Source organism: Hemiscyllium ocellatum, chromosome 6, assembly GCF_020745735.1.
Source record: "Hemiscyllium ocellatum isolate sHemOce1 chromosome 6, sHemOce1.pat.X.cur, whole genome shotgun sequence".
NCBI lineage: Eukaryota > Metazoa > Chordata > Chondrichthyes > Orectolobiformes > Hemiscylliidae > Hemiscyllium > Hemiscyllium ocellatum.
Window position 1 is genome coordinate 92,443,452 of NC_083406.1, and position 72,089 is coordinate 92,515,540.

Below are 72,089 nucleotides of genomic sequence, written 5' to 3' on the forward strand. Positions count from 1 at the left end.
GAAGCCCTTATCCCCATTCGCTGTTAGCTGCCCATGAGCCAATTTTCTATTCCTCCAAAATACCACCGCCAATACCATGGGCTTTTATGAAGTAAACTTTTGTGGGATATGTTATTGAACACTTTCTAGAAGGATCAAGATCTGCATACCAATATCTACAAATCCACATTTCTGCTTATGTCTGATAATCTTCGAACACCTTACCAAGAATCTTTTAACCTCTGCCTTAAAAACGTTCAAAGAATCTGCTGTCCCTGCTTTTTCAGGAAGATAGTTCCAAAGAGTCATTATCTTCTGTGAGAAAGGTTTTACCTCATTTCTATTTTAAATGGGTGATGCCTTTTATTTTGTTTTCATCTAAAGAGGTCTGATGGCCTGCTCAATGGTTGTTCTGTTGAGCAGATGACTTCAGATATTTTGCCTCTGTCTCAGACTCACATCGAGGGTGATCAGCCATTTCTTCAAGGGATAACCAATTTCCTCTTGAATCCTTAATTTCTGGAACAGCTAGCTGTGGGTTTAAATTCTACCATAGAGAGTTGAGTAAAGGATCCAGGCTGACAATATCTCCAATGTTACCGAATGTTAATTGAGTTTTCCATTCCACATAGTGGGTGGTGTCAGGGGCTCCTGTCTCTGTGCACATACCAAGGGAACACAATAAAAGGGATTATTTTTCACATGCAGTTTTGAACAAAGCCCATCTGTTTCTAAACTTGATGCAAGAGATGTCATGGCACTATTCTTGGTGTCAATCAATATTAATATTTTAACTAATACCAGCAAACAAACTATATCATTGATGTTTGTGGGAATTAATATTCACAATTTGAATTATCAGTCCCCTGCACAGCAACTGTGATTATGCTACAAAAGTATTTAATTCCTATCCAGGGGTTGGGCAATGTGGTATCTAAGTATAAAATATTTTGTTGTAATATTGCTACTTCTCCCGATCTCATAGTGTTTTATACCTTTGTTAATACATTCATGAAATAAAGATCCTTCCCCTTGTTCCTAACAAGCTTCAACCTACACATTTTTCTCAAGGCTTTGCTTAATCACAGACGCTGATAATGCTAAAGAGTTCAGTTTGCTCTTTCTGCATGCCACACATACTTTGAAACACAACTGAATTACCTAGTAAACATTGGATACCATCAGATAGTATTGTGGAGCTGGAGGATGACTCCTGTTCCTTCTGGCTCCACAGGAGTGAGTAATTTTATCTTTTGTTCATAGTCACGATTAGGTTGAAGGATGGCATTCTGTTCAATCTAAAGCTTCTGTCAGGAGGCCAAAGCCAATCATTGAGTCAGTTTTCAAGAAGTATTTACTCTTAGGATGTAAGTGTTGCCCCTCACTAATTGAGCTTCAGATGGTGGTTTCTTGAACCACTGGAGGCCATTTGGAGTAGGTACACCTATAGTACTGTTAAGGAAGGATCTTTATGACACTAATGGAGAAACAGTAAAGGAACGATGGTATAGTTCCAAGTCAGGATGTTGTGTAGTTTCAAGGGGATGGTGTTCTCCGTTGTCTGTGTTCTTCCAGGTGGTAGAGGTCATAGCTTTGAAAGGTGTTACATAAGAGCCGTGGTGAATTGCTGTAGTGAATCTTGTAGTTGATACATTCTGCAGCCACTATACATAGATGGTGAACAGAGTGCATCCATGTCAAACGAGCTGCTCTGTCCTGGTTTGTATCAAGTACCTTGAGTATTGATGCAGCTGCTCTATTCTAGGCAAGCAGAGACTATTCCATTATACTTGTAGATGGTGGATAGGCTTTGGGGACATCCAAAATTATGAAATAGCAGTGGATATAGATCATTTTGGTCCTCAAGTCTGCCCCACCATTCATAAGATCATGGCTGATTTATCTGTGCTTGGATTCCACATTTTGTCTACTTCCTATAACCCTTGACGCTATCTGCCTCTGTCTTAAAAATATTCAATGACCTGCCTCCACAGATTTCTGAAGCAGACAGCTCTAAAGTCATATAAACTTCAAAATGAAAAGATATTCATCAAATTTTCACCTTGAAAGGGAAACCCTTAATTTTAAAAGTGTTCCCTAATTCTGGACTCACCCACAACAGGAAGTATCCTTCCCTGAAATATCTTGTCAAAACTATACAGGATGTTATACACAACAACCAAGTCACCCTTCATTTTTCTAAACTCTAGTGGAAGTGGACTCACTGTCTCCAATCTGTCCCCATAAGGCAAGCCTGTTATTCCACGTACCTATCCAGTAAATTTCCTCTGAATCATCTCCAAGATATTCATATTTTTCCTTAAATATAAAGGCCAAAACACATATTATTCAAGTTATGATCTCACCAATTCTCCATAGAACTTGAAGCATAACATCCTTATTTTTATGTTAATGATAATACCCCATTAGCCTTCTGAATTACAGAATCACAGAAGTAATACAATGCAAAAGGAGGCTATTTGGTCCATCTTATCTGCACCAACACTCCAAGTGATTTAGTGCTATTTTCCTTTCTTTTCCCCAAAATGTTGCACATTGTTTCTATTTAAATAATCATCCAACACCAATGTCTTGAATGACTCAATGAAATCTGCCTCTTCGAAGTGCAATCCACACACAAACCACTCCTTATGTGAAAAAAGTATTTTTTTACTTCCAAATTGTTCTTTTTTGGAAATCACCTAAAGATCTGTGTCCTCTTGCTATTGATCCTTTCACGAGGGGAACAGTTTCTCCCTATCTACTCTATCTAAACCCCTCATGACTTTAAAAACTTCTATCAGATTTTGTTTTCGCCTTCTTCTCTCCAAGAACAGTCCCAATCTCCCCAGACTATCCTCAGAACTAAAACTTCTCATCCCGGTGCAATTCTTGGAAATTTGAGCTGGCTCTCTTCAATGTGTTCACATCCTTCCTGTAGTGGAGAGCCGAGAACTATATGTAATGTTCCAGCTGAGATCTCAAGAGAGTATGAATCAAGTTCAATTGCTGTTGCACTCTAGGCTCTTACAAATAAAGAGCTGAAAATGTGTTGCTGGAAAAGCGCAGCAAGTCAGGCAGCATCCAAGGAACAGGAGATTCGACGTTTCGGGCATAAGCCCTTCTCCCTCTTACAAATAAAGCCCAGGTTACTGTATGCATTATAGGCATAGAGTCATACAGCACAGAAACAGACCCTTCAGCCCAACTTGTCCTTGCTAACCAGGTTTCCTAAACTGAACTAGTCTCATTTGCCTGCATTTCGCTTATATTCCACCAAACCTTTCCAAACTGTGTACCTGTCCAAATGCCTTTTAAGTCTTATAACTGTATTACCTCTGGCATCTCATTCCATATGTGCACCAGCCTCTGTATGAAAAGGTTGCCCCACAGGTCCCTTTAAATCTTTTCCCCCGTTCACCTTAAATTCATGCCCCCTAGTTTTCATAGAATCAAAGACTCAGAGCTAGCATGGTGGCTCAGTGGTTAGCACCGGTGCCTCACAGCATCAGGGACCCGGGTTTGATTCTACCTTTGGGCGACTGTAATCAGTTTGCACATGTTCTCATGGATTTGCTCTGGGTTTTGTGGTTTCCTCCCACAGTCTAAAGATGTTCAGATTATGTGGATTTACTATGCTAAATTGCCCATAGTGTCCAGGGGTGTGTAGGCTGGGTGGATTAGCAACGGGAAATGTCGGGGAGTGGGTATAATTGGGATGCTCTTTGGAGGGATTGGTGTGGACTCAAGGGTCTAAATGGCCTGGTTCCACATTGTAGGAATTCTATGATTCTAGTTTTAGACTCCCCAACCATGGGGAGAAGACCCTGGTTATTCACCTTACCCATGTCCCTCTTATATATAAACCTCTATAAGGCTCTCAAACTCAAACTCCTATGCTTTCGGGAAAAAAAAAACACTAACCTATCTCTTCTTGTAATTCAAACCCTCAAGTCTTGGTAACATCCTTGTAAATTATTTTACACCCTTTCCAACTTTTCTATAGCAGGGCAACCAGAATTGCACACAGTACTCCAAGTGTGGCCTGACCAATGCCTTATACAGATAACATGACGTCCCAACTCCTGTTCTCAATGCTCTGACTAATAAAGGTAAGAATGCCTTGTGCCTTCTTCATCACCCTGTCTACCTGTGATGCCACTTTCAAGGTACCTGCATCCCCAGGTCTGTCTGTTCAACAACACACCCGAGGGCCCTAACATTTAACTGTGTAAGTCCTGACCTGGTTTGTCTTAACAAAATGCAAAAACTCACATTTATTAAATTAAACTCCACCTTCCATTCCTCAGCCCACTGGCCCAGTTGATCAAGATCCCATTGTACTCTTAGGTAACCTTCATCACTTCCACTAAACAACAAATTTTGGTGTCTTCTGCAAACTTACGAACCATACCTCTTTTATTCTCATCCAAGTCATTCTATAAATGACAATAAACAGTGGACCCAGCACTGATCCTTGCACTTCACCACTGCTTACAAGCCTCGAGTCTGAAAAAGCAACCCTACACCACCACCTTCTGTCTCCTACCATCAAGCCAATTTTGTATCCAATTGGCTAGGTCTCCCTGGATCCTTTGTGATCTAACCTTACTAACCAGTCTACCATGTAAAACCTTGGTGAAGGCCTTGCTAAAGCCCATATAGACAATATCTACCACTCTGCCTTCATCTATTTTCTTGGTCACCTCTGAAAAAAACCTCAATCAATTTTGTGAAACACAATCTCCCAAGCATAAAGACACACTGACAATCCCTAATCAGTCCTTGTTTTTCTAAATGCATGTAGATTCTCTCTCTCTCAGAATCCTCTCCAACAACTTACCCACCCATCAGGATCACTGGTTTGTAGGTCCTTGGCTTTTCCTTGCAGCATTTCTTAAAATAATGGCACAACATTAGCTACCTTCTAGTCTTCCAGTACTTCACCAGTAGTTGTCAATGATACAAATATCTCTGCTCGGGGACCTATAATTTCTTCCCTAGCTTTCAACAATCTCCTGAGTTACACTTGATCGGGCTCTCGAGCTTGATCTACCTTTATATGTTTTAAGACCTCCAGCACCTCCTCTTCTGTAATGTGGACTCTTTTCAAGACATCACTATTTATTTCCTCAAGTTTCCTGGCTTCCATGTCTTTCTCTATAGTAAATACTGATGTAAAATATTCGTTTAGCAAATCACCCATCCTCTGTGTTTCCTACATAAATGACCTTGTTGATCTTTAGGGCCCTCTTTTCTCACAAGTTACTCTTTTGCCCTTAATATACTTGTAGAATCTCTTTTGATCATAGAATCATAGAGCCATAGAGCACAGAACCAGACCCTTCAGTCCAACCCATCAGCGCTGACTAAGCATCCCAATCTGACCTAGTCCTATTTGCCAACAATTGGCCCAAGATCCTCCAAACTCTTCCTGTTCATGTATCTATCCAGAAAGCTTTTAAATGATGTAATTTTCCATGGCTCCACTTCCTCAGGAAGCTCGTTCCATACGTGCATCAGGATCAGTGGTGCTGGAAGAGCACAGCAGTTCAGGCAGTTCAGTTCAGTTTACTCCTGATGAAGGGCTTTTGCCCGAAACATCGATTTCGCTGCACTTTGGGTGCTGTCTAAACTGCTGTGCTCTTCCAGCACCACTGATCCAGAATCTGGTTTCCAGCATCTGCAGTCATTGTTTTTACCCCATACGTGCATCACCCTCTGCATGTTATACTTACCTCGTAGGAATTTTATAAATCTCTCTCTTGTCACCTTAAACCTATGCCCTCCGGTTTTGGACTTTCCCATCCTCCAAAAAAGACCTTGGCTATTCACCCTATCCATGCCCCTCGTGAACTAATAAACCTCTATAAGGTCACTCCTCAGTCTCTGATGCTCCAGGGAAAAAGGCTCCAACATATTCAGACTTTCTCTATTCGTCAACCCTCCAATCCCAACAACATCCTTGTAAATCTTTTCAACATCCTCTCAAGTTTAACAATATCTTTCTACAGTAGGGCAACCAGAATTGCATGCAGTATTCCAAAAGTGGCCACACCAATTCCTGTACAGCTGCAACATGATATCCCAACCCAATGTTATGACCAATGAAGGCAAGCATGTCAAATGCCTTCTTCCCCACCCTATCTACCAATGACTCCACTTTCAAGGAACAATGCTGCTGTACCCCTAGGTCTCTTTGTTCAGCAACTCTCCCCAGGGCCCTACCAATAAGTGTATATGTCCTGTCCTTACCAAAATGCAACATTACATATTTATCCAAATTAAAATCCATCTGCCACTCCTCAGCCCATTGGCCCATTTGATCAAGGTCCCATTGTATTCTGAGATAATCTTCTTTGCTATCCACTACATTACCTAATTTGATGTCATCTGCAAATTTACGAACTATTCCTCCTCTAATCACAGCTAATTCATTTATATAAATGACGGAAAGCAGTGGACCCAGCAGCGATCCTTGTGGCAGAGTACCCCTCCCTGCTACTTACAAATACCAATCTCCCAGCCTGTATTTGGGCAATTACAGTCCCTCATTATAACTAATCCATAATGTTGGCATCGCACTAATTTATCCGTAGATTTCTTCCTTTCCATTCTTCCTCCTAGTTGGTTACGCATAGACTATATTGAGCAATGTAATTATAATCTTTTTATTCCTTAGCTCAAACCAAATTGCTTCTAACTTTGAGTACTCTGAGATATCCTCTTTCCCAGGCCTACAATGCTGTCCTTATCCAATGCTTCCCTCACTCCTCCTTCCCATCCTTTTCTATTTTTCTTGAACACTTTGTGTCCAGGAGCCAAGAATATTTAACACAAAGTCTTACGATTCCTTGAGCCAGGTTTTATACTTCCACATGGCAGTCTGCATATGTAACTCACAGCTTCAAATTCTGCCATGGTAGATGGTTGAATTTAAGTTCAATAAAAAAAAATCTGGAATTAAGAGTCTAATTATAACAATGTCTATTGCCAGGAAAACCCATCTGTTCACTAATGTCCTTTAGGGAAGGAAACTGCCATCCTTACTTAGTCTGGCCTACATGTGATTCCAAATCCACAGCAGTGTGGTTCACTGTCAACTGTCCTATAGGCAATAAATGCTTGCCTAGCCAGTAATGCCCAGTAATCCTATAAATGAAAAAATAGTTACCTTCAAAATGGCACCTTATCAAACATCATCTTGTACACCTACAGAGAGTCAGGCAATAGGTTACTGCAATCTTTTTAGGTCTGACCTATTCTAGCCATCGTGTTTGTATGACTAGTCTGGTTCAGTTTCTGGTAATGGTAATTCCTAGGATGTTAAAATTGGGGAATTCAGCAATAGTAAATTACATTGAATGGTTAGATTCTCTCTTTTTGGAGATGGTTATTGCCAACAGTGCCTGTGTAGCATGAATGTTATTTGTTACTTATTGAACCATGTTGTGATGTATTGCTATAAACAGATACAGACTGTTTCAGATATCTGAATCATTGTTAGTTCAGAAGCACAAATCTTCACTTGCACATATGGAATGTTATCAGGCCCTATAAACTACGCATGTCCAGTGCTGGGGGTGGGGGATAGTGAAGAATTTTCAGTTTAGGAACAAGTAGGATAGATATGTCCAAGGCATCAAATATTTCTTCCAGGTAAAGCAGCAATTCACTTGCTTTCTTTCAGTTTAGTATTCTGGAGCTGCTGCTCGCAGTGCAATCACTTCTACAATGTGGTCCCCAAGCTTAGAATAGCATCTTTTGTAAAAGGATTAAGCATTTTATAATCTTCTGGACTCAACAATGAGTTCAACAATTTGTTTTTTTCTCACCATACGCAGGTTTCAACCTTGTTTATCAGTTTTTTGCTTTCAGACTTGGGGCTCATTATTCTCCAATTCTTATTCATTCAGGAGAGCTGCCTAACTCTTTTTGCCTTTTCTTTCATGATATATTTGTCATTTTTATCTCTCAACCTTTGTGATATCCCAGATGAAAAAAAAGGTAGAAAACTCACCTCCTCAGGCAGCTTTTGAGGAGGGAATCAGAGTTAATGTTTCACATTCATGACCTTTAATCTGAACTGAAGAGGAATAGTGGAGGGGTAGGAGGAACAAAGGAGAAGACTTTTGATAAAGAGCAGACCAGGAGAGATTAAATATCAAAAGCATGATGCAACATCCAAACAGAGTGAAAATGATCCTATCCCTAACTTCTCTTTCGTTCTCCTTCCTCGCTTTCGTTGGAATAAAACTTATTCTATCTCAATTCCCCTACAATTCTAAAGTAGAATCATTTTCAACTTGAAGCACTAACTCTGTTTCCTTTTCCACAGATGCTGCCAAACCTGGTAGGTATTTCTAGCACTTTTGGTTTCTTTTCAGATGTTCAGCATCTGCAGATTTCTGCTTTCATTTATTGCACTTTGGCTGAATTTGCATTTAATCACACAATTGTTGCAACTTTAGTCTCAAAAAATTGAAAAAAGATATAAATTTCACATTTTTGCAGCCATTTTATGGACAACGGTTACCAATTTATTAGGTAAAAGCTTGATCCACATAAAAATTTGGGCTACAGCTGAATTGTTTGGAGCCTTTTGATTGAGATATCCCTGGCAACTGCTCAAAATAAGTACAAACCTTATTTCATTTTTTAAAGAGGCTCCAATGTCCACTTCAGGTCAGGATTGTTCAATTTGTTTTCCAATTTCAGTTCTTGAGCATCATAACTCGCCATCCTTGAAGGATTACTGGAAACAACTTAAAAAGTGTCTCAAACATTCTGAGGCCATAACTACAATGAATACTGAAGGAGCACGAGGGTATCTCACTACTTCACAAAATGACTTTTTAACATCCTACCACCACTCCATATCGCTTCCCTGTCTCCTAGACTTACCTCTGGGGCTCAAAATAGGAAAAATTGGGAAACCCCTGACAATTGGTGACCACAGATTACCTGAATTATGATAGTGAGATCTGAGAATGACTTTAAATCCGTTCTTGGTCCTGTCTATTCCGATGTCAGATGGCTGGAAGTTTCGAATGTTAAAAAAAATGAGGCCACACACTGTCATGATTTACAATAGTAACAAATTTTCTATCAATAGAACCAGTATGCTAATTTCCAAATCTTTCTGATTCTGTTTTAGAGGCAGACCTTAGTTTACTAAGATCTGAAAGTGGCAGAGGAAATGGGTGCACCTGACCAGAAATATATTGCCTAATATCATGAGTATTTAACCCAAGGCTGACACTGTTGTTATAAACTTGGCACTATTCTTTAATAATAAATAACCCAGGAAACTATAGACCCATGAATGAGGGTAGTGCTGTAGGTGTATATTTCGACTTTCAGAAAGCATTTGATACAGTGCCACATTGCAGGTTGGTTAGCAAATTAGAAATGTTTGGCACTGATGGGTCCTGGGCAGCATGGATTAGATGTTGTCTATAAGATTGGAAGCAGACGGTAGACATAGATGGGCACTTTTGAGATTGAAGATTGAAAATGGTGTTCCCCAGGAATTGATGTAGGGACCCTTGCTTTTCCTGCTTTATATAAACAATTTAGAGATGAGTGTTGAGGGCAAAATTTCTAAATTTGCAGATGATACTAAGCAAGGGAGAATAATAAATTGTAAGGACAATGTTGAGTGACCTCAGGGGGACATTGACAAACTGGCAGATGAATTTCAATGAGGAGAATTGTGAGGTAATCCATTTTGGTAGAAGAAACATGGGGAACAATACAGGCTGAATGATACAACTTTGAGGAGGGGACAGGAGCAGAGGGACTTTGGGTTCACGTGCCTGATTCTCTGTAGGTTGCCAGGTAAGTTGAAACAGTTGTTAAGAAAGCATGTATGATCCAAGAAATAGAGACATAGAGCACAAAATAAGGAAGTGATGATACACCTCTCCAAGTCATCAGTCAGATCACATTTGGAATATTGTGTTAAGTTCTGGGCACTTTTATTTAAGGAAGAATCTTAAAGCCCTGGTCAGAGGTAAAAGGAGACTTACTAGAATTATACCAAGAATGAAGGATTTTAGATGAAAGGAAAGATCAGAGGGAACTGAGAGGGTTAAAAGGTGACCTTATAGAGGTGTTCAAAATTATCAACAACATTGATAGTGTAAAGACAGTTATTATGTTTCTACTTTTTGGTATGTCAGTAACCAGGGGGTCACAACTTCAAGACTGTCAGCATGAGAGCTAAGAGTGAGATGAGGAGTTGACAGGATTTGTAATCTGCTGCCTGGGAGAGTGGTGAGGCAGATTTCCCAGGAGGTTTCAAAGGAGACAAAGATATATATTTGAAAGTCATGAAATTAGAGGGCTATGGAGATAGGGCTGGAGACTGAGACTTGATAAGTAGCTCTTTTGGGAGTCAGAAAAGATATGATGGGTCAAATGGCCTCCTTTTGTACAGTAAATTTCCATGTTTTATTTGTACATGTATTTGAGAGGCTTAACATCTGATGTAGGTTCCTATTACAACTTTGGTTTACACTGTGACAGCCAGCACAGGTTGTGCTCACACAAACCAGCCTGACAAAGTATCTGCTGCAAAAACACTAAACTACTTCCATCTGAACAAAAGCACTCCTACAACGACAACATCTCAACCCTGTCATCTGGTCACTGAGCTCTCTGCAATCTCCATTCCTCCTCACCAGCCTTTTCATATCTGCTAGACAACGACACTTCCTCCATGATTACCCTCAAAACTGGAGCCCCTCAAAGATTTGTTCTCAGTCCGCTACAGTACTCCTTGTACACACACTTCTGTCTCGCCAAATTTGAATGAATGCCATCTATAAGTTTGCTGATAACACCACCATGGTAGGAAGAATATCAGACAATGATGATTCAGAGTACAGAAAGGAAATACAGGGCTTGGTGTCGTGATGCAAGGATAACAGTGTCAGCAAAACAAAAGAACTGATTAACTACTACAGGAAGAAAGAAGGAGAATGCGCCCCATCTACACCACGAGAGCTGAGGTGGAGAGGGTCGAGACCGTCAAGTTTCGAGGAGTGACAATAATCGACAACTGTCCTGCACTCCCTACATAGCTGCAACAGTGAAGAAGGCACAACTACCCTTTTTCATCAGGAGGCTTAGGAAATTCAGAATGTCCGTAAGAACCCTCACCTACCTTTACTGATGCACTATGCTTAATGGGTGCTTAAAGGCTTGGTCCAGCAACTGCTCTGCCAGGACTGTAGGAAACTACAGAAAGTTGTGTGCACAGCCCAGACCATCATGGAAGCCAACCTCCCATCCAAGGACTCTATTTACACTTGTTATTGCCATGGAAAGGCTGCCAGCATCTTCAAAGATCCCTCCCACCCCAGTAAAGCTCTCTTACAACCTCTTCTGTCAGGGAGAAGATACAGAAGCTTGAATACAACAGGTTCAAGAACAACTTCTTCCCTGTCATTATCAGACTGAAGAACGGACTGTCTAACTTCAACGAATGCTGATCTTGCTAAAGTGGACATTGCTTTGGACACTTCCTGTGCAGCTGTAACCTGCATGCCTTGCTCTATCTAAGCCCCAATGAACTGTATGTCCTTATTTCCCATGATCTTCCCATGTTAATTGCAAAACAAAGCTTTTCACTGAATTAGGTACATGTGACTGCAATAAATTAAATCAAATCAAATGGTCATTGCAATGTTAGCTGAGAACACCTTTGTATAATGCATAAAGATGTATTTTGGATTTTTTTGCTTTGTAAAATTGTAGACTCAAACGAGAAGGAACTGTTTTAAAACCAGTTTGTAAAGGAATGCTGCATGTTTTGGAAAGCAAGAAAACTGACACTTACGGCAAGCATTGTTTTCCAGCTTTTTGAGTAAGCAGTAACTGAAGTAGTTGCAGACAAACTGGAGTTGAGGGATTCTGTTTTCAGATGGAACTTTGGTTGATGCTAAAACATTGAGTGATCTACAGATTAGTGACCAGTTATTGATGACAATGTCTTCTAGCCTGACAACAACCATGTAATTGGTTGTTAGGTAATGAACAGCTTGGGACTGTGGACAAGATACAGTGAAGTGATCAGGTTTCTACTATCTGTGGAGCTGGCTCTCCAAGTTCCTGTTGTCAAAACCCAATCTAAAACAGAGTAAAACTATTTTACATTTCCCTTCAGCAGTTGCTGTGAACTGTGACTTTTAATTAATAAATCAGAGGCCTTTCATAAGTGAACAAACTGAACAGGTTTTGTGAACAAAATCTACTGAACTGCTTTTCTAGTTTTCCCTCCATCCATTTTTTTTCCTCCTGTCTATATCTGTTTGCCAGTGGGTGTGCGTGTATGTGTATAAGCAAAAGTTTACAAAAGGAGTTTATAAGGGGGCTAGAGTTTAATTTGTTGTTTATATGTTGACTGTTTATAACTGATCACCTGTAGCTTGATTCTAATTACTTGCATTACATTGTAATTCCTGTTAAGTACAAAAGTCTGGTCCATGTTTTCTATCAACCTGTGTTTGAGAATAAGATAAATTGTGGTATTTTACATACAGGTAGTTCTTCTATAACGTGCTGGTTGTGTTCTTGTGTAAGCCCACGCAATAGAAAGATCGCATTTCTGAGACAGCACGAAAAGTGTTGGCAATTTAATCGTGTTATATCAACACACGTTTTAAAGTTTGCACTTTAGAAACAGTGTCCCCAATTTCTCAATCACATTATAGAGAATTCATGTTAATGAAATGCATATTGTAGCAGAATGACCTGTACTTATTTTAAAATCTTTACCTTTTGCGATGACTCCAGGAATAACAGGGCTTGATTTTTAATGCATTACCCAATGAGTTGTAATGTATCATTTCACCATCTCCTCCAGATCGCTCACCCACGACACACAACATCTAGTGTTCCTCAGGATTCTCCATTTTGTCATAGGACTCCATTTAGATACAACATTTCATTTTTGAATGCATTGTTGTAGATGACTTAGTAGACCAGCATTATCTCCATCCATGATCCCAAAGGCCACCTTCTAGTCTAATGTCATTAGCAACCAGATTTGCTCAATGGTGAGCAAACAGATGGTGCCGAGGCTGTAGATAATGATTTCTTCTGTGATACTTCAGTGTTCTCTGGTATCTAAGGATGAGCATTCATGCTATATGATGGCTAACTGCTTCTGTGTTTTACAGATGTAAAAATTTGGTAAGTTATCTATTTTGCTTGTTAACAGGTGGCAGAAGGTATGGCAAACATAAAACAAAGTGTCTTGAGGGAATCCACAGAAGAATTCTGCAGATATAAAGAAATGACCTAAGGAATACCAAACAGATTTCAATAATGATAAATTAAAACCATATTTGTTAGAACAAGAAACAATATAGAAATTAGACATACAGGTGGCAAGTGAAATTCACTTTGGAGAAATGCAAACCACTAAACAAATTCCAGGAAGAAACTGTTGAAAAGAAAATAATGTGCATGAAAAATAGCTGAAGTCCTGGTTGATAAATAAAACTGAAGGAATTGCATTGAGTTGGGCAGCAGCAAATGTTGGGATGAATTAAGAGGCATACAGTTAACAGAAACAAGTATTGGGTCCTTTGGATATGTCAATCCGAAAAACAAAAGATCAGATCTAAGCACAGATGTTAGTACACCAATGCAAAAGATACAGCCAAACCATTTTCAAATATCTTGAGCCAAATATCTTATGTGGATGATCCATCATGCCATCTTTCTAAATATTCCAGCATCACGATACCAGTATTCAGCCAAATCAATTCATAAAATATCAAGAAAGGCACTGGCTATGGCAAGCACCAAAGCTATTGGCCCTAACAGCACTCTGGTGATGATACTGAAGACATATGTTCCAAAACTTGCCATATTCCTGGCTAAGCTGTACCAGTATGGCATCTATCTAGCGAAGTGAAAAATTGCTCAGGTATGTTCTATTGACATATTGTAAATCCAAGCCTGCTAATCAAAGAGCAAAAATTGGGATATTTGCTGATGATTGTACAACGTTTATTACCATTTGTGACACTTGGAGTTTATGTCCATTTACAGAATTCCTTGAAAAGATTATCACCAGCGAAGCTCAGTGACAGCAGTCTGCAGGAACTGAACCTAAGCTCTTTCAGTTACACCTACAAAGTTACCATCTATAAAGACATGTACACAAGATTCAAGAAGTGGCTCACCACATCTCCTTCTAGGACAATTAGGAATAGGCAGTAAACGCCAGTCTAGCTACTGATCCCGCATCTTGTGAAAGAAATAAAGTTTCTTCCGTGTTCAACATTTCTCTTTTAAATTGCAGTTTAAATTATTTTTAAACTGGTCCTTAGTTCCAGGCAAAAGTGAGGACTGCAGATGCTGGAAACGAGAGTTTAGATTAGAGTGGTGCTGGAAAAGCACAGCAGGTCAGGCAGCATCCGAGGAGCAGGAAAATCGACATTTTGGGCAAAAGCCTTGAAGGATTTCAAGGGGAAACCTTCTCTGAGTATCCATTTTGTTGAGCCTCCACAGGATCCCAGATGCTTAAAAAAAAATCACCTCGCAATCTTTTAAACCCCAACGTTACAATTTCAATATATTCAACTTTTCATCTTAAAATAACCCTTTATCACAGAAATCAATGTAGTAGATTTTCCCTTGATTGCTTCTATTGCGATCACATCTCACCCTTCTAATGGCATCTTTATATGCAATCACAAGAGGTGGAACCTGACCTCTTCTTACTGTCCAAAGTTATCCTATCCTAGACCTTCCCATTTATTTTACTATCCTCCTGTCCCCTATCAATAGCATAAAGTCCACCACACTTCTACATTCAGTCAGTTCTGAAGAAGAGTCATTTGCGATACAAAACATTAACTCTGCTTCTCTCTCCAGAGATCCTGTCAGACCTGCTGAATATTTCCAACGCATTTTGTTTTGCTCTCAGTTCCATAAAGTAGTATTACTTTGTCAATGAATTCAATTCCATCAAGACAATCATCTTTGATCACAGTAGTCATCCCTTTCATATGTTTCACTGTACAGGTCATTCTGCAAGTGTTTCGTTAACACAAATTTGTTATCATGTGATTGCCGAATTGGGGGCACTGTTTCTAAAGCGTGAACTTTGAAAACATGTATTGGTTGTAATGCAAGTGCTGCTTCTAAATAGCAATTTTTCCATAACACGGGGTTGCAAAAGAATGCAACCATCACGTTATAGAAGAACTACCTGTAAATATAACAGTGCAGGAAACCATTTGGACCTATGCAACTGTGTCAACACTTTGGAAGAGCTATACAACTAGTCACACTCCCCAGCAGTTTTGCCATAGTTCAGCAAAATCCCTTGTTCAAGCAGTTATCCAATTCTCTTTTGAAAGTTACTATTGAATCTCCTACCACCAGCATTTCTGACAAAGCATTCCAGATAAAATAACAATTGCTATGTCAACTTAGTTTTCCCTCAGGTTGCTTTTGGTGCTTTTGTCAATTACCTTATCTGTGTCCTCTGGTTCGTTATCCTTCTGCCATTAAAACAATAACTCCTTTTTCACCCTTTTGTGCACAGCAAAGATGTTGTTTAGAATTTGCTATTTCTTCTGCAGAAAGTTGACGGAATTCAGTTTGCATTTTCCCACTGCTTAAATTGTATGTTTCCAGCTTTAGCCACAACCTTGAAGATGTAATTATCTTAAACAATACAATTCTTAAAAGAGAAAGAGCATACTGTGACTCATTTAAAATACTCTACAAACTGAAAGCCTTTCTGAAAGCTATGAAAGATTTGACTAATCATTAACGTTTCAATATTTACTTTGATCAAGGATGAAAATCAGCAGCTGCTTAAGGCATTTATTACTGCAGTTATATAGTTGGCTCTAATAGTGCACTCGCAGAGGTGTGCACAGACCTGAGGGGCTGAATTTCATTTTGGGGTCAGGAGTCCAATTTCGAGTGAACTTCTGATTCCCAACAATGCGTCCTGTCAATATAAGACAAGACCTTTGTAGGCAAACCCAGTTAGTAACCAGGTTTTCACATGGTGAAAGCACCCTCTGAAGGTAAAGTTAAAACATTTGATTTGACATGTTGACTAGAAACTAACTGCCACAGCTCTGGCTTAAAACCATCGCAAGTGTGAGTTTGAGGAACGGGGCAGTTTCACCAGCAAGTTAGAGAGCTGGGCCCTCTGGCCTGTTGCCTCCATCCCTTGATTGTATTGTGGCTTCAGAACTCACTTCTTTTTGGTGGGTAGCCTTCTCCACCAACCCCCACCACCCCTCACTCCCCCGCAGCAGTTCTCTCCACTCACCCCAGATCTTCCCATATTCCCCTCACATCTCTCCCTTCTCCTGCCAGTTTTCCCCCTCCACTTCTCCCTTCTTCTTCAGTCTTCCCCCAGCTCTCTCTACCCAGCCTAAGCTCTCCCTGTACCTCCAAGTCTTCCTACCCTATGGCCTCCCTATGTCCCAGCTTTTCCTACCTCCTCAGCTTACACCACCCTCTCCACAGCTCTTCCCAGGTGTCCCCCCCAACTCTTACCACTGACACTGAACTCTCATCACCTTCCCCTCAGCTCTGCCCACCTCTCAGCTCTATCCAGAATGAAAATAGCCCAAGGCAGAAACATGCCACTCACCATCACCAATTTTCAGGCCTCCTCATCTACAATATGAATTCAAAATTTAGCCTGGCTTCAGCCTCCGAGATTGTTCTGAGAAGATAAATAAACATCTTATCAAAATATTGACTGAATTGGAGAATATTTTTGTTCCATGTTTATTTTTCCTATGGTTTCAAAGATTATATTTTTTATGATTGAATATGTACAGACAGGGCCTCCTGTCCTTCAGCATTTATATACGGACACAATTTATCTCTATACAAATTTATTAGCATGCTATAGAGATCAATGTTTTATACTCAACAAGATATTTTGAAGTTGGAATGTAAACTTCGTTCCCCTTTTTCCAGGTTCTTTTCTAAACATACAAACAGTGATTCCAAAGATTCCAAGTGAATATTAAAGCAAGATTAGAGTGGTGCTGGAAAAGCACAGCAGGTCAGGCAGCATCTGAGGAGCAGAAAAAATGATGTTTCAGGCAAAAGCCCTTCATCAGAATTCCTGATTGATTTTCCTGCTCCCCCCGGATGCTGCCTGACCGGGCTGTGCTTTTCCAGCATCACTCTAATCTTGATTCTGATCTCCAGCATCTGCAGTCCGCACTTTTGCCTGAATATTAAAACAGACTATCCAAACAAAGAACTGGTTAAAAAGACTTTTACATTTAGAATCATAAGTTACCTACAAATATATAATTGTCTGATGGCTGCTATTAGTATAAACACCACTAACAAGTGTTTAAGCACAAAGAGATGGCCAGTAAGACCATAAGACGTAAGAGTAGAATTAGGCCATTCAATCCATCGAATTTGCTCTGCCATTCACTCATGGCTGATATATTTCTCAACCCCATTCCCCATTGTTAATGGTAAGTGATAGAACGCAGCAACTAGCCTTAGAGAAAGCATTGTAGGATGTCTGCAGTTAGAAATATTCTTCAGTCTTTTACTTTATCTAAAAACAATTACATTTTGTTTCAAGTCATATTCCTTAGGTGCAAATAAAATGGAATCCAGCTCACAGTGCCAGCTTTCCTCATTCCTAACTGCCAGGCTGCAGACTTACCCAACCCCATAGCCTAAATTTCTGGGTACAGGGACTAACTTCCAACATGATCTTCCTGCTGCCCACTCCTGATAATGGTAGCTGGCTTCCAATGCTTGACATCCATCTGCCCCAGTCCTGGCACACATGCTCTCCTGTTCTCTCTCCTGGTACTTGTCTTTGTTGTCACTGGAAAGAAGTGGGTCTGCTTTTTCAATCCCTGCCTCCAACTCCCCAAAACCCCAGCCTTCCCTTGCCTTCATCCTCTCTAACTCTCTCATTGTTGGTGCATGTGCTAATAATGACATCAATGTGCATAGAATGCAGTGAGTCTGTGACACATGTGGGGATGCTTCCTGTCACAGGATTCACAGTGGCTGCATATCCATTATGAATTAAGTTGCTCAATTCACCTTCTTTCCAGCAATCATATGAGTTGGCATTGCTTCTGTTTGGTGCCTGAAAGAGAATGACAAAGAAAATGGCATCTTGTGTAGATGAGGATAGGGAAGTTGATGTACTTTATGTAAATTTCAGAATTTTCATAAGGGAAACTGAAAAAAAAATAAAAGCTCATGCTACCCAGGTTAAGTTGAAGTTGAATCCAAAATTGTCTTAATGGCAGAAAGCAGAGCTTGGTGGTTGAAGAGTGTTTGCATGACTTGAGCGCAGTAGAAGTGGCATACCATCAGGATCAGTTTTATGTCCTTTATTATTTCATGATATTCATAAATTATGTAGATGGGAATATGCGGGAATGACAAATACGTTGGAGCTGAGAGGTTTGAGGGGACCTGACAGAGATATACAAGACTGATGGGCATGGACATGATATAAAGCAGCTGTTGCCCTTTGTTGATATCAAAAACAAAGGTGTAGGCTTTCAACATGAAAGGCAGGAGTTTTAGAGGGGATTTGAGAGATGTGTTTTTTACCCAGAAGATGTTAATGTTCTGGAATGCACTGACTGGGAAGGTACCTCCCAACCTTTAAAAAATACTTGGATGAACACTTGAAGTGTCCAAAGGTTCAAGGCTATGGACCTAACGTGGGAAAGTGAGACTAATATAGGTAGAATAGTTTTGGCAGTACAGACTTAATGAGCCAAAGGGCGTCTTCTGTACTAAGATTTTATAAGGAGGGGGAGAATGGACTGATTTGGCTCTCCCAAACCTGATTAGTGATTTAATGTGTCTTTTAATCTTTACACACCTTCATTTGCAACAATCTCTTTTTCACAAATGTCAGTTGATGCTCATCAGTTAAGGTATTAAGGGATATAGGTAAAAGACAAGTCTATGAAGTTAGGCCACAGATCAGCCATGACCTCATTGAATTGTCGAACGGGCTTGAGTGACTGAATGGCCGACTCCTATTCCTATGTTCCCAAGAACAAAAATGTTACCATTTTGGTTCATTTTATTCATTGTTAGTTTTAAATTTGTAACTAAGAAGGATAAAAATAGACTGAAGCTGTGACATTTTCATGAGTTTAAAATTTAAATAGTAAGGACTCCAAATAATTTCTCAAGTAATTATTTTCGATATTAATGGGATGTCAGTTAGGCCCAACATTTATTGCTTGTCCCTAATTGCACATAGGGCAGTTAAGAGTTAACCACATATAGGCCAGACTAGGTAGAGAGGACAGATTTCCTTCCCTAAAGGACATTAGTGAACCAGATGGGGTTTTTCTGACAATGGATTCGTGGCCATCATAGACTTGTCACATCTTTATTGAATTAGAATTCCACCACCTGACATGGTAGGAGTTGAACTGGGGTCCACAGAACATTATCCAAGTCTCTGAATTAACAGTGCAGTGATAATACCGCTGAATATCACCTGTAATAAGTTGAGTTACATTAAGGGTGTAGAGACTCTGACACCTGAATAAAAGGTGTGCTTGAGCCAAACCTCCCAGCTGTAGGACTGTTCAGCAATTTTACACAGGTGACTTCCTAATTGGCCAAGTACACGTATCAGACTGCCATCTGGGCAGATGGACTCCTTATTATACCTGTCAAGATTAGAGTGGTGCTGCAAAAGCACAGCAGGTCAGGCAGCATCTGAGAAGCAGGAAAATCGACATTTCAGGCAAATGCCCTTCATCAGGAATGAGCCTTATAATGGCTGTCCAGTCATAAGGTTGGAAGCTCTGAAGACTCAGCAACGCTATCAGAAGAGGTGGTGAAGGCAGGAACATGTAAGTAAAAAATGAATAAGCATCAATGCGCTGAGTATCACTGGCAAACCTCTCCCAGTGAGATGATTGAGACCACAGGTGCTGCCGAGCCTGACCATAGCTCTTCATTATGTGCCTGCATTTAGCTAGTTAGCAAAATCCTGATAATAATGTAAAATGCCGCTAATAGTGCAATTGGTTGCTCATGCCACTCCATACCTGGTGTAGTTGGCAAAATTCCCCAAATTGAAAAAGTGTGTTAGATAGCTGAAGTAACTCGGTTACCCTTTTTATGGGATTCCATGGACTCTCATCCTGCCTCCGAAGGAAATTTGGCATATCCATAAAAACCCTTAGCAGTTTTTATAGATGCACCTTAGAAAGCATTCTATCCCGATGCATCATGGCTTACTATGACAATCAGTCTTCCCAGGACCATAAGAAACGACAGAGAGTTGTGAACACAGCTCAGTCCATCATGCAAACCAACCTTCCATTCATTGACTGTAATGCTATCTTGGGAAGACAACCAACATAATCAAAGACCCCTCTCACACCAGTTATAATCTTTTTCAACCTCTTCCATCGGGCAGAAGATACAAAAGCTTAAACCCATGTACTAATCAGATTCAAGAACAGCTTCTTCTCCACTGTTATCAGATTTTTGAATGGACCACTCAAATTTGAAATCTAATTTGTTGAAATTGCTCTCTGTGCATCTTCTCTGCAGCTGTAACATTGTATTCTTTGCTCTGTTCTATTACCCTAATACAATAATGCACATTGTATGGTATGATCTGTCTGTGCTGCATACAACACAAATCTTTGCATGTGCCTAGGTCTACGTGACAGTAGTAAATGAATTGAAATTTAAAAAAACTAGGTTAAACCCAAACTAATTATTGGCTCTTTTACTTTTCTCATGGCTTTAGAAATCACAAATCAAACATTAGAAAATTTTGATAGCATTCATTTCATCATTTGAAACTTGTTTATGTTGAGATCAGGAACAGAATTTCTCCAGCCCTCTGGAGATGGCATCATCAGTAAATGCAGAAGGATAAATTGATGCTGGATTGGGATACCTATTTGATTTCACCTTCTTTTTGCTTTTCTTAAGGTAGCATTGTAGGAAAATGGAGAACTCCCTTGGATCTTACATATAACATTAAAACTTGAGGTTGTTAAATTATAGTCCAGAAACTTGGAATTCCCAGCCATGGAACCATCATTCTGACCTGTCAGTAATGCACCAGGGTCATAGAGGCGATTGCACAGTGTGAAAAGCTTTCCGAATGAACTGACAAGCCACAAAGCCTTTGATTTGTTGCAGACAAGAGCTCCAGCTGCACATTTAAGAGACTGCTGTTCAAAGGACTTCATCTCTCAGATGTACTTTCACTGCTTGACAGGTAGTTGCCAACTTCTTAGAAAGCAAATTGGAGTTCTCTAGCTCAGTTCACACATCTCAGTAATGAATGCGATGAGTCAGTGAAAGAGCACCTCATTTGTACGGATCATTTTGACATAAATGAACAAGTCTCTGAAATCCATCTGTGGAGTAGCAATTTCGAGACAAGGGGAACTCTGTCCTGTGCCAGTTCAGGATTTAGTGTGCAGTGCCTGTATTTTCTGTTAGAATTGTTGGTTAAAGATACCTAGAGTCTAAGTATTTTGGGTAGATATTCACATGATTGCTTGCATTAGGAAGAGTGAGCCCATTGCCTATTTAATGAAAACTATCCAAGAGTGAACCAATTCTGAGCGCCATTCCTTCAGCAAGCTGCTTCCATATTTGGAATAGCTCATGGATTTGACACAAGATCTGATACATTAATTGGAGGCAAGTAAGATAGGAAACACATAATCCCACAGATGTTCAGGCATCATGAGATTGATTTCCGTGGTACAGTTGTATACTGATGTTCCTCCAGGCCCATAGCATTGTTTTATAAGTCTGTCTTCTCCCTTCTATGCATTTATTTTAAAGACCACATGCCAGGCTGCACAATTCCAACTACAAAAAAGTGATGTGAACACAGTGCATGCCTTTCCCACTAGTGTTTCAACAATACCTTCATTGCTATTAACATCACAGTACCATGATTTTCTTGCATGAATCAAACTTGTATCTTTATCTGACAGGTGACTAGGCCACTAATTTACAAGTTGCAGTAACATTAATGGATAACAAAATGTCAGTGGCAATTTAATTGTTAGGTGCTGTGCTGTTATTTAATTGAGTTGCCATCCCAATTTCATCTGACAGAGGAGTGACATCAGGTTTTGCTCCAGTGACACAGCTGACCGGAAAATCTCATATATTTGCAAATTCCAAAGGCTCAAATTAGACATATTTCTACACAAATTGCCTACTGACATACCACATCCAGCCACAAATGTTATAATTTAAAACTAAGTAAAGAGAAGATGGCTAAAGCTCATTACCAAGTGTATAGATAGCAATTATTATTGAAGAGATGTCCTGCCTTCTGTTTTTACTGGACAGACAGGTCCCAAAAGGAAATCTGGCTCGATAAGTCATACTTTTAATTTAATGTAGCAGTCTTTTATTGAAATAAAAGCACACACAAAGTTGTAAATTTGGTTTTAACTAAAAAAATAGTTGGCCCTCTTAACAGAACAGAGGAGGGGAATCATAGAGGGTGAGGTGTTAAAGAATGGTGAAACCCCAAAATGTATGCTACTCCAGCATTTCCTTCACTCCCTCCATCTGCCCTAAACCAAAACGAGAGATAGAAAAGAACTGTTAGAAAATGTATTTGTGGCTTAGAAATAGCAGAGCCTCAGCGGTGTCCATCATCTTGACTAGTACAATGATAGGGACTCTGTAAAAGATTATGATGTGTATGGTATGTAAGATGTGGGAGGTTTTGAATCCACATGCTATTCAGGACAGTGACATCTGCATGAAATGCCAGGAGGCAGCAGTCTTTGAATAATATTCAGATGATTTGGAGCAGCACCTTGTGTCATTGTATACCATACAAGGAGGAGACAAGTTTCTGGAACAACCATATCAAAGATGGTCACTCCACAACAAGATATGCAGTCAAAGAGTATTGAGTAGATGGAAAGAGTGTGCGCAACCATTCATTAAAAAGAAAAGAGAAAGCAGGTCCAGGAAATACAGGACTCCTTAGTACTGTCTAGTAGGTATGGAATTTTTGATGTAAGCTATATGACTGTCAGGAATGGATGACTTGAGGGAAAACCACAGTACCATGGTGCCTGAAGTTAGGGTAAACATAGAGTCTGGCAGCCAGATCAGAAAGGTGGTAGCAATGGGTAACTCAACAAAGGGATAGACAGTCTAGTTTGCAGTTGAGATTGTGAGTCCTATATGGACTGTTGCCTTCTGGGTGCAAGGATCGGGACATAATGGACCAACTGGATAAACTTCTGGAAAGGGAGGGTGAACAACCAATGTTTGTGATTCATGGGGGAACCAACATAGGGAGGGACAACTTGGAGGACTTGCAGGATCGGTTTCAGCAGTTAGGGTGGAGGTTGAAACACAGGATCTCTAGGGTAGCCATCTCAGAAATATTACCTGTGCCGAAAGCTTCACTATTTAGGCAAAGGCAGATCAGGGAAGTAAATACGTGGCTTGAGTATTGTTGTAAAGAGAAGTTTGGATTTTTTTGGACATAGGGATTAATTTTGAGAAAGGAGAAAGCCTTTCAAAAGGGATTGGCTTCACCTGAGCTGAGAGAGTAGATTATGTAGTGGAAATGGATATAAAGGCAGGAGGATGGGTTGACTAATGTGCTTAGTTTTGGAATTACCAATGAGGGCAAAAGAGACAAGATTGAGAATAGGGTGTAAGGAAGTGAGGAAAGGCTTGAATATTGACAGTGAACAAAAAAATAGTTGCCTCCCACTATGCAAGAAAGAGATAAGGGCAGGATTAAATTGTATGTATGTATTTAAATACATGGAGTACAGTGAACAAAACTGGGGAACTAGAAGCAGAAATTGCTCTGGGGGATATGACATAACATTGACAGAAATGTGACTCAAACCTGAAAAAGATAGGATATTAATATCCCAGGTTATAAAGCTTTTAGTAGAAACAGAGTGGGTTAAAATGGACAAAGTGTAACACTCTTGGCCAAAGATAGTAGCATAGCCCATGAACCGAAATGCAGTTCTTGAATTAGAATCTATATAGTTGGAGGTGAGAAACAGGAAGGGAGTAGTGACCATGTTGTGAGTTTATTATACATCTCCAAATGGAAAGGAAATAAAAGAGAGCATTGTGGGTGGATTATGGAAATCTGCAGGACAATTAGGGCTGTGATAGTTGGTAATTTCAACGACCCTAGGATAGACTGAGAAAAAGGGATAGAGAGTGGGAGCAAATTACTGCAGATGCTGGAATCTGTACTGAAAACAAAAAGTGCTGGAGACCATAGCAAGTAAGGCAGAATCCATGGAGAGAAAGCAAGCTAATGTTTTGAGTTGAGATGACTCTTCATCAGAGCTCAGAGTGGGGTGTGGGAGGGGAGAAATTCTTACAATGTGTGCAGGAGAAGTTTCTGGAGCAGTACATTTCCAGTCCTACCAGGGAAGAAGCCATGCAGAATCTAGCCCTCAGAAATGAGGCAGGCCAAGTGGAGAATATCAAAGTCGGGGAGCATTTGGTAAATATCAATCATAACAAAATAAGGTTCCATATTAAGATGGAAAAGAATAAAAGGTAATCACAGACTTAGATCTCTGACTGGAAAAGGGTAGATTTTAGGGGTCTAAAAGTTGAACTGGAGCAGTTTGCTTAGAAATGCATTTTATCAGATAAAACAGTGGATGAAAAATGAGATATTTTCAAAAGAGTTGAACAGGGTGCAAGTTAGTTACATACTCATGCGTACACAAAGCTAGAGTAACTTGGATGGCTAAGAATACTGTTCAGAAAATAAAGAAGAAAAAGGAGGCACATGATGCATACCAGAATAATAATAGCAATAGACAGGTATCTCAAATGCAGGAGAAAGGTTAAGGCTGGAATTAGAAAGAGTAAGAGGAAGCATGGGGAAACAATGGCAGGCTGTGCTAAAATAAATAGTAAAATTTTCTTCAAAAATATTAATAGTAAAAGATTCGTGAAGGATAGGATGGGCCTCATAAGTAACTAACAGGGTAAACTGTTCACTGAACCAAAGGGTATGGCAGAGGTACTAAATGAATACTTTACTTCTGTCTTTCCCAAGTTAAAAGATGGAGACACTGGCCCAGTTGAAAATGTGGATGCTCAGCAACTGAACAATATCGTGATACGTAAAGAATGGTGCTAACAAAACAGGCAGCATTCCAGGTAGAAGGAAGTAGAAGCAGGCTGTGCGGAGTTGGGGAGCTATGAACTTGGAAGCAGTGCATTCGGAAATCATCAAAAGAAATGAGTTAGTGACCATTGTGGGCACAATAACCTGGCAATAAATAATAGGGTCATGGTCCGGGAGGAAAAGCCTAGCAGCTGGCACTGAGTCCCTGCAATGTGGAGAAATTCCCCTTCACCTATCAAGTCTATAGTTTGCCTTAATAGTATCTTCTCAGTTCTTGCCTTGTGATTGTCCTTGAAAATTCAGAAGTTTCACACACTAGCCTCTTTACTGAGCTACCTTTTTATTTAACTGTTCTGAGCAATCTCCCTTTTTAGGAGAGACTATATGTGCATTTGACCTCAGCCCAGGACTCCTTCCATGTGCCCAAAAGCTGTCCAAACTTTTGGATTTTCTATATTAATTTCAGCTACCAACTGGATTCATTCCTCTTATCAACCTACCAGATTGTACCTACTACCTGTATTCACCTATCTCCACCTCACCAACTCGCCCCTCTCCCCACCTATAAGCCTTCCCCCCACTCTTTATCTGCAACTCCCCCTACATTCCAGAGAAAGGGTTATACCCAAAACATTGCACTTCTCCACCTCCTGATTCTGCCTGGCTTGTTGTGCTCTTCCAACCTCCTGGAATTCTAAATCCAAAAGCAAGCTAATGTCTTTCAATGTATTCTCTGCCCTGAGGTAAATCCTCATAACTTAACAAAATCTTCATTCTCACTCCAGAGGTTTTGTAGTTACCCATGCTTTCTGACACACACTGGTTTAAGATCACCATTCCACAAACAATATCCTAGTTAACTTGTAAAACTTTCACAAAAATAAACAAACACTCAAATGCCACTAGTTAAACATCCAAACCCCCCAAAAATCAATGAATATAATTCATATCTTACATCATATCATCTCTGTGATGGTATTGCAGTAGTATAAACTTATCCTGTAAATGTCCAATGATAGGCATTACCAACAGAATGCAGCACAAAGGCTTGCTGGCTGCTTTAAGTGTCTAGGACAAGTTTTACATCCAGTTCATTGCAACTACCTCCACTCAATTACAAACCTGGTCAAAGCACATTTTGGTTATTGTAAAATATTTATAAAACAAGTACTCTCTACAGCCAATGTTCACTCCTGTAAACAGGATAACATCTAGGTGTTTACAAAGATTAAGTAATTTTTTTCTACGTGATTTACACACCTACAATGTTTCAGCCCAAATTATACATAATTACCTTCTGAGATTCCTATACTGTAATTTACAAATTTTAGATTGAAGACATGAAATTCTAAACTTAAGACAATTCCAAATGGTGCACACAAAAATATTCAAGTTTAAACTTCATGCCAAAATATTTCAGCAAAATCTAAAATTCAGCAATAGCTAGCTGTGACATGTAACCAAATCGACCCTGATGTTCTGCTGGGTCACCTCTTTCAAGATTGTAAATACTTTGTCCTTGTTGACAAACATTGTGTTTGATATTAAGTACTATTTGGCAATCAGATCAATTTTTTTTAATGTAGCTGTTGTGCAGAAAAATAATGCAAGGGTTATATGAGAAATAATTTGGAGATGCCAATGTTAGACTTGGGTGTACAGAGTTAAAAATCACACAACACCAGGTTATAGTCCAACAGGTTTATTAAGAAGCTCTAGCTTTCGGAGTGCTGCTCCTTCATCAGGTTGGAGTATAAGATCAGAAGACACAGAATTTATAGCAAGGGTTTACAGTGTGATATAACTGAAATTATATATTGAAAAAGACCTGGATTGTTTATTAAATCTCTCATCTTTTAGAATGAACATATCGGTTTCAGCTCTTTCAGACGTAAATCGCACAACTTTTTAAAAGTTGCATTCTCAAGTGAACTTTTAACAATTGGTGTTATGTCGACCCAGATAATGCATTGGTGTGAAGGTGCCTTGTGTGAGTCTGACTGTGCCACAATGTTCAGATTTTATTTTGCTCAAAAACTGCATGAATCCATGTAAGATTCTGTAAATCTATTTTTTAGATTAGAAAGAATCTGAACATTGTGGCACAGATGTTACTGCTGACATAATCAGTAGGCCAAATAATTTGGACAGTTTTTGAAATCAGTAAGGGATAACTTAGAAAATAAAGTGAAACTAAACTAGCAAGAAATATAAAAATAGCATACTTGTCCCCTCATTGATGAGACTGAGGAATTAATGATGGGAAACAAGAAAACGGTAGAGATTTTCAGCACACAGAAACATGAGTAGATCATTCAGCCCGTTGAGCATCTCTATTATTTAATTCGACCATAGTTGACCGAGCACTTCAGTGCCTTTTACCTTGTATGCCATCGGTAGGCAGAAATCTATCAACTTTTAAGTATATCCAAAGGCTGAGCTTCCACAGCTGTCTAGGTAGAGAATTCCAAAGCTTCATTGCACTTTGAGTGAAAGAATATCTCCTCACTTCAATCCCAACTGGTAATCCTTCTTAGTTTTAAATGGTGCGTCCAGTTCTAAATTCTGCAACCAGGCAAAACATCTTATTCCATTAAGTATTCTGTAGGTTTCAGTGAGGTCACCTCTGCTTCTTCAAAGCTCTAGAGAACATAAGACCAGTTTTCTCAATATTTTTTCAGAGGACAAATCCTGCCAACTCAGGAACTAACATTCCCTTTATTGAAATTCTATTTATCTTGAGGTATAGTGACCAAAACATATCTTGCACTTGTCTTCATTATGAAAAACATAAATAGCATCTAAATAATAATAGAAAAGTTGGGGGGAGGAAGGGAGGGAGGAACTCAAAACAACCATAATCACTGAGAAAAATAACTAGGAATCCAAATGGGATGAAAGACTGACAATTGTTCAAAGATGATGCTACAAGAATGGTAAATAAAGGCAGTACATACAGTTCATTTGGATTTCCAATAAAACCATTTGATAAGGTACCAAATGAAAACTCAAGCCAACAGCTCATGGTAAGAGGTAATTTATTAGCATGGATAGAGGATTGGACCACTTAAAGAAAATTGGGGTCAAATTTTTCTGTTGGGGATAGAATCTGAATTTGGGATTAATCTCAACATTGTGATCCTATCTGTCTTGACATTGTCAGCAAATGGGATCTTCATACCTTGGAAATTCGATGTTCAATCACATAAGTTTAGAGATTAGTATAAAGCTACCATCACCTTTATCGATCACCATCTTCCTTCTTTTACTCAATCACCACTTCCTACTACTATCCATTTTATAAACAAAAATCAAAAACATTAGAGAGACACTAGGGAGTCAAAGAAAAGCGTTTAAATTTGTTAAACTAAAATAACATCTATTGAAAGGCACTGAAGTGGCCATTCATTTCTTCAGAATTCATAAATCATCAAAAGTAAGAAACACCACATGAATATCACTTCATATCAATAAGTTCTTCAGAATCTTATAAATCTGTGTAAGCCACCAAACTCCATTCCCGGGACAGCTGCAAAAATAGCCTCTGTATTTCAGAATTTATGAGTGCTTTGGAAAATAATCAAAGCGCCATCCATCTTATAAAGCTTATGAACATCTGAACTGATGGCTGTACTTAAAGAACAGTCATGCTGAAAGAACATTACAAGAATACATTTGTCAGAAGTAAAAATATTTTTTAATGGTTGCTTATATTGGGTTTGAGTTATAAGAAGAGGCTGGAAAGGCTGGAACTTTTTTCCCCTGGAGCAGAGGAGGCTGAGGGGTGATCTATAGAAGCTTATAAAATCATGAGGGACATAGACAAGGTATTTTCCCTGGGGCAGGGGAGTCCAAACCTAGAGGGCATAGTTTTAAGGTGAGAAGGGAAAGATTTAAAAGGGAGCAGAGTGGCACAAAGAGTGATGCACATATGGAACAAGCTGTCAGAGGAAGTGGTAGAAGTGAGTACAATTACAATATGTAAAAGACATTTGGACAGTACATGTTTAGAGGGATTTGGGACCAATGCAGGCAAATGGGATTAGTTTAGTTTAGGAAACCTGATTGGCCTGGAAGAGTTGGGCTGAAAGGCCTATTTCCATACTGTACTACTTTGCAACTGTGATTTTCTAATCACAACACTATAATCGCAACCCTTTAGTAAATACAGGTATAACTCAGACTACAACATCTTATGATGATCTATGGGTATAATTTAGGACCATTTCCAAATTTCAGCAACCTTGCATGAAAATTGCAGAAGTTCTAAAATGCCCACTTCCACAATGACTACTGAATAGGAATACAGCATGTTAGATTCTTCATAAGGTTCCTTTCCTCAGCAGCTAAAATTAATAGAGAAAAAAAACTAAGTTGCAAATTGCCCACTGAGCTAAGTGAATTAATTGTTCTTGAAGCCCAATCATCCATTCGTAATGTGGTCATGTGTATTACCACTTTCTTTGATACAGTTGCTATTGAAGCAACAATTATACAGCTTGCAGGGGAATGATGTTTTATTTTATAACTATAATATCGTGTAATAAGTTACATTTTTCTCCACTGTAGTTTGTGTTTTTATCGACATATTATTGAGAGATCGCCGTTGCTGCCTAAGACCTGAAGCTGAAAGCAGCAAATCCTTTGAAATGAAGATAGGTGGCTGAGGATCTCTGGAGTGCAGACAGGTTTACAGTGTCAGAAACCTCCCCAATTCTCACAGATGACCCTTGCCTAAAATTTGGCTTCAAGTTTTCTCTTGGGTGAAGTTTAGAACTAAAGAGAATTTTAGAAATAGGAGTGTCCTACTTAGGAATGAACTGAGGAGGAACTGCTTCTCTCAGAGGGTCATTAATCTTTTGATTAGTTGTCTTCCCTGGAGGACAGTAGAGACTAGTTGATTGAGTATATTCAAGGCTGAGCTAGACAGATTGTTGATTTATATGGAAGTGAATGGTTATGTTCTGATGTTCCTAAATTCCTTCATTTTAATCATTAGGAGAAAGCATCCACTGAGAAAAAAAAAATCCTTACTAGCAAAAATGATTCCAAAAACAAGAAAGTCACAGAGAACCTTTTTGAAACAGAGGTTTGGCCTCATTGTACCCATTTATGATCACCTTCGGAAGCTCATAAATGTGAAATATATGAAGACATTTGCAATGGCTCAAAAGATAAATTTCAAGATTGGATAAATGCTGCTGAATCATTGATAAAATTTCAGTAATGAAGATCGATTGGAGAAGTTGGAACTGTTTTCCTTCATGAGAAGGTAAAGAGGGAATTTGGTAGAGGTTTTTGAAATCATGAGGACAAAGTAGGCACAGAGAAACTGTTGCTACTCATAAAAAGATTGAGAACAAGAGGGCACAGATTTAAAGTAATTTGTAAAAGAAGCAAATGCAATGGGAAATCTTTTTTCATGAAGTAAGTAGATTTCCTCCCATGGTCCAAAGATGTGCACGTCAGGTGAATTGGCCATGCTAAATTGCCTGTAGTGTTAGGTAAAGGGGTAAATGTACGGGAATGGGTGGGTTACGCTTTGGCGGGTTGGTGTGGACTTTTTGGGCCGAAGGGCCTGTTTCCACACTGTAAGTAATCTAATCTAATCTAGATAGGGACTGAAGTGCACTTCCTGGCAATGAGGTGGAGGCAGGTTTAATTGAGCCATTCATTAGGCTATTAGATGATGATTTGAATCCGAAAAATGTACAGGGGTACATGCAAAAGGAAGAGAATGACACAAATGGTAAAACCATGGTATATTTCTTTTTTCACCTGGGACACTTCAGTTGGCTGACTTGCTTCCATGTTTATATCTACAGTGTGGACAAAGTCAGATGTCACTGACACCAGGTTATAAGTCCAATAGGTTTGTTTGAAATCACAAGCTTTCAGAACACTGCTCCTTTTTCAGGTGAAGTCACTTTAGCTTATGATTTCACATAGATCGGTTGAACTATAAACTGGTGTTGTGTGACTTCTGATTTTGTCCACCCGAGTTCAATACTGGTAACTCCACACCATGGCCACCTATAGTGCAAAAAAATGAAAGCAGACGTTAGTAGAGGTGAAGGGGAAAGAATAAACAAAGCATAAAAAGTATAATTACTACCATTTGTTCCTGATTATCATTCAAAAAAATAGTTAATATATTTGTATGTTTTGCAAACCTATCTAACAGATTTTAGCTGTTTGATGCATCCCAATTATTTGTGATTTTCAGCTATACACATTCACAGCTTCATTTCTACTCTCTTCTGACAAAGTCTTCTCAATTGTAAAAGCTAGGCCAGTCAAAACAAGAGTGCAAAAATTTATTTTTCACTTTTGAGACCAGATTTAAATCCATAGTGGTATGAAATTCTCTTTAGCTGTTGTCTAAAATAGGCTTATACAAAATAAGTTTGGGCAATCTTAATCCAGTTCCCAGGTACAAACCTACACCTAAATTTAAATGAATCAGCAACACCATTTGTTGCTGATTATTTGTGTTAAAAAGAGAAAAATGTTCCTCTGGTAGAATCATGCAGTGGGACAGCAGCAAAAACGTCCATTCCTGACACCATGCTGCTTTTTGAAAGAGCTGTCTAATTAGTTCCACATTGCTGCACCTACCACATAGCTCTGGAAATGTTTCCCCTCCAACCACTTATCCAATTTCTTTTTGAAGGTTGCTGTTGAATTTGCAATCATCACTCCTTCAGGCAATGTATTTCAGATCACAACAACTTGCAATGTCATTTATTTTTCCTGATGTCGCTTCTGCTTACTGACTATAAATCTCTCTCTGGTTATTGGCCCTGCTGCTAGCAGACAGCTTTTATTTACTGTATCAAAACCTTTCATGATTTTGAACACATCTATGTAATTTCCTTGTAACCTTTTCTGAACCAAGGAAAATAACTTCAGTGTTTGCACCAAACCACAATCCCTCAACCATGGTGTAATTTGAGTAAATCCAGTACAGTAGCTGGATCTCTACCAGTGCTTTTGAAAAGTTTTACATTCGTACTCAATGTCTGTATTTATACGATTCTCAAATGGTTGTGCTACAAAGATTTGTATATCTATCTCCCCAGGATATCTGTTCCTGTAGCCTTTTTAAAAATACACTATTTAGTTTATAATGCATCTCCCCATTTTCCTAACCAAAATGTATCTCTTCACACATCTCTGCCACACCTATCAATCTATGCTTCACTGAGTGTGATTACTATCCTCACAATTTTTCACTATTGTGCATTTCCAGCTTTCTTGTCATTTGCAAATTTTAAAATCTTGCCAAACTTCAGATAATGAATATATTAAATATCAAAATGTCCAACACCAACTTTTGGTTAACATGCATCTATATCATTTCTGGAATAAAAAAACAATAGCTGACCTCTGCTTTCTGCTTTCTGTTTCTTGTGCCATTATATTTCAACTGGGGGAGGTAATGGTGTAATGGCAATTTCAAAAGACTAGTAATCCAGAACCCTAGACTACTGCTTTGAGATGGTGAAAAGTGAATTCAGTAGAACTTAGGAATTTATATCCAGCCTAATAGCAATCATGTTCACATTACCTATTGTTGTAAATACGCATCTGGCACAGGAAATCTGCCACCCTTACCTGATCTGGCCCACATGTGGCCCAGACTGACAACAATGTAGTTCACACTTGAATATCCTGTGAAATGTTTCAACAAATCATTTATTGTCACTTGTACCTAAGTACAGTGAAAAGTTCTGTTTACAAACAGTACAGGCGGACCTTATTAAGCAAGAACATACTGATCATAGGGTGAAAAAAAAACTTGGATAGAGTCATACGAATTGCATCACACAATGTGCGTGCCAGGCAAGATCAACATTAGCAAGATCAGCATTATTTGAAGTTAGAGAGTCCATTCAACAGTCTAATGAAAGAACCTTAGTAAGTTTTACAGATTCAGATATTAAGTTTAATATTGTAAAACAGTTATAAGAAATGCTAGATTATATCTACTGTAGGGAGGTCACAAGGAGTCACACAGGGTTGTCGGAGCCATCTTGTAGAGTCATTGCACTGGAAGGGCAAATGTCATTCAGCACATATAAAGAGAGAGCTGCTGTGACATGGATGTGGGCTGAGAGGAGTTACTCTGAATGTTTGCTCCACAAAGAAAAGACACATGTTTGTTTTCTATCCTACTAATGGAGTCTATTAAGATTTACCAAATGACTTTGGAAAGTCCATATGCACACCATTAACCACAAAATCCTTATCAATTCTCTCCGTTACTTCACAAAAATACTCCATGAAGTCAAACGTGTATGATAGCAAATTCATATTCGCTTTCATTTATTTATCCAAACATTTCTAAGTACCAGGTAAAATAGTCCTGAGTTACAGATTTTAAAGGTTTCCCTCACCAATGCGATTAGATTAACTAGTTTGTATTTGTTGTGTTAATTTCTCTCTCTCTCCTTTTGGAATAGAGGGTAACGTACAATTCTCCTATCTATTCCTGTCCATACTATGAATTCCAAACGTTATGGGCAGATCCTCTAAAATTTTCAGCCTTACTTATATTAGCAATTTAGGTAATATTCCATCTGAGCCAAATTCCTTAAGTATTCCTTCACCTGTATCCATATATCCAAATAGTTCCCAGTTCTGCCTTTATTGTGACATTGATGGCCTCTTTTATATGAAGACAGTTTTACTACTTATATGTTACCACAAATGCTGATCTGAGGTTCAAGTTCAATTGTGTTAAAGATTTATTATTTGCGCACAAAACCCAGGTAAATGGGTTTTCGGTTTTCAGATCTGTGAAGCTTATCTTGTTTAAGGGTCAGAGCCCTTTTTTTAACAATGGATTAAAACATCCTTTCTAAGAAATCATGTGATTAAAATTAAACACTACATAGATTATCTGGTGAGATAATTGATGAAGTGTTCACTAAATTAAGTTTTTATAACCCACAGAGAAAGAGAAAGAGAAAGTGTGTGTGTGTGAGAGAGAGAGAGAGAGAGAGTTGGAGAAGGGTAATAAAAAGGTCGAGTTCAGTGAGAAAATATACATACCACCAGAAGGGCAAATTGTTTTTGATAGGCTCTAGGCCATCAGAGCTGGAAAGAATTCATAAGACATTTTAGCAGTCCAGTAGTCAGAACCAGATAAAGCCTGAACATTTCTTAGAGTTTAGTGATGAATAGTCAGTGCAATTTTCCCATCCATTCACAGATGATGTAACGTTTACCATTTTACCTCCTTCCTCCCTACTGTCCAAGGCACGAAACATACTTCCTGGTGAAGAATTAATTTATTTATACTTCTTCCAATCTTGTCTACTGTATTCACTGCTCAAAATGAAATCACCTTTGGATTTCAGAGCCCACACACAGACCCCTTTGTGGAATACCTCCACTCTGCGCTTAAGAAATACCTTGTCCTTTTAGTCACTTGCTATTTCAATGCACCATTTTGCTCTCACTAACACTTCTGTCTTAGACCAGAGGAACTTAACATTTCCCTGAGCATTAACATTTATTTTTCCTCACTATATCTCCACTGCTACTTTAACATTCCTTTTGCATTTTGCTCTGGACACCCTTACCATCTATTCCGCTTGATCTTCCGCCTTACTTTTTCAACAGCATAAAACTATCACTTCTCAGCCTCCTTCAATTCTTGAGAGAAGTCATATCAGACCCAAAAATATTAACCATGTTGTTTTCTCCACAGCAGCTTTCAGAACTGCTGAATGTCTCCAGCACTTTCTGTTTTTATGGCACTTTCTTGGTATTCTCCAAGAAACTGAAATGAGACAGTCCTGGGAAGGTTTTAAGGCATTACTGTACAATATAAATATGTCAGAACAATGGCAAAAAACAAATAAGAAAAGCTAAATGGAAGCAGAAAAAATGTTTTAAAAAAAGGGATGGAAAGCAGTTAATTCCCTTTACTAACAATCCTCAGATTTGGAAAAACCTTGTATTTCTTTCTTTAAAAAGTTTTCCATAAAGTTCAGATTCTTTCTATGTACCAATATATTTTCCTGCCTCAACTGTTCTTAGACCTCTACAAACTTCCTGGCTGGGGTGGTGATAGCATTATATAAACGTTAGAGTCAAACATTATAATTCATGGGCACTGTGGAATCTTGGACAAGTTTAGCTTGGCTGGAGGGAAGGTAGTGGTAATAGGAGTGCAAGGAAGAATCTACTTCTTGTTGTTACCATTTTAAAAATCTAGTCCTGATGCAAGTTAGTGTATATGTATTTTTACACCAGGCTTTTGACAACATGGAAAATTCCCATTGAAATGCGCAGGAATGGTTATATTGAACTTTTTAAATGACTAATTTAAATGATGTTATTTCTGAATTGTAATTAACTAAAATAGCTTTGGGCAACATAACAAGAGCAACAACTTAGATTAATATAGCTCATATCAACATAGAGAAAAGGGCCAAATTAATTTATCAACACTCAGGATGTTAATCAGTTGGATTTAAATTTTGTGAATAAAACCTATTAATTATCTTCAAAGAAAGACATTGAAAACACATCTTCCTAGCTGCTGAACAATGTGGGCAATGATATGACAGTTAGGAAAATGTGAGAGCAGCAGCAATGAGATTCTCAATGTCAAAAAAACAAGTATAATTCTGCAACCAAGTTTTCAATAGTGAGATAAGAATCTCATCAGTGAACAATGAAGGGCCAATTTACATCCTTTCATATCTCATCTCATCTCATCTCATCAATGAGCAGTTCCCTACTCTCCCACAGGCAGGATAGAAGTGAGGCAGCAACAACCCAACGTGAAATCTGGCAGCTCTAGCTCAAGCTTGTTCCTCTAAGCTTCCATCTTGGACAGCTGTCCTCAGATTCTCACAGCACCTCCACTTTATGGCTTCTGCAATCACCAAAGTTGCTGTTAGACACAAATCAGATGCACCACGTAAACGTTGGACATTCCTGCCCTGCTTTGAAAACAATTCTCCATTTAATACTGCAGTTTGGAGTGTACCATCACCTTTCATTGCCATGCTGCCACCAGGACACTTTGTGAAGAGAGACAGGCATCCAACTCATGGATTAGACCAGGGTGTGTCTCTTAGTTTGCTCCCTTAGGGTTCATTCATTCATGCTTGCTTGGATGCTTGCAGCATCTCTGTCTTGCATTATCTTTCCTCATTATTCATTGCTGCCTTATTCAAAGCTTACGTAATCACAGTTCTTCAGTTTTGTCTTGCCTTTTAGCACAGACACAAAGTTAGGAAGCTTGTCATTGTTGTCAGTAGTGGTCAATCCAGGGTTGGATATGTTGCTGCACAGAATCTAACTGTGTCAATGTCACAACTACAACATCACACCATACCAGTATACATAGTAAACACACTGCATGTGCTTCACTCAGTGGATGTGAAGCCCCTTTTGTGGAGCTTCTAATCACAGGTGTCTTCATGATGCTGCAAAGATGCAGGAAAGCCACAGTCGCTTATTTTCTGTGGAATGCCTTGCAGATGGAAGACGAGCAGCACTGCATACGTGTCCAGTTGAAGATCATATTTTGTTCCTGTACTTTGAGTGTGTACTGCAATGGGAAAAGAACTGTTTTTCCTAAAAAAAGAGAGCATCATTGAAGCATTGCTGCGCTTTTTAAAAGCAAAGAACCTAACAGTCATTATAGGTATCATTTGCATAGCTGCATTGTTCAAGCAGTATTGGAAACCTAGTTCACAGACGAGTCAAGGGGTGGGTATGAGTGGTGCTTTGGCTGATAACAAGTAGCTGATTGGTCTGTGGGCTAGTGACCAGTCATTAATGACAAAGGCTTTCTGCACGTCAACAACTATGTTATTGACTTCCGGGTAGATGAAGACCTTGGGGGCATGAATATCTCAGCAGAAACCATCAGGCCTCTGGAGTAGGAGGATCCATTCTTCTCTGCAGTAAAGCATTTTAAGCCTCAAGATAACCATTTATTTCCCCTTTTCAGTTGCTGTAAGCTGTGTTTGTTTGTTTATGGAGAAAGGGCATTTATAAGGAACTTGGAGATTTAACAATTGAAGTTTTATATTGTTGCCTCATAATTATAGTTCTAATTGATTTATTTTTAATAAATAGTGAATTTTGTTAAGTCCAGAAACCTAATCCATACTTTCTATCAGTCTGAGTTGAAAATATAAGTAAATTGACGAATTCTGCATACTTCACAATGTTGTCAACTATTGTGATGACTCGAGGAATAGCAGGATTTGATTTGCAATGCCTTAATACAGTAAGGTATATCATGTTAAAAACCCTCTTCCACTGAAGCCACTGAGGGCCATAGGATGGCCCATCCACATCATATTTAAATGCAGGGCATGTCTGGGGCTTCAGACCAGGAACATTCAGACAGATGATACGTCACAATTTTCAAAATCTCTGAACCAGAGAACTGGAGCCGTGGATGATGGATATTTGTGAGATCTGCAGCATTGTGATGAGTAACAGCCTGAAAGCATTCTTGTACAGGTCCTGAACAACTCATTCAGCATCCAACAGTGCAGCAGCATCAGCCAAAGCGATGCAGGAAAGACGTGGAACTGACCTGCATGAAATTATCTTTCACTGACTGTAGATGTTTTGCTGCTGATGACAGCCCTTCCTCTGTTGTGGTTCTGTTCGCCGAGCTGAAGTTTTTGTTGCAAACGTTTCGTCCCCTGGCTAGGCGACATCATCAGTGCTTTGGAGCCTCCTGCGAAGTGCTTCTTTGATGTTTCTTCCGGTATTTATAGTGGTTTGTCCTTGCCGCTTCCAGGTGTCAGTTTCAGCTGTCCGCTGTAGTGGTTGGTATATTGGGTCCAGGTCGATGTGTTTGTTGATGGAGTTTGTAGATGAATGCCATGCCTCTAGGAATTCCCTGGCTGTTCTCTGTCTGGCTTGCCCTATGATAGTAGTGTTTTCCCAGTCGAATTCATGTTGCTTGTTGTCTGCGTGTCGTTTCGTGGCTAGTTGATGTTCATGTATGCGGATTGTTAGCTGTCTTCCTGTTTTTCTTATATAGTGTTTTGTGCAGTCCTTGCATGGTATTTTGTATAAAACACTATATAGGACAAACAGGAAGACAGCTAACAATGCGCATACATGAACATCAACTAGCCACGAAACGACACGACCAGCTATCCCTAGTAGCCACACACGCAGACAACAAGCAACATGAATTCGACTGGGAAAACACTACTATCATAGGGCAAGCCAGACAGAGAACAGCCAGGGAATTCCTAGAGGCATGGCATTCATCCACAAACTCCATCAACAAACACATCGACCTGGACCCAATATACCAACCACTACAGCGGACAGCTGAAACTGACACCCGGAAGCGGCAAGGACAAATCACTATAAATACCAGAAGAAACATCAAAGAAGTGCTTCGCAGGAGGCTCCAAAGCACTGATGATGTTGCCTAGCCAGGGGACGAAACGTTTGCAACAAAAACTTCCAGCTCGGCGAACAGAACCACAACAACGAGCACCCGAGCTACAAATCTTCGCACAAACCTTGAGCCTTTCCTCTGTATAATCCCAATAATAACTGCAGCTTAACACTTTGAGATTTCTCTGCACTTTATCTGCTTAATAAGAGTTAAGGGTTCAATTGATGGAAATCTTCACAACAACTGATGCTCCCTCATTCAAACATGACAAAGTTTTGTGTTAACATGGGCATAATGGAAAAAATAGCTATTACTCAGCTATGGTTACAACATAGTGCCATAGAGATGTACAACACATCCATGCTGACCAGATATCCTAACCTAATCTAGTCCCATTTGTCACCACTTGGCCAATATTCCTCCAAAACCTTCATATTCATATACCCATCCAGATATCTTTTAAATGTTATAATTGTACCAACTTCCACCACTTTCTCTGGCAGCTCATTCCATACACACACCACCCTCTGTGTGAAAACGTTGCACCTTAGGTCCCTTTTAAATTTTTCTCCTCTCACCCTAAACCTGTGCCCTCCAGTTCTGGACTCCCACATCGCAGGCAAGGAATCTTGTTTATTTACCCTATCCTTGCCCCTCATAATGTTATAAACCTCTATGTGGTCACCTCTCAGCCTCCTACGCTTCAGGGAAAACAACCCCAGCCTATTCAGCCTCTCTTTATTGCTCAAATCTTCCAACTCCGTGTCAATCTTTTCTGAACCCTTTCAAGGTTTGCAATATTCTCCCAATAGGAGGGAGACCAGAATTGCATGCAGTATTCCAAAAGTGATCTAACCAATGTCATGTACATCCATAACATGACCTCCCAACTCCTGTACTCAATACTCTGACCAATAAAGGAAAGCATACCAATGCCTTCTTCACTATCCTATCTGCCTAAGACTCCACTTTCAAGGAACTATGAACCTACGCGCCTAGGTCTATTTGTTCAGCAACAGTCCCCAGAACCTCACCATTAAGTGTATAAGTCCTGCTCTGATTTGCTTTTCTAAAATGCTGCACCTTGCATTTATCTAAATTAATCTCCATCTGCCATTCCGCAGCCCGTTGACCCATCTGATCAAGATCCCATTGTACTCTGAGGTAACCTTCTTCGTTGTCCACTACATCTCCAATTTTGGTGTCATCTGCAAGCTTACTAACTATACCTCCTATGTTCACATCCAAATCATTTATATAAATGACAAAAAGCAGTGGACCCAGCACTGATCATTGTGGCACTCCACTGGTCACAGGCCTTCAGTCTGAAAAGCAACCCTCCATCACCACCCTTTATCTTCTACCTTTGAGCCATTTCTGTATCCAAATAGCTAGTTCTCTGTGTATTCCATGAGATTTAACCTTGCTCACCAGTCTCCCATGAGGAACCTTGTGGAACGCCTAACTGAAGTCCAGATAGATCACGTCCATCACTCTACCCTTATCAATCCTCTTCCTCACTTCTTCAAAAAACTCAATCAAGTTTGTGAGACATGCTTTCCCATGCACTAAACCATGTTGACTATCCTAATCAGTCCTTGAGTTTCAAAATACATGTAAATCCTATCCTTCAGGATTCTTTCCTTCAACTTGGCCACCACCGATGTCAGGCTCATCGGTCTACAGTTCATTGGCTTTTCCTTACCAGTTGCACCAAATTAGCCAATTCCAGCACCTCATCTGTGGCTATCGATGATACAAATATCTCAACAAGGGCCCAGCAATCACTTGCCTAGAGTTCTCAGGTACACTTGATCAGGTCCTGGGGATTTATCCACTTAATGCACTTTATGACATCCAGCATCTCCTCCTCTGTAATATGGATATTTTTCAAGAGGCCACCATGTATGTCCCCACATTCTAAATCTCCCATATCGTTCTCCACAGTAAATATGGATGCAAAACACTTGTTTAGTATCCCACTCATCTCCTGTAGCTCCATACATGGGCTACATTGCTGATCTTTGAGGGGCCCTATTCTTTCCCTAGTTACCCTTTTGTCCTTAATGCATTTATAAAATCCCTTTGGATTCTCCTTAACCCTATTTGCCAAAGCTATCTCACGTCCTCTTTTTGCCCTCCTGATTTCCCTCTTAAGGATATTCCTACTGCCTTTATACTCTTCTAAAGATACACTTGATCTTTGCTGTCTATACCAGACATATGCTGGTCATCCAGTATGCCAATCATCCAGCATTCCCTACACCTACCAACATTTCCTTTCACCCGAACAGGAATATACTGTCTCTGGACTCTTGCTGCCTCATTTTTGAAGGCTTTCTATCTTCCAGCCACCCCTTTACCTGTAAACGTTTGCCCCCAGTCAGCTTTTGAAAGTTCTTGCCTAATACCATCAAAATTAGCTTTCCTACAATTTAGAACTTCAACCTTTTCCATCACTATTTTAAAACCAAAAGAATTATGATCACTGGCCCCAAAGTGCTCCCCCACTGACACCTCAGCTACCTGCCTTACTTCCCAAGAGGAGGTCAAGTTTTGCACCTTCTCAATTATGTACATCCACATACTGATTCAGAAAACTTTCTTGCACACACACAATAAATTTCTCTCCATCTAAATGCTTAACACTATGGCTGTCCCAGTCTATGCTTGGAAAGTTAAAATCCCCTACCATAACCACCCTATTATTCTTACAGATAACTGAAATCTCCTCACAAATTTGTTTCTCAATTTCCCGCTGACCAGTGAGGGGTGTAAAATACAATCCCAATGAGGTGATCATCCCTTTCTTATTTCTTAGTTCCACCTAAATAATTACCCTGGATGTATTCCCAGGAATATCCTCCCTCAATACTACTGTAATGCTATCCCTTATCAAAAATGCCACTCCCCCTCCTCTCTTGCCTCTCTTTCTATCCTTGCTGTAGCATTTGTATCCTGGAACATTAAGCTGCCAGTCCTGCCCATCCCTGAGCCATGTTTCTGTAATTGCTATGATATCCCAGTCCCATGTTCCTAAACATGACCTGAGTTCATCTGCCTTCCTTGTTCAGCCTCTTGCATTGAACTAAATGCAGTTAAATTTATCAATCCTACTTTGTTCTCTGCTTTGTTCCTGCCTGCCCTGACTATTTGACTCTCTTCTTTTCCCACTGTACCAGTTTATCTGCTAATAAAGTTTAGATTAAAAATTGACAGAAATAATAGGGAATCTAATCTAATCTAATCTAACCTAATCTAATCTGATGCTCCCTCATTCAATCATGACAAAGTTTCATGTCAGCATGGGCACAATAGAAAAAAACAGCTATTACTCAGATATGGTTACAACATCTTTCAGCAATATAAATCATTCCTCTTCCTTTCAGTCCCACAATGTCTACGTGTGTCAGCACCTCTCGTAGAGAGAGAGCCTGCTATATAGTGGACCCTGTTGGCTTTGAAGTTTTAGACAAAAGAATCCAGGGCATTTAAGCTTAGAGAAGCCAGACTTCCTGACTTTGTCCAGCCCAGAGGTAGATGCATCCTCTTCAGCTTGAACTTCCACGAGGCTGACAGTATTAAGGAGATTGTAAAGACTACTACTTCTTGAATGTCCTGAGGGGAGATTTCCGAGGGCTATAAACCTCCTCTGCAGAGTGCCTACTAGAGCCCTTTGTGAAGAAGGAGCATCTTGAGTAAAGTCAAGGTCCTTTGTCATCCCATCCCCCCACAACCCCTTCACCTTGCCATTGATGCTGAGCACCTATGCCTGAAACAATGGAGTGCAAATCCAGCAGACATACGTTGGACCTGGCCCTTCTTGATAGTCGCCAAGCTGTTCACAGAGGTAGCCTGACACTTGTATGCCAGCAGTGGTTTTGTACAGATAGCATTGGCAGACTGCTCCAATCTTCAGGTCAGTCTTCCAAGTGCCTCCAGCAAACCTACCTGCTGATCCTGTGTCAGCTTGTGCATTTCAATAAAGTTATTAATGGCCAATGCCATATGACCCTCTCCTGCCTGGGGGTGAGCAGATGCCTGGTTTCTGACAGTCCTCTGAATGCCAGTGACCTGGATTATTTATTCCCAGCTGTGGGCACTTGGCACTGATGCACTCATCAGAGCATGCTTCTAAATGTTCTTGAATTAATGTACCCATCAGGGTGCCAGTAGCTGAGAGAGTGCAGATAGCAAAGAAAAGATAGTGGAACTTACTGTTGTGGGGTACCTTCTTTCTGCACTACTCCCTGAGACCATGGATACTGCACAGATGCAGGTGGCAACTTTATACCTGGCTGGCAGAGGCTGATGCTGCAGCCTTCTCGGGTGGTCCTGAGGAAACAGGACAGCCATCCTATGTATCATGCCATCCACCAAGATCTTCAGGTTCCTGTTGGCAAAGTGGAGTTCCAACTTCCATTTCACAGCCATCCCTGGAGCAGTACTTCACACACAGGAACTATGAAGCCTTCACACATAGAAACTGTAAAAGGCCAGCTCCTGACTGACATCACTTAACCTGGTGCACTGCTGTAATTTTAAAATGATGCCAACACCAGAAATCACAGGACATTGGGGCAGTGATGAGTACCTATGCGACTGGTTGGTAGAAATCCATAGAGGTGTGGTGTATACATAATAAGGTGAGCTATGAAGAATTGCCTGAGAACCTCAGAAGAGCCAACAGAGAAAACCCTCTATAAAGCTCCCTGTAATTGACACTTAAAATTCACTCCATAATATTGAATAGCATAATGTTTACTATATAAATTACATTAGAAAGGTTGTGTGTAATATAGGTTGAAACATGATGATCATTCGTACAGTTGATGCATGAAGTTATAAATTATAATGCCAGGCATGTTCACATGTAAGAAATATGTAGTAGCAAATTTTCTCAAATCTTGCAATGGTCACATAACTTTATTAAAGATTATTGTTCTTCCAAACCTAAATTGTATTTCTGCACAATCACCTGGAGTCAAAGTCACAAGAATAACTGTCCCATGTGCCAGGAGAAGTGCAATTATTTGAAAAGAAGCCCATTATTTGTGCAATTCTGACCTCCCTTGTATTAGAAGGATGTTGTGAAATATGAAAGGGTTCAGAAAAGATTTAAAAGGATGTTGCCAGAGTTGGAGGATTTGAGCTATAGGGAGAGGTTGAACAGGCTGGGGCTGTTTTCCCTGGAGCATCAGAGGCTGAGGGGTGACCTTGTACAGATTTATAAAGTCGTGAGGGGCATCGCTAGGATAATTAGAAAAAGTCTTTTCCCTGGGGTGGGGGGGTCAGAACCAGAGGTCATAGGTTTAGGGTGAGAAGGGAAAGATATAAAAGAGACCTAAGGGCAACTTTTTCATACAGAGGGTGGTGAATGTATGGAATGAGCTGCCAGAGGAAATGATGGAGGCTAATACAATTGCAGCATTTAAAAGGCATCTGGATGGGTATATGAATAGGAAGGGTTTACAGGAATATGGGGCAAGTGATGGCAAATGGGATTAGGTTAGGTTAGGATATCTGGTCAGCATGGACGAGTTGTTTCCGTGCTGTACATCTCTATGAATCTATGACTGTATTGTAAGCGCAAAATCGACAGGCCTATTCTTCCAAGGAATGGAACTCACAGTCAGATTGCCACTCCACTTCTTTTTTACTAACCCTGCCATGAAATTCTTCATTTTGGACATAAGCATTTGATGTGGATCTTTTAGAAAAGCAAAGTCTGCCAGTTCAGGAAGCCTTCCAGTGAAATGCAGGATCAGCAGTGGACGCCAAATTATGATCCTTCTTGCTACAGTAATTGCAGTATTCTGTGCTATCAAGGTCTTAAGTGCTTTTAAAAGCAGAGAAGGTAAGTCTGCATGGGAATAGAGTGACATGTGTATAGATTAGGAGATTAAGGAGTAAGGGCTTGACATGCCATTTAACCTTGGCCAACACTTGTGAGGAGTAAACTGTAGATCTTCACCTGCAGGGCTGAAACGCCAGACTCAGATGTCTAAAACACATCTGCAACTAAGGTACTTTACATGCAGGTTTTTATTGCATGACTGAATGCATTGCTTGGGCTCCGCAACAGGGTGAAGCATTCAGTGCAGAAAACGTATGTACTGAAGGGACAGAAGTATTTCTTCCGGCAGGTGTGTACTGTCCAGGGGAACATATTGTTATGGAATCTGTGAACGTAGAAATGCTATCAGTGATTACACAGTGCTGTTGGTGAAGTGTCCATTGTCTACTGCATATGGCCATAAACCCAGTGTGAACTACTCACAGAATCACAAAGGCTGAAAGAGTCTTAAAGTGACATTCATCAGAACAAACACCTCCAAAACAAAATAAATAAAAGATAAAAGCCCCCAAACCTCAATTGAACCCAAGGGTGTTCATCATAATCACAAAGGAGCACAGAACGACCAGAAACTAATGTGTTTCATCATCTTGCTACTATGAGATTATCATGAGACTGTCTCTCACATCATACTGTTGCCCTAGCTTTGTCTGCAGCTTTGGTGCTATCCCCTTCATCATCATTTCTATCATTTTACCCTTTGTTCTTGTCATCTAAGAAGGCCTGTAACTCATCAACCTCCCCCTAAAGTAAGTCCACATTCCTTTGCTGTGCAAGGTTGTGCTGTGTGCAGCATACCACTATCAAGAACACACCATTCAAAAAATACAGAAGATTGCGAACTGAACAGTCCAAGCAATAATTGCAAATGTCCCCTTGTTCAAGAAAGGGAGTAGACAAGACCCTGGTAATTGCAGACCAATGAGCCTTACTTCGGTTGTGGGTAAAGTGTTGGAAAGGATTATAAGAGATAGGATTAATAATCATCTAGAAAGGAATAAGTTGATTAGGGATAGTCAACATGGTTTTGTAAGGGTAGGCCGTGCCTCATAAACCTTATTGAATTCTTTGAGAAGGTGACCAAACAAGTGGATGAGGGTAAAGCAGTTGGTATGGTGTTCATGGATTTCAGTAAGGCGTTTGATAAGGTTCCCCATGGTAGACTATTGCACAAAATATGGAGGCATGGGATTGAGGGTGATTTAGCGGTTATGATCAGAAATTGTTGAGCTGAAAGAAGACAGAGGGTGATGGTTGATGAGAAATGTTCATCCTGAAATTCAGTGCCTAGTGGTGTCCTGCAAGGATCTGCTTTGGATCCACTGCTGTTTGTCATTTTTATAAACAACCTGGATGAGGGTGTGGAAGGATGATTAAGTAAATTTGTGGATAACACGAAGGTTGGTAGAGTTGTGGACGGTGCAGAAGGATGTTGTAGATTACAGAGAGACATAGGTAAACTCCAGAGCTGGGCTGAGAGGTGGAAAATGGAGTTTAACACAGAAAAGTGTGAAGTAATTTACCTTGGAAGGAGCAACAGGAATGTAGAGTACTGTGCTAATGGTAAGGTTCTTGGTAGTGTAGATGAGCAGAGAGACCTCAGTGTCCACGTACATAGATCCCTGAAAGTTGTTACCCCGATTGATAGGGTTGTTTAGAAGGCATATGGCATGTTAGCTTTTATTGGTAGAGGGATTGAGTCTCAGAACCATGAGGTTGTGCTTCAGTTGCACAAAACTCTAGTGCGGCCGCACTTGGAGCATAGCGTACAGTTCTGGTTACCACATTACAGGAAGGAAGTGGAAGCTTTGGAAAGGGTTCAGAGGAGATTTACTAGGATGTTGCCTGGTATGGAGGGAAGGTATTATGAGGAAAGACTGAGGGACTTGCGGCTGCTTGCATTAGAGAGAAGAAGATTGAGAGGTGACTTAATTGAGACATATAATCAGAGGGTTAGTTAGTGTGGACAGTGAGAGCTTTTTTCCTGGAATGGCGATGGCTAGTACAAGGGGACATAGCTCTAAATTGAGGGGTGATAGATATAGAACAGATATCTGAGTTTTTTTTACTCAGAGTGGTAGAGATGTGGAACGCAGTGCTTGCAACAGTAGTAGACTTGCCAACTTTCAAGAGTATTTAAATGGTCATTGGGTAGGCAAATGGACAAGAGTGGAATCATGTAGATAAGATGGGCTTCAGGTTGGTTCCACAGATTGGCACAACATCAAGGGCTGAAGGCTTAATGTTGAAATAAGAAAACAACAAGAATTGAATCTTTAGAAGATCAGTGGTCTGCTCTATGCTAAGCATTGTGGATACGTGGCCTGTAGTGTTTTTTGCTGCTTTTGAACACGCTGCAGATTCATTACAGGAGTTTTTAGCCAGCAGTTGTGTGATATCCTTTTGCTTCCACAAGGCAGCCCTGTAGCTGATAGGGGTCAGCAAACAATTGGGCACCCAGGAGTTGTGCATAGTGAAAGGATTTTGTGAGATCCTGGAAGAATAAGCATAACCACCGTTTAATGTATCTGATGAATGGAAACCTTGCTGCACTTTGAGGGAGCATAGATCCTTTCTGTTGATGAACCCTAGTGGCTGATCCCAAGGATATTTGAGCGCCACATGCTTGCAGTTAAAGGTTCCTTGAACCAGAGGAAAACCTGCAATGACAGTCAATTCCATATATCTTGAATGTCTGGCTCATAGGATCAATGTAGATTTGGATGAATTTGTGTGCCCTCCTAAAAAGGGCATCTGTTAACTCCTATAAATATTTATGTGTAACCAATTGGGATTTTCTTTTCATATTCATAGAATCCCTACAGTGCAGAAGCAGGCCATTTGGCCCAACAAGTCCACACCAACCCTTCAAAGAGCATTCCACCCAGACCGATCCCTCACCCTGTAACATTACATTTCCCATGGCTAACACACCTAATCTACAAATCCCTGAACACTATGGGTAATTTAGCATGGCCAATCCATCCAATTTGGACTGTAGGAGGAAACCAGAGCAATGGTGGGAACCCACACGAATACAGGGAGAGCTTGCAAACTCCACACAGTTATCGGAGGGTGGAACTGAACCTGGGCCTCTGGCATTGGGAGGCAGCAGTGCTAACCACTGAGCCACCATGCCACATAAGTCACCAGTTGAACTTCTGACTGAGTTACTTGAATAGTTATATGCCCTCATTCAGTCTTAAATGATCTAATCCTAAAAGTATACCCCCCTTGTACTGAATCCCACAGTTGCAGATACATCTCAAGAACTACATTGTCAATTCTCTTCATAATATTGAGATTGGAATTGCACACAGTACTCCAGATCTCACCTCAGCACTGTTCAAAAATTGTAGTATGATTTCTTTGTTCCTGTAATGTCAATTCCCTTGCAATAAAGGTCAACATTCCATTTGTTTTCTTAATTGCTCATTTTGCCCATGTTATAACTGTTGGTGTTCCTCTTATGACTACACCTCAGTCTCCCTGAAAAGCATTTACAAATTTTACACCTTTTGAAAAATATCCTGTTTTTCTATTCTTCTGAACAAAATGAATAACTTCACTCATCTGCACATTATAACCATTTGACATTCTATTATCAGCTCACCAAATGTCTTCAACCTCTTATGTCTACTTCACAACTTACATTTGATATAGTTTTGTAACATCAACAAATTTAGATACATTAATATAAGCACAGATTCCACAATCTCTCCATAGATACTGCCAGGCCTGTTGAGTTTATCCAGCACGTTCCATTTTTAACATAGATGCATTATTCTTTGCTTCTTCATGTAATTACTATAGATTGCAAATAGCTAAGGCCCCAGCATTCCAATCATCATAGTCTGCCAATTTGAAAATGTTCTTTTACCTCTATTGTCTGCTTCTTATCCATTAACTTGCTGTCCACATGAATATATCATCCACAACTCTGTAAGCTCATAATATTGTCTTGTTCTGTGACTTTGAAAGTACTGGCAAGCTGCTCCTTCAAATCCTTGATGACAGAAAAGAATCAAATGTCAGAATATTAGCTATGACAGATTATTTCAAATAGGACTTTTCTTCAAAATAATAGAGTGCTGGTTTGTATATTGTAAGTCAGCAAATATGAACAGAGTATATAGGAGCTGGATTGTTCTAAATATGAGTTTAAGGAAGGATATCATCTTACTATCTTTCCTACTCTGTCAATGTTCTTATAGGTAAGAATGTATATGGAATTCTCCTCCAAAAGTTTCAAGATGCATGAACCCTCCCCTAGATCAGTATTGTCCCCTTGTACATGGTGCATTGCAGTTCAAATAAGCAAAGGTTGATGTTGTAAAATGGCAGACATCATTCTGGATGTCAATAAGTGACCATCCATGTCTTACAATCAGATTGTGAAGTGGCATCTGTGTGAAATCATTGGAAGGGGGAACTATTTAAAAGATTTCAAATATTCAACATTTTGCTTTTAGGTTTTTCAATGAATGCTATAAAATACAATCTATGCTCTACTTGTTAAGAATAACCAAAACAACACATTGCTTGAGTTGATCAGCCAATCACAGAGATATAAGCACTATTTGCTTAGCATCACACTGGCACCACTATTCCTACACAATTTATGGTAGGCAGAACATCTGTTGGAAATAATAGCAACATCCGGTATGTGAAAATGTCTCTGCACAGTGGCACGTGAATTGGCTTGCTTGTTTTGTTGCTCAGATTTTCATAATACTCTGTCTTTCCAGGGTAATTTGAGATTGGCTGGGCACTTTCAAACCTGGAAATGGTGGCCTTTTGCCAACATGTAGGTTTGTGTGATACAGAACAAATGATGATCTCATTAGAATAACCAAGTTTAATCATTAATTATTAGTAACATTAAAAATATTAAACACCTCAGAATTATTTTACTGTGAAATATGATCAGCAATAAGCTCAGCTTTAATTCTAAGACAAAACAATTAGAGCAGTCAATTTTATGGGTAAACAATAAATTAGTTGATGATATAAACAATATCATAAATTAATCATAAAAAGAAATCACAAAGCAATTTAATAATCAAAATTCAATTCTAGTGTATGATTGTGGCATTTCAGCTTTTTTAAAGCTGGTAATTGCAGAGACCATTTAACTTTCAGTTATGCAAAACATCACATGATTACACTGCAGTAAAGTGGGTTGGTGGAATCACACCCTCTAATTTACTAAAAATAGTGAAGTAACAATTCACTGCACAAAGAGAATGTTTACACTGTTCAGTTTGAATTGCACATAGCTTTGTACTGTCAGCCTTTAAGATCTGAGGCTCGTTACCAATAGTCTACACTGACCTACAGGCTTCTTAAAATTCTTATCCTTCAACTTGAATGTTTTCATGGCATTATTTTCCCCTATCTCAGTTATTTCTCCCAGCCTTGACATCTCTAATTTCCAACTCAAGGCTTTTGCACTCCTGCAACTGACGGATGTGCCTAAAGTTGTGTAGACTTCTGGAGTTCCCTGACTCTTTCATTTCTCTCTCCTGCTTTAACGGCATACTTTAAAAACATTTTTCCAACCAAACTTCTGTTGTCCCTGTAGCTATTTCCTTCCTTCATTTAGAATCTATTTATTTCTGTTAATGGTCTCAGAAATATCTCAGAATGCTTTACCGCATTAAAGGTGCTACACTAATACAAGCTTTTAGAGTCATAGAATCATAGAGATGTACAGCATGGAAACAGACCCTTTGGTCCAACCCATCCATGCCGACCAGATATCCCAACCCAATCTAGTCCCACCTGCCAGCACCCGGCCCATATCCCTCCAAACCCTTTCTAGTCATATACCCACCCAAATGCCTTTTAATGCTTATCATTGTAATAGAAAATACTTTACTGACATTCACTGCAGTGCCAAAAGAACTGGAAGATGCATTAAATTAAGATGAAAAATTCTAAAATTTCTTTCAAAAAATTTAAAAAGAAGTCAATACTGAGCGAAAGCCTCCTAGATATTGAGCCTGGGCCATAAAAAGAGAAAAGGGAGCCCATGACTGATCTTTATTTCCAATGGAGTCAGCAGCGGACGTATCACCACCAACCCATGATGTACTTGTCTTTCATCATTACATGACTTTGGTAGTATTTAAGCCCAGAGACATGGAAATTAGCAAATTGATTGTTTATACCCTGATTTGTCACAACTGCAACAAGATGGTCAAAAGTGAGGTGTTTTGAGTTCCCCATGTAAGTGCGGTAGGAAGATAGAGACAGGAGTGGGCCATTCAATCTCTTGAGCCCATTTTGCCATTCAATTAGATCATGACTATTCTATGCCTTCCTCCACACATGTCCCTTTGGCCCATATCTCTTAATACCTTTGCTTAACAAAATTTATCTATCTCAGATTTAAAATTGATAATTGATCCTGCATCCCACTGCTAATTGTGAATTATTTATTTGTAGAAGTGCTTCCTAACATCCCTCCTGAATGATCTGGCCTTAAGCTCAGATTATGCTCCCTGGTTCTAGAAACCCCATTTTAGAAATATCAGAAATAATTTATTTTTATCTACTCTATGAATACCTTTGAAGACTTTCATCCATCACCCCTTAACTTTCTAAATTTTAGAGAAAACGGACATAATGTGTATAGTACAAATATGATTCAATGCAGAACAGGAACAGCCCTTCAACCCACCAAGTCTGTGCTGATTCCTAGTGCTCATTTACACCTATTATATGTTGCCTATGCAAGGTTTTTATCCTCCTGTTCACCTCCCGTGCTTATATCCATTGAGATACACCTTAAATGTTGCTAACATGTCTGCTTCCACTTCCACTTCCACTGGCAGTGCATTCCAGGCAGCCACATTTCTCCCCTAAACTTTACCCCTCTCACTTTGAAACTGTGCCTTCTTGCAGTTGACCTGTCCACTCTGATCTCATCTCATAACTTAACCTCTGAAGACCAGGCATCATTCTTGTAAGCCTATGTTGTACTTCCTTCAAGGCCAATTTATCCTTCCGAAGGTATGGTGCCCAAATCTGCACACAGGTAGGCAAAATGTCTGATAGTACTCTTATATGCAAGTGTGTTTTGGGGATGAGAGAGGGCAAGCATTGATGGTAGATATCCCTGTCTTATTTTCTTCTTCTGCTGCCATATCAATTCATATTTGAAATCTTGAAAAAAGATCCATGCTGATGCATCAAGCTTTTTCAATGCACAGTACTTTGCATCATATTCCCATTCAATCCTGATTTTGCAATTACTTCTTTAAAGACACTTTCTCACCATCGATGAAGGCTTGCTTTCACTCAAGTTCAATGAGCCCTAAGATGGATAATAAGTCCAATGTGTAATCTGTAGATTCTCCACATGCAGTCAGGTCGTGCTTTGAAATGTAGGGCAGATTGAGGTTTATGTGCTGTCTCAAATGCCTCACCTTTACCTCTGCATGCTCCTGACAAAGTCTCTTGATTGTTTGATGCTTTTTGAATAAACTTTTTCTATTTTGGACACTCACAAGCCTGGGAATCCCAGAACTTGATCTTTTCAGGATAGTTAACACTAGGGCTAGCAGCCAAATAGGTATTTGATATTGTGCAGACATTTGGCTTCAGTATTTATATTCTCCCGAACTGCGAATATACAGTATATGTGACAAATTTTGTATTCAGGTATGTTATCCTGAGGGCAAACCTCAAACATTTCTCATTCTTTCCCAAAGCATGTAGCTGCAGATCACTTTCTGTGTCCTAGTTCCTGTTGGCCAATCCTTTGCAAACAAAAATGTCAGCAGAACATATGATATGAAAACGCCGCATTCCTTTAATGACCGGGGCAGTGAGTAAGTATGGATGTAAAAGTTCCCGTTTGTCTTATATATTTACACACACAGCAGCTGTCCCAGGGTAAGGCAGTTTTTTTTTTAAAGTTTATAGCAGTATGCTTACAAGTACTATTAAATACATTACTGGTAACAATTGCATATACCAACTATACACCAAAGAACATTTTGGTGCAGTGTGCAATGTTAGATATCAAAGATCAATAATAACTATAATCCATTCTACAAATATTACTCAATTTGTCTCTTGTTAACGAAGGCTGCTCAGAATTATGAGGGATGATCCATTGCCACCTGAATGTTACAGGCATTATTATACAACAGAAAACAGCAATACTAAAAACTCAGTTTATCATGAGATGTGGTAACATTGATAACCAGCAAAACACTCTTCTATTTCTGAAAATATGATCAATTCCATCAGTCAGGAGTATCACATAATAGAAGAATCTGGAAGATGAAGAGTATATTTTCCTTTCATCTGACAGGAGTTTTGAAATATTTGACAACATAATTTTAGATTATTTGAATTAAATGGAATTACAGTGCTAAATATTTAGAGTAAATCTCTGAATAACTGGTCAGCGTACCAGCATCCCTGATAGTCATTTAAGTTAATACTTGTGACCGCAACCTCAATCTATATTTTCTTTTATTGTACTGAGCAAGCTAGCAACGTGACCAGGATTTGTGCAGAGGGTTATTATAGGTTTTTGAAAGAAATGTAGGACAGTTTAGGGATAGTGGATTTCAAAGCTGACAGATAGTGAGTGAGAAAAGCAGAATGAGATAGAGAGAGACGCAGACTCCATGTATTGATGTACTGCTGGAAAGGCAGCTGAACTACATGGAATCTGTATGGGGGCTCAGTGAGGAGTCAAGAGCAATTGGCTGGCTCTGTGCTGTGAAAACCCAGCAACTTATGTGGCAAAGTGTTGAAGCCAGGGTTCAGAAGAAGACCTGGGAACAGAGAAAGTGAGCAAGTCCCTGGCTCTGTGATCAGGAAAGCCATAAAGAGCTAGGAAATAATCTGTTCGACTAGAATGAGAATAAGGGTTGAAGAAGTCAAGAGAAGGGTCTTAAGATGGAGCTGCAAGGCCAGATCAGCAAAAATGGATTGTGATCCCTTATGAAGCTTAATAAAATTTGAAAACGTCAAAAGGGAATTGCTGAGCAATCAGTGGGATTTGACATGATCACACTTGCTATTTGACATGTGCTGTGGAGTATTTGATCACAGTTTATATCTTTAAAAGAATAACTTACTTACTGATGTTCAGCTTCAATTCTGCTGGTGCCACTTAGCTCCTGATCTTATTATAGTCTTTGTCCAAATGTGGACAAAGGAGCTGATCTCTCGGGGTGATGTGTGACTGCCCTTGACATCAAGGCAGTATTTAACTGATAATATTATGAAGGGCCATTGCAAAACTGGAGTAAGTGGGAATCAGGAAAAATTCTCCACTAGTTGAAGCCACAGGTGACATAATGGAAGATAGCTGTAATTATTAGGAATCAAGAATTCTCAGACACATGCAGCATTTCCTCAGGTTAGTGTCCTAGATCCCACTGTCTTCAACTACTTCATCAACTATCTTCATCCCATCATGAGGTCAGATTGGGGATGTTAGCCAGTGATTGTAAAATTTTCAGCAACATTTGCAACTCCTCAGACCCTGAAGTAGTCAAATCTATAAGCAGCAAACCCTGGGCAAACCCTGATGTTCAGCTTCAATTCTGCTGGTGCCAGGCTTGGGCTAACAGGTGGCAAATAAGATTTGTACCAGACAAGTCTCAGAAAATGACTATTTCCAACAAGAGAAAATCAAACTATTGCCTTTTGAGAGTCAGTGGTATTACCATCACTGAATCCCCCACCATCAAAATTGTGGAGTGCAGCTCCAACAGTACTGAAGAAACTTGATACCACTCAGGACAAATCAGCCCTCTTGATTGGCACCACATGCATAAATATCCATTCCCCCCATTACTAACACTCAGTAGCAGCACTGTGTACCACCTATAAGATGCACTGCAGAAGTTCACCAATAATTCTGAGACAGCACCTTCCAAAGCCATGGCTACCTTCACCTAAAAGGATAAGAGCAGCAGACACATGGGAATACTGGCACTTTCAAGTTCCCTAACATCACTCACCATCTTGACTTGGAAATATATCGCTATTCCTTCACTGTTGCTGGGTCAAACTTTTGGAATTCCGACCCTTAGAGTATTGTGAGTTGACCTACAGTACATGGACTGCAGCTGTTCAAGAAGACAGCTCAACACCACTTTCTCAAGGACAAGGTCAGAAGTCACATGACACCAGGTTAAAATCCAACAAGTTTCTTTGAAATCACAAGCTTTTGGAGCACTCCAAAAGCTTGTGATTTCAAATAATCCTGTTAGATTATAACCTGGTGTTGTGTGACATCTGACCTTGTCCACCCCAGTCCAACACTGGCACCTCAACATAATTTCTCAAGGACAACTGGGATGGGCAATAAATGCTGGCCAACCAGCAATGTTCACTTTCCATGAATTTTAACTACAGTCCTTCAGCATAAAGCAAAGTATAGTTTCAAAAGGTTTAACAGACCTAATATTAAGATCAAAGTCCAAATTTGGCAAATTTACAACCATAGCATCTGTTTCATGTCATGGAAACAAACTATAACAGGTTAATCTGGCAGTAAATCTGGAGTTTTTTTTTAAATTTCTGATGATGACAAGAGTTTGCATTATATGCAAGTTATATTTCTTCATGCCAGTTCATTTTATTGATAATCAAGGTGGGAGAGTGTGTGCACAAAGCTTGAAGAAAGCAAAAAAAAGTGACTAGTCCACTGCCAAATTGGCTTCACACAAAGTCTGACAACCACAATCTAATTCTCCATATCACAGTGTATTTTTTATGGAAGGTACTTACTGTGTGCTCATTTCTTTTTGCATTTTTGAAAAGTGAGTCTGAAACATCATGAAAACATTATGCTCCCTATATAGAAAATTTCTTTAAATCACAGAATTGTACAGACCTTCCCCACTGCCCATTGTAAGTTGGACATAGCTATAAGAAACATTCTGATGAAAACAAATTTGAACACATGCATATTTCTAAGTTCAGATCACCAATGTGAGGTAAGTGAATACCAAGTATGCTTTGCTTCTGGGATTGGGCAGACATCCAGAAGTAGGAGGAAATTTGTATCCAATTTAAAAGAGGAATGAAAATTTAGAATGTTACCTGCAAAAACAAGCTCTGAAACTAAAAGCGTGTCTAACTTGATGAGGAATCAATGGATGACTTGATTCAGCATATACAGCTCAGGAGTGACTTTCATTTTCATCAAGGTGAACTTTGGCTGACCAAGGAGGTGGAATTGCAAGCTTAGTAAGAGGTGAATGATTCACCAAGGCATTGTTAGGCAAAGGTCTTAAAGTCACTTGTCATTGAAAGTCAATGGCCTCACCAAATGTGGCAAGATGCAAAGGATTTCAATGTCACCTGATATTTTTAGAATGTCAGATCATATTTTCATTTATTCTTCTTGTCTCTCAAATGTACCTTCACTTTGAATGTTCATGGATGACCATTTGGCTACTCTGCGACATACAAGTTCCTCACTTTCAGCAGTGCAGCTTTCATTCTTAGCAACGTTTCTATGTTAAAAGTAAAGATCGCATTCCATATTTAATTGGAGCCCACCTTATGAAAGAATAATTCAAAAGTTGTTTGAACGAACCTGATATTCCTCCGCAGAACTATATCCCCAATAACCTTGCCACCTGAACCACTTAGCTATTTGAATTGTTGCTGATGGAATAATTGTACAATCTTCTGCCAGCCCACCTTCTTTTGATTCTCCTTTACTTTCGTTCAATTCTTCTTTGTTTTATTACTGTGACTCTCCCAACACCAATCTTCTTTTGAATGCCAAGTTATGGAAAATGATGCTTCCCACACTGTCTGGACCACACCATAATGAGCCAAAGAACAAATGAAGACCCTGACCTTTTCTTTCAAAATGCCAATGGCAAGTTCTATGATCTTTCTTGTTTTACCTGTATTCTCATTGTAAATCACTGCTGGATTGGTATGTTTTTAGTCGAGTGACATCAGCACATCAGTCATATGTGGAACAGATATCCTGGTATCTGTAAAATAGGATCTATCATTATCTGTTTCAAGTGGAAGGATAGAGGTGAATGAATGCTACAGAATGAAAGTATCATGACAGCTGTTCGTGATTTGTTTTAAAAATTGCATTAGCACACAGAAATTGAAACCAGTCCCTGCTGCAAACCCCAGAGCTCTCTCAATCTGGCTGTTGGCCTATATCACAAAGGTAATGTAATAGATTGCTCTTACAGAGGACACTGATAACCTGTTTTATGCAAGCTGTGAATTGCAGACTGGACGATGTCAATGACATCCTCTGTGGTAGCTTAGAGTCTGTAGGAAAATAAATAATGTGCACTGGTAAACTTGACGATCATTAGCAAAATGTGGCCCTCTCCAGAAGACAGTATATTCTTTGAAAGAATCTACAGAGACCATCAACAGCCTGTTTGATAAAGCATCAATGCCTCCTGCAGTATACCTAAGAAATATCAAAGAAAGTGACATTTGGCGACTGCTCTAACAAGGAGGCAATTGTGAGCAGTTTGTTGCAGTTATGAATGCAGCCTACAAGATTTGGATTAGGTCCTTTTCTTCAGAAGTCTAGAAGGAGAGCTGAAGGTAGTGATGACTTTGGTAACCACTGACAAAGTGTTTACAGGGCCTGCCTAACCGTTACCACTTCCATGGGTAAAGGGAAGATATTTTAGAATGGATGCTCTTTGGATGCTGCCTGAACTGCTGTGCTCTTCCAGCACCACTAATCCAGAATCTGGTTTCCAGCATCTGCAGTCATTGTTTTTACCCCATTTTAGAATTGAGATAAGGAGAAACTTCTTCAACCAGAGAGTGGTGAATCTGTGGAATTTACTGCCATAGAAGGCTGTGCAGGCCAGGTCATTGAGCATATCTAAGACTGGGATAGATAGGTGCTTGAGTATAAATGGAATCAAGGGTTATGGGAAGAAAGCAGACAATAGGATAGAGAAACTGATCAGCCATGATTGAATGGTGGAGCGGACTCGATGGGCTGAATGGCCTAATTTCTGCTCCTATGTCTTATGGTCTTATGGACTACTTAACTCCAGAAATCAGAGGGATCTTGGGAACAGGCCGTAAAGGTCAACAACAGATTGCCAACAGATATACCAATAACTCTTCCTGCACCACTCAGAAATATCTAAGAAAATGACTCCATCCCAATAGGTACCCAAGTATCGAGTAAGAACCTCTTTGACCAGCAAAATTTCCTGTCACAATCTTCTGTCCAACAGGCCTGGCTGCTGCTTGTCCAGGTCTCTCAGACTGCTGTTATGACTACTGTTTCTCCTCTTCTTCCAGAAGCTCAATATCAAACTTGTGAAGCAAAAACAGTACAAGTTAAGCAATGAATGCTTAATGAAGGGAGGCAAAGGAGAAAACAATCAGAGAAAAGTAAACTGGAAGCACAAAAGTGGTTTAAGAGTAACTACTCGCAATAGTTCACAGAACAATCTGCTTAACTCTTTCCATTAGTATTGCTAGATCTGGTGAGCATTTCCAGCATTTTCTATTTTTATGTCCTGGAGCGGGGTTTGAACTTATGATCTTTGACTTAGAAATGAGACTAAAACCACTGACAATTAACAATGAGGTAAGCTTCAAACAATAAAGCTGTTTGCAGGAAAAGGCACTGTGCCCCCCCTCTTTTGGTGCCCCTTATTCGCCATTACTTTCAGCTGAAGGACCTTCTGCAACCTGGTGTGAGCTCTGGAACCCCTTCCTTCAATAGCCACACTGCTGTCTTGTTTTCCATTGTCAAAACCTTTTTTCACAGCCTATTTGTTCATCTATGCATGTTTTTATTCTATATCAACTTACCATACATTTTCAGATCTGACTGTCTTGAAAAGGCACAATAAAGATGCAAGTAGTTGTTTCCTTAAGCCACATAAAATGCAGCCAGATATTTCACTGATTATAGTTGGGAAAAAGTATAAGTTATCATATTACAGGTGCTTGATTTTGATTTAACATTGCCACAAACATCTATTTTCCATTTACAAGGAATGTGACTGTGCGTGCAAAGACCAACAAAGTAAATCTTGTAATGACAAGAGAGGGTTTCATAATATTTTCCCAAGAATGAAAAGATTGGCACTGGTCAAATATTGTTCAATTAATGTTAATTTCAATGACTAAAGATTTGTTAATATTTTATAAGAAAGCACAAAATCCTTTTTTAATTTATAAATTGCTAATCTCAGACGACTAGATTTTTATTATTCAAGATAAAGTCAAAACATCAGCAGTTTTAAAAGGGGGAAGAACAGACAAAGGAAGCACATGGTGAGGACAGTACAGGAGAGAGAAAGAGAAAGAGAGAAAACCTGCACAGTTATTGCCTTTGCTGTTTTGAATTCATGTATCTCTGGACATCGGAGTGTGTCTGGGAAAATTAACAGTCAGTGAAATTCACAACTAATCTTGGAGGAACCTGTTTGGGCCGAAGTTCACAACACAGATTGATAAGTTAATCGTTGTTTTAAGTCTGTCCAATAGAAAGGCTGCAGTAGTGAGTAGAGTGGGTTCTTTCTTGATTATATGTTTTTGCAGATAAGTCTCTTGATTACACTTAAAATATAAGCCATAACTATTAATTTAACCTGGTGCAATGTTTTGTAGAGGAATAAGACAGTGTTATTTTCTGGGTCTGTAGATTGTGAAGGTGCAAAAATGCCCTTGGCAGTGATATGTACTTCCTGTCAGATGTGGGATTTTAAAGAGAGTTTAAGGGTTACTGCGGATTATATCTGCCATAAATGCTGTTGGATGCGAATCTTGTCAGATTGAATGGATCAGTTGGAGGGACAGTTAGAAGCGATGGGGAATTTGCAACAGCAACAGTATGTGATGGATGGCAGTTAAAGGAAGGGGGATGTCTCAGATACAGTCACATAGATGGGTTAACTCCAGGAAAAGTAAGAGAGGTAGGCAGCTAAGGCAGGAATCTTTTGTGGATATACTCATTTCAAACAGGTATCCTGTTTTGGAAAATGTAGGGGGGTGATGGATTCTCAGGGGAATGTAGCATGAACAGCCAAGTTTCTGGTATTGAGACTGGCTCTAATGCAATAAGGGGTAAGTTGGGTTCCAAGAGATCAATTGCGTTAGGGGATTCTGTAGTCCGAGGAACAGACAGATGTTTCTGTGGCCAGCAGAGAAAAAGCAGAATGGTGTGTTGTTTCTCTGGTGCCAGGATCAAGGATGTCTCAGAGAGGGTGCAGAATATTCTCATGGGGGAGAGGGGCCAGCAAGAGGTCATTGTTCACATTGGAACCAACGATATAGGAAGGGAAAAGGCTGAGATTCTGAAGGGAGATTAGAGAGTTAGGCAGAAATTTAAAAAGGAGGTTCTTGAGAGTAGTAATATCTGGATTATTCCCAGTGCTATGAGCTAGTGAGGGTAGGAATAGGAGGATAGAGCAGATGAATGCATGGCTGAGGAGCTGGTGTATGGGAGAAGGATTCACATTTTTGGATCATTGGAATCTCTTTTGGGGTAGAAGTGACCTGTACAAGGAGGACAGATTGCACCTAAATTGGAAGGGGACTAATATACTGACAGGGAAATCTGCTAGAACTGCTCAGGAGGATTTAAATTAGTAAGGTGAGTGGGGATGGGGTGGGGTGGAACGGGGTGGGATTCAAGGAGATAGTGAGGAAAGAGATCAATCTGAGACTGGTACAGTTGACAACAGAAGCCAGTCAAAAAGTCAGGGCAGGTAGGGACAAGGTAGGACTAATAAATTAAACTGCATTTATTTCAATGCAAGGGGCCTAACAGGGAAGGCAGATGGACTCAGGGCATGGTTAGGAACATCGGAATGGGATATCATAGCAATTACAGAAACATGCTCAGGGATGGGCAGGACTGGCAGCTTAATGTTTCAGGATACAAATGCTACAGGAAGGATAGAAAGGGAGGCAAGAGAGGAGGGGGAGTGGCATTTTTGATAAGGGATAGCATTACAACTGTGCTGAGGGAGGATATTCCAGGGAAGTTATTTGGATGGAACTGAGAAATAAGATAGGGATGATTACCCAACTGGGATTGTATTATAGACCCCCTAATATTTAGAGGGAAATTGAGAAACAAATTTATCAGGAGATCTAAGCTATCTGTAAGAATAATAGGGGATTTATGGTGGGGGTTTTAACTTTCCAAACATTGACTGGGATTTCTATAGAGTTAAAGGTTTAGATGGAGAGGAATTTCTTAAGTGCATACAAGACAATTTTCTGATTCAGTACGTGGATGTACCTACTAGAGAAGGTGCAAAACTCGACCTACTCTTGGGAAATAAGGCAGGGCAGGTGACTGAGATGTCAGTGGGGGGGGCACTTTGGGGCCAGCGACCATAATTCTATTTGTTTTAAAATAGTGATGGAAAAGGATAGACCAGATCTAAAAGTTGAAGTTCTAAATTGGAAAAAGGCCAATTTTGACGGTATTAGGCAAGAACTTTCGAAAGTTGACTGGAGGCAGATGTTCGCAGGTAAAGGGATGGCTGGAAAATGGGAAGCCTTCAGAAATGAGATAACAAGAATCCAGAGAAAGTATATTTCTGTTAGGGTGAAAGGAAAGGCCGGTAGGTATAGGGAATGCTGGATGAATAAAGAAATTGAGGGTTTGGTTAAGAAAAAGAAGGAAGCATATGTCAGGTATAGAGAGCATAGATCAAGTGAATCCTTACAAGAGTATAAAGGAAGTAGGAGTATACTTAAGAGGGAAATCAGGAGGGAAAAATGGGGACATGAGATAGTTTTGGCAAATAGAATTAAGGAGAATCCAAAGGGTTTTTACAAAAATTAAGGACAAAAGAGTAACGAGGGAGAGAATAGGGCCCCTCAAAGATCAGCAAGGCGGCCTTTGTGTGAGAGCCACAGAAAATGGGGGAGATATTAAATGAGTATTTTGCATCAGTATTTACTGTGGAAAAGAATATGGAAGATATAGACTGTAGGGAAATAGATGGTGACATGTTGCAAAATGTCCAGATTACAGAGGAGGAAGTGCTGGATGTCTTGAAACAGGTAAAGGTGGATAAATCCCCAGGACCTGATCAAATGTATCCAAGAACTCTTGTGGGAAGCTATAGAAGTGATTGCTGGGCCTCTTGCTGAGATATTTGTATCATCAATAGTCACAGGTGAGGTGCCGGAAGACTGGAGGTTGGCAAACATGGTGTTACTGTTTAAGAAGGGTGGTAAAGACAAGCCAGGGAACTATATTCTGGTGAGCCTGACCTCTGTGGTGGGCAAGTTGTTGGAGCGAATCCTGAGGGTCAAGATGTGCATGTATTTGGAAAGGGAAGGACTGATTAGGGATAGTCAACGTGGCTTTGTGTGTGGGAAATCATGTCTCACAAACTTGATTGATCTTTTGCAGAAGTAACAAAGAGGATTGATGAGGGCAAAGCAGTCGATGTGATCTATATGGACTTCAGTAAGGCGTTCGACAAGGTTCCCCAAGGGAGAGTGATTAGCAAGGTTAGATATCATGGAATCAAGGGAGAACTAGCCATTTGGGTATAGAACTGGCTCAGAGGGTGGTAGTGGAGGGTTGTTTTCAGACTGGAGGCCTGTGACCTGTGGAGTATCACAAGGATCAGTGCTGGGTCCACTACTTTTTGTCATTTACATAAATGATTTGGATGCAAACATAAGAGGTACAATTAGTAAGTTTGCAGATGACACCAAAATTGGAGGTGTAGTGGACTTCGAAGAGGGTTACCTCAGATTACAACAAGATCTGGACCAGATGGCCCAATGGGCTGAGAAGTGGCAGGTAGATTTTAATTCAGATAATGCAAGGTGCTGCATTTTGGGAAAGCAAACCTTAGCAGGACTTATACACTTAATGGTAAGGTCCTAGGGGGTGTTGCCGAACAAAGAGACTTTGGAGTGCAGGTTCATAGCTCATTGAAAGTGGAGTCACAGGTAGATAGGATAATGAAGAAGGTGTTTGATATGCTTTCCTTAATTGGGCAGAGTACTGAGGACAGGAGTTGGGAGGTCATGTTGCAGCTGTACAGGATGTTGGTTAGGCCACTGTTGGAATATTGCATGCAATTCTGGTCTTCTTCCTATCAGATGGATGTTGTGAAACTTGAAAGGGTTCAGAAAAGATTTACAAGGATGTTGCCAGGGTTGGAGGATTTGAGCTATGGGGAGAGGCGGAACAGGCTTGGGGCTGTTTTCCCTGGAGCGTTGGAGGCTGAGGGGTGACCTTATAGAGGTTTACAAACTCATGAGGGGCATGGATAGGATAATACATAAAGTCTTTTCCCTGGGGTCGGGGAGTCCAGAACTAGAGGCCCTATATTTAGGGTGAGAGGGGAAAGATATAAAAGAGACCTAAGGGGCAAATTTTTCATGCAGAGGGTATAACGTGTATGCAATGAGCTGCCAGAGGAAGTGGTGGATGTTGGTACAATTGCAACATTTAAGAGGCATTTGGATGGGTATATGAACAGGAAGGATTTGAAGGGATATGTGCCGGGTGTTGGCAGGTGGGACTAGATTGGTTTGGGATATCTGGTCGGCTTGGACGGGTTGGACTGAAGGGTCTGTTTCCATGCTGTACATCTCTATGACTCTATGACTCTAAATGAAAGGGTATAGGGCTATGGCTAATATATGGAGATAGGTTGCAGATCATTGATGTCGCTGAATGGTAGAACAAACTTGATGGCTGAATGGCCTACTTCTATGGCCTATATTTCTCTATTCAATGGTTCTGCTCACTCTTGACTTAAAAGGGATATTTTAATCTCATTCCCTATGAAAGGCTTGGTAACATTAGGCAAATACAAATCATGTAAACTGTTTAATTTCACACCAAATAGTAACAAACAGAAATAGTAATGTTCAGATTCATTGAATTTAATCAGAAGGTTACGTTTTTGCAACATACTAAAATAATGAAAGCATTTCTATTTTGTTCATGGGATGTGGGCATTGCTCACTAGGTCAACATTTATTATCCAATTGCCATGGCACGTTGATATAAGCCTGGAGTCACATGTCAGCAAGACCAGGTAAGGATCGCAGATTTCCTACCATAAACATATTAATGAAGTAATTTTTAAAAATAATAAATGACACTTGTCTGTGATTATATGGTAACATTTGGATAGCTTTGTACTCCGGATTGTTTTATTCAATTCAGATGTCACAACCTACTGCAATGGGATTTGAACTCATTTCTTCAGAATATTATCCTGGGATTCTTGAATACTTATCCACTGCCATTACCATTACACCACTGCCTCTCCAAACAAAATTGACTGAGTCATATTCTTTGACATAGTCAAAGCAGGTCTTTTTTTAGGACAGATGATGTGAGCAGTGGTAAGTCTATTTGGAAAGCATGGATAGATTGTGAAAATGAAACTGACGTTAAGAAAAAGAAGTCTGATTTTCCACCCAATGTTTCAAAGGCAGGATGCAAATCTCACTAGTGAATAGCAAAGACAATCCAAGGTTCCCTATGCTGTGTAAGGGCATGGGGTGGCTTTCCTCTCATCTTGAACTTTAAGAACTTTGCAACATGCTTTTAAATGTAATGTTGTTTTTCTTGGATGATGTTGGGTGGGAGTGGTGGTAGTATAGGGGGCAAGTTTCTGCAATCCTACTGCACTTAGTGCAACATGACTTCTGCAGCATGCATCAGAATAGAGGATAATATCAAAGCTCCATAAACATGCATCCAATAGCACTCCGTTTCAGATTCATTCATCCCACTGTATCAAGTGCAATGTAATACTATTACTTGTGTGATGTGACTACTGACTGTTCACATTACGAAGAAGACTTGTTTCCTGATATTTCCCATGTAGGCTGATTGGAACCATGACCAATGGATGTGAACATGTTATCACTGTCACTTCTACAAAACAAATGTGAAGAGAAATTGAGGAGGAGCAAATGTGACCGCAAGCCCAGGGCCAGCAGCAAGTTTAGACAATATCTGAACAACCGACACTCGAAGTTGTCATAGCAGTCTCCTCGGGATGGGAAGAAGGTTCAGGGGGCCTAGAGTCTGTTGTCATCAATGCCGTTTGCTGCAAATGAGCAGGTCACACTGCTGCCACCAACAGGAGATGTCCGGGACACCAACATTGCATTGTGTCATCTGCTGGAGCAGGGCTAATGATCTGAAGGGGTAGGTGCCCATCTTATCCCAATAACTGCCAAAGTGACAATTGTGCTAAATTCTTATGTCACTCACTACATTCAAGGAACCACTGGGGACATGTGTGGAATCTCTCAGTTCTCAACCCATTAAAGCTGTTACCAATGGAGTCTTGAGCTAATTTAAACTGCTTCAACCTGATTACCCATGACAAGGTCAATGCTGCAGTCAGGCAGTAGATTTTTCCAAACTAGCTTGCTTACCAGCAGGTGCAGAGAGCAGGTGCAATGTCTACATTGCACACAAATTGCATTCTAGACACCTTATCTCAACAGGGCTGACTTCAACAATAGAAAATGATTCATTCAGCCAATGTTCAAGTAATCTGTGATCATCATTGCTACATGTTAGAAATCTATGCCATATACCCTGGTAGCTGCCTTGGTACCTAAATCCTTGAAAACACTCAGTTTCTCCCTTTATTTCAAGGGTCAAATGCCTTTCAAAGATTGGAAGACCTTCTGCAACCATGGGAGAAATTTATTAAGGTAACATGGGCCGGAGATAATAGCTGGAGTGCTCACAAGTAAAAGTGCTGCCTCCTTAGAAAAGGGGAACTGGATTTATGTGCCAATCAGGTAGTTGACAGTTACATGTGGGCCTTTCTAAGGAGCCCAAGGGCATAAAATCCCATGTATTAAGAGCTGCAGCAAATTGTTGATTAGGTGACCCTACGAAGGATTTCAGTCGGTTCCATATGAAAGCGTTTGAAATGGATCCAGCCACATCAAGGGCTATTGTCACAGGTCACAGTACAACAAAACAGTGCAGAGAAAGTGAGGATGATCAGATATTCCAGCAAGTACAGAACCAGCAGCAACTTTCAGTGGCTGCCAAACAGGTTCGACATGAAAAGGTTGCAACTGAAGATGTAGAAGAGGTACAATCCATTGTTTTCAATGCCATTGCTTCCATATGAACAAAACACTGCTGCTGAATGAGATTGTCCCAGGACGCTATTACAGTGGCTATCAAGGTGGCAGGCATACTAAACTTTAATGCAACTAGCTGCTTGCAAGGATTCACTAAATATTACGTGTGATCAGTTAATCATCAACCCACAAAAATATCAAAGCTGTTACCAATGCGATTTGTGACAGATTGCACGACTTAATTTTGTTTCCATGGTGGAGGTAGCCAAGTAGTAAATTCTGTCCACATAGCTAGCTACCGCAGATGTTTTAGACTGCACACAATCATGTTGAGAGTGCCAACCATCAATCTTTATGTTTTCTTTTGCTGAATTCAAAACTAGGTCCTCAGGCTTGTTGCTTTTTCCGGCAAATTTATAAGTCTCCTCTTTGGACCTAATTCTAACCCTAATTTGTTTTGTAAGACGTGGCTGTGCAAGATTTCCTATTTCATTTTTGTGCCAAATAAGAATGAATATTTGTTATAATTCATGCATTTGTTCCTTAAGTATCCACTGCTAGCTCTTACAGTGTGGTTCCCCAATGCATCATTGTCAGCTCATGCTTCATACTCTTGTTTAGATTCAGGAGCCTAATTCTGGATTTATGTTCTTCACTCTCTATCTTAATGAACAATGCTATCATTTTCTGATCACTCTTCCCTAAAGGATCCAGCACCTCAAGATTAAGAATTAATTCTTTCTCATTGTCCAACACCTAGTCTAGGATAGCTTGCTATCTAGTTGGTTCCTCAACATATTAGTCTAAACAAACAATCACATATTCGATCCAAGAAAATATTCCTTTGCAATATTATTGCTAGTTTGGTTTTCCAATCTCTGTGTAGATTAAAGTCACCCATGATTAAAGTTGTTCCTTTATTACATGTGTTTCTAATTCCCCCACTTAATACCTTTCCTTAAATCTCCATTACTGTTTGAGGGCCTACAGACAACTCCCACCAATGTTTCTGTCCCTTGGTTTTCCTTAGCTCCACTCAGACAGATTCCACATTATGTTTTTCCAAGCCAATACTGTTCCTCACTATTGAATTGATAAACTCCTTTACTGACAATGCTACCCCTTTTCCTTTCTCTATTTGTCTGTCCTCCCTAAATAATGAATATCGAGGATGTTCAGTCCCTTCCTTTGTCACCTTGCAGCCATTCCTCCTGATTGTAATTACATCTTAACAGAGTATATCTATTTGTGCTGTTCTCCATGCTCATTGCAGTTTCTCCATGCTCTAGGACACAGTGCCTAACAAGTTGGCTAACCCTGTTAGTTATCTTAGCTTTAGTTTACACAATGGTCCCACTTCTTTTTCCCCTTTTTTTCTGGCTTCCACTTTTGCTGCCTACTTTTCTGTCTACCTTTGTTTTCCCCTTCTCTGACTCCTTGCACAGATTTATAACATCCTGCATTTCTATCTTAAACCTTCCCTAATAGCACAAACTACAGACCCTGAAGACTTTGGTCCAAGACCTGTCCAGATGAAAACCATCTTGTTTGTACTGGTCCCATCATCCCCAGAGCCAGTCCTGTTGTCCCAGGAATCTGAATCCCTCCTCCTGTACATCATTCCATCAGCCACAAAATCATCTGATTTATTCCATTATCTCAATGCCCAGTAGCACATAGCACTAGTAATAATCCTTTGCGGTTGTGTAGTCTAATTTACAGATGGAACTCTACACTCAGCTTGTAGGACTTCATCCCTTTTTTCTTAGCCTATGTTATTGGCACGGGTGTGTACCATGACTACTGACTGTTCACCCTCCACTTCAGAATGCCCTGCATCCTCGCTGAGGCATCTTTGACCTTGGCACCTGGGAGGCAACATGTTATTTTGGAATCTCTTTTAGAACAAAGAACAATACAGCACAGGCATTGGCCTTTCAGCCCTCCAAACCTGGTCTGACTCATTTTGCCCTTCCATATTAAAGCTGCCTTCACTTACAGGATCCATATCCCTCTATTCCCTTCCTATTTATGTAGTCATCCAGGTGCTTCTTGAATGCTGCTACTGTGTCTGCTTCCAACACTTCCTCTGGCAGCCCGTTCCTGGCACTCACCACCCTTTGGAGGAAAACATGCCTCGCACATCTCTTTTAAATTTCCTACCTTGCACCTTGAACCTGTGACCCTCATAATTGACCCCTAAAAGCGTCATACTTTCCACTCTGACTATGCCATTCACAATCTTATAAACTTCTATCAGATCGCTCTTCAACCTCCTGCTTTCCAGTAAAAACAAACCCAGCCTATCCAACCTCTGTTTGTAGCTAAAATGCCCCATACCAGGTAACATCCTAGTAAACATTTTCTGTACCCTTTCCAAATGATCCACATCCTTCTGGTAGTGTGATGACCAGAACTGTACACAATATTCCCAAGTGTAGCCTAACTAAAGTTCTATAAGCTGCAGTATAACTTGTTTATCCTCATATTCAATGCTCCTTTGAATGAAGGCCAGCATGCCATAGACCCTTTTCACTACATTATCTACCTGCCCTGCCACCTTCAGTGATCTATGCACCTGCACACCCAGATGTCTCTGCATATCAATATTCCGAAGGGTTCTGCCATTCACTGTATAATTTCCACCTGTACTTGACTTTCCAAAATTCATCATCTCACATTTGTCTGGATTAAACTCCATCTGCTATTTTTTTGCCCATGTTTCCAATTGATCTATATCCTGCATCCTCTGACAATCCTCTTCACTATCCGCAACTCCACCAATCATTATATCATCTGCAAACTTACTAAGTGGACCAGCTATATTTCCTCCAAATCATTTATGTAGATCATGAAAAGCAGAGGTCCCAGCTCTGATCCCTGTAGAACATCACTTGTCACAGCGTTCCACTCTGAAAAGCATCATTCCACTGCTACTCTTTGTCTCCTACGACAAAGCCAGTTCTGCGACCATCTTGCCAGCTCACCCCTGATACCATGTGACTTCACCTTTTGTATCAGTCAGCCATGAAGGACCTTGTTAAAGGCTTTACTGAAATTCATGTTGACAACAACAACTGCTTTTCTCCCATTAATCATCTTTATTGCCTTCTCAAAAAAATTCAATCATGTTAGTGAGGCATGACCTCCCTTGCACAAAAAAACATGCTTTCTCTTGTTAATCAGTCTGCTTGCTTCTAAATGCTTATAGTTCTTGTCCCTGGGAATCTTTTCCAATAATTTCCGTCTCACTGACATGAGGCTCATAAACCTGTAATTTTCTGCTTAATCCCTGTTACCCTTTTTAAATAATGGGAGAACATCGGCTATTCTCCAGTCCTCTGGGACCTCACCTGTGGTCAAATAGGATACAAAGATGTCTGTCAATGCCCCAGCAATTTGTTCTCTTGCCTCCCTCAATATTCTGGGATAGATCTCATCTGGGGACTTATCTATCTTAATACTTCTTAAATGCACAACACCTCTTCCTTTTTAATAGTAACTTGGCTTAGAAATTCAACACTCCCTTCCTTGAGATCATTCTTGACCAACTCCTTCTCTTTGGTGAATACCAATACAAAGTATTTGTTTAAGACTTCACCTATTGCTTCTAGCTTCACATATCCATTCCCACCTTTGTCCGTGTGGGGGCCAACCCTTTTGCTGTTTACCTGCTTGCTTTTTATATATGTATAAAAACCCTTGGGATTCTCCTTAATCCTGTTTGCTAATGACTTTTCATGACCCCTTTAAGGCCTTCTAATTCTTTGCTTAAGTTCTTTCCTACTTTCCGTTTACACTTCAAGGGCTTTACAGTTCCCATCCTCCTAGACCTTACGTGTGCCTCCTTGCTTCGTTTGATCATAACATCCCTGGTCATCCAGGGTTCATGTAACTTGCCATACCTAATCCTTAATCCTCGCAGGAGTGTGCTGCTCCTGAACTCTTACCAACTGCCATTTGAAATACTCCCGCATATCCAATATGGATTTACCTTCAAACAGCCACCTCTAATCAACACTCTCCAGTTCCTGCATCTAATTGCTGTAGTTCACCTTGTCCCAATTTTTAAAAAAAATATACTTTTATTGAAAATAAGTAATTTTTTTCTCTTAACTATTACAACAAATACAAAATCAAACAATTCAAACTAATATTAAAAAAAACCTGCTAATTACATAAAAAAAACTAATAACTAAGCTAAAAAAGGAAAGTCTTTATATTAATAATAATGGTAATTACCGTAACACAGCTCAGCAAAGCAGGAATAGCCCTCGATCATCGAGCACATAAATTTATATATATTCATATGTTCATAGTTCCTCCTCTCTGGATACCAGATTCATTACAAAGAATTGCCATGGCTATATAAAGACTGTTATTATTTTGGCGGACAAATCTATACCCAGGTGGTCCAAAAAGGGCCACCACATCTTATATAAATTCTCAGTTTTATGGTGCACCATACTGGTAAGAAAGTCCAAGGGGATGTGCTCCATGAGTAGCTTACGCCAACCCACCAGCCTTGGGGCGTTTTCCTGATACCACCCTAATAGAATGTTCTTTCTGACATAAAAAGTAAGGATACTGTAAAGCCTTTTTTTGTGCGCGTCTAATGAAAGTGAATTAACAAAGGCAAGAAGAAGAGATACCAGGTCGATTTCCACCTCCTACCACAGCGCTCCAGTATGTCTGTAGACTGTGGCAGGACCAAAGACAATGAGTAAGCATGCCCATGCTCACTTTACATTTAGTGAGGTGGTCTGAGGCCAGATGGACCCTGTGGAGAATTTTCAGTTGCTGAAAATGTGTTGCTGGAAAAGCGCAGCAGGTCAGGCAGCATCCAAGGAGCAGGAGAGTCGACTTTTCGAGCATGAACCTTTCTTCAGGATTCCTGATCTCCAGCATCTGCAGTCCTCACTTTCTCCGAGAATTTTCAGTTGCAAGGCAAGGGTCCTGTTGAAAATTGAGATCCTTCTTGTATTTTCCCAGATTCCCTACCATGCTTCAGAAGAGATCTCAATGTCCAACTCCCTTTCCCATATCTTACAGAGCCATTTGGTCTCATCCAAGGGACCTTCTTCCAATAGATGATAAGCATTGCTAACAGATAATGTACCCTCAGCACTCAATACCCTCTTCTCCATGTCAGATCTATAAGGATCAGTTAGAAGTGTGGTCGCTTTTTGTGTGAAGTTTCTAATTTGTAAGAAATGAAAGGGGTCCCTACTGGGAAGTTCATATTACCGAGCCAATGGTCAAAGGCCATCAATATTTCCCCTCTGAATAATTCACCCAGGCAAGATACTCCCCTAGCAGCCCAAATTTTCAACCCAGAGTCCATCAGCCCTGGCTGAAAGCCTAGCATACCAACTATGGATGTCAAAAATGATGTTTTGGCAATATTGCCCTCACCCTGATGCATTGCTCTCCACGCCTTGACAGTATTGATGACTATTGGGCTAAAGCAATATTCTTTAACTGTTCTCATTTTGTCTAAGAACAGCAGGCTAAAAAAGGGGGCATCTTGCCTGAGATTCTTCAATGTCCAACCAAAGTGAATGAGGGCCCCACTGGGCCCAATTATTCACATATGATAGCAATGAGCTTAACTGATAGTTTTTGATATCTGGAAGGTCCACTTCTTCCAGTCAATAAGGTAACTGCAATTTAGTCAATTTAATTAGGGGCCGCTTGGGATATCAGATAAAAGAACTAAACCAGCCATTCAGTCTTCTAAATATTTGCTTCATAAAAAGCAAAGGAAGGGTTTGCATAGAATACAACAGGCAGGACAGAATGGTCATTTTAATGAGGGCTATTGGACCGAACTAAGAGACCGGAAGCACCTCCCATCCTTGAAGGTCCTGCTTAATTCTGTCGAATAAATGGGCAAAATTGGCTTTAAATAGCTGATCAAAAATGGGAGTAATAAATATATCTAAGTAGAGAAAGCAAACTTGTGACCATCTAAAGGGGAACCAAGGTCTGCCCTCAGGATCAGGCACTCTCGGGAGACCATCCACGGGCATGGCCTCTGACTTCACAAAATTGATCTTATGACTTAAGAAGCCACTAAATAAGTTGATACATTGTATCAGGTGTGGCACTGAGACTGCTGGGTTTGATTAGCAGACAAGAACATCATTTGCATACAGTGCGATCCTATGTGACTTTGACCCTACTTCTGGAGCAGTTATATTGGGATCCCTGGGGACTGCCTCCACCAGCAGTTTGAACACCAATGTAAAAAAAAATAGTGACAAGGGACAGCCCTGTCGACTGCCCCTATGACTATTAAAATTGTTTGACCGTACACCATTGGTGAGCACCACAGCTAGAGAATCACTATACCAAACCTCCACCACCTGATGAAAGTCTGTCCCAGGCCAAACCGCTTCAAAGAATGAAAAAGATATGGCCACTTGACCCTGTCAAATGCATTTCCTGCATCTAAGGAGATCACTAATCCCTCTACCAATTGCTGTTGACTTACTTGGATCATGTTAAGTAATCTCCTGGCATTATCGGTCAGTCTGTGACCTTTTATGAACCCCGTCTGGTCGTCCTTAATGATGGAGAGCAGTGCAGTTTCTAGCCTTAATGCCAGAGTCTTA